General features: G+C 39.9%; 1 protein-coding gene and 1 non-coding gene across 2 annotated transcripts; one reads left to right on the top strand and one right to left on the bottom strand.

Moving 5' to 3' along the window:
• Positions 1-37,497: 37,497 nt before the first annotated feature.
• Positions 37,498-56,173, bottom strand: LOC117296519 (uronyl 2-sulfotransferase-like). Its single transcript, XM_033779490.1, has 9 exons — positions 56,003-56,173; positions 53,289-53,659; positions 51,519-51,931; positions 50,374-50,520; positions 50,113-50,192; positions 48,578-48,716; positions 46,542-46,639; positions 45,695-45,852; positions 37,498-39,173 (listed from the first exon to the last, which is right to left on the bottom strand). The coding sequence occupies exons 2-9, from the start codon at positions 53,557-53,559 to the stop codon at positions 38,998-39,000; spliced, it is 1,482 nt and encodes a 493-aa protein (XP_033635381.1). The 5' UTR covers positions 53,560-53,659; positions 56,003-56,173; the 3' UTR covers positions 37,498-38,997.
• Positions 39,796-39,867, top strand: Trnag-gcc. The gene has a single exon. It is a non-coding gene; the product is annotated as a tRNA-Gly (tRNA).
• Positions 56,174-72,089: the final 15,916 nt, after the last annotated feature.

Below are 72,089 nucleotides of genomic sequence, written 5' to 3'. Positions count from 1 at the left end.
ACCAACCAAAAGCACCAAAAGTGCTTTCGCTGCTGGTGCAATTTTGTCAAATCCAAAAATTTCCGATGACGTCATATTTCACTAATGGTCTGTACATTTGTGTACATGAGATAATTTGTTGTTGATTCCTGGATTTTGATGATATCTGGGCAAAAACAAACTTTAGCACTCCTCGAACCATGTAGACAGACCTCTTATGACCAAAGTTTACACTCCATGTGCACAAATAGCTAGTACTGATGTACTGTATTAATGTGCTTGTTCCAAAATAAGTTTGTTTTGTTGTCTACGAAAACTTCCAAGGCAGTGCTAAACACTCGATTCCTATTTGTCACATCCCTTCCCATCACAGGATGGCAAGGACGGCAAAGAACAAAGGTCTTATTGTCCTTGGCACAAATCCCCCACCCTTCTGACCTCGTTCCCCAATATCGTGGGCAATAAATTTTCGGGGGATGAATTAGCAACACGAAGTGGCACACCCAAACTCGAGGTTGACTAAAATACTACTCTCATAATAGAGACCCCCTTGCATGTGACGTCACAAGCCCGAAGTATAGTCCCCCATCCTAATAACAGAGGTCAATGGAGAGCTATCATTGGCTGAGAGTCGTGCGCAGCATGACGCACGTGTACGTTGTCATGTTTTGACATCAAAGATGGCCGCCAAAGCAAGGAGTCTTGAAACATGTTTTTATCTTCCAGCATGACCCGCTTTTTTCCTTTCTATTACAGTACTTAAAATGTTACTTTGTTTTGTATGGCCTATAGCTCGAAATAGCTTGAGTAATTTGACGAATACATTAATTTACGTTGGCTTAAAATTAAAATAAAATAATAATAACAATTAGAACTTGCAATTAGAAGTCGTTTCGTTGCCGAAAAAAGGATGTGAGGGGTAAAGTTCCAGTACAGGATATAATAATACTTTTTAAAAGCTATTTACGTTACTTATGCTTATATAGAGTTGATGCAAAGCTGTTCGGTTTGCTCACAAAACAAATTCAATCAAACAAACTGTTAAAATAGCAAAACAAAATTAGACAATATGACGCATTTCATCAGCAACGCGTTCATTCCAAGTTCACAGTTAATTATCTGAGAATCAATATTGATTTGAAAGTAATTTCTTTATTTCAAATGAATTTTCCGATCAAATCCATCACAATTGTTTATATTACTTGGGCTAACATCAAGTGAATAAGTCTTCATCTATCTCCTATAGATAGGAAGTTCGGTTTTCAGCAAGACACTGTTTTCCTGTTTTCATCTGTAACTTTTGTGTAAAATTTACTGATATTGACGTAGTTATATGGTTTTCAGTAGGATTTGAAACTTTGTCTGATTAAGTAAAATCAGATGAGGTTTGAAGTATACAACACCATATGTGAATCTCTATATAAGTTAGATTTCAAACTTTTGTATGTCGGTAGAACAATTAGGTGAGGTTAGCGGTAGCACCATGTAAATCTTTGATGAGAAGTGCATGTTGGTTCAACAACCGGGTCTTTTCATAACCAAAGTCCACTAAAAAGATTTACACACAATCATGCTTACCGGCCATCGATTACATTATTGTACACCAGATCAAAAGGTTTTTGATTTTTCTTTCAAAATTTCAGAACTGCAAATTAATCAACACCCGGCTCTCAAATCAAAGTTCAATGCTGTACCAGCCTATTCATGAAACATCATTTCGGGTATCCCCATTACTGCCTCTATAATCATTCATCAAAACAACACTCCGTTGAGTCATAATACATTCCTATACAAAAAAAAAACATCTGCTTTAACAGTCGGTTACTTTCAGCCAAACTCCGCTTTCCTGAGCGTAATTATGCATCTGTAAAAAACGCCTATTTTTGATATCAGATGAGCGTATCTCTTCAGAACACACTTAAAATTGATGAGCCTATACGGGTCATGTGCACTATTCGCTGATGAATGCGTAGAACATTATTTTAAAGGTATTGTCAAAGTATAATTCACACATGGGTACAAACCGAAACCGTCATGCAAGTTTCGTTTCCCAGTTTCCCAAATGATTTTTTTTTTGTGCGAAAATGTTCAGGGAATTCTTTTTAAAAATACTTCATATTATCAACAGCTGCAATGTAACTCATCAACGACGTTTTTATGGTAATTCATTTTTCGAGTATCGACAAAGATATGACCCTACCTTTAAACATAGCCAGAATTCTGTGAAATCATAGACTGAAAAGGGTGAAAAGTGCAAACATGTACATTTATTATAGATCTAGTTACTGGTTCCCTTTTCCACAGATGAAATTGTCGTTTATGAGAACAATTACTTTATAACGTTATTAACATTGGGTATTTTTTTAACAAAGGACGCTGGTTTAGTGATCGATTTTATTATTATCAAACTTGAACGCTACAACTTACTGAAAAGGGTTTAACTATGGATGAAAGAACTCCGCCATTCATTCAATTAAGAGTTCATATTTTTCTCAACAGTTGTGTATAGTTTGGGGGTAAATCAAAATACAAACTATAGTGTTGGAATGTTGTTTCATTGAAGTGTGTGCGGCACCTAAATGTAGCCCGAGCCCTAAATGTAGCCCCAAACATATACCTAGGCTACATTTATGGCTCGGGCTACAATTAGGTGCCGCACAGACGTGTGATTGGGTGGGCAAGGAGGCAGGGTACCAGATTAAAAGAGACGAATTGCATGTCTGGTACTAATATCTCCATAACAATGCTTAGATCTTCAAAGACAAATTTGAGTGAAGGGGGAACGTCCTCCAACCTTGCCCCCCTGGCGCCAAATGTTTGTTTCTACGAACCTTTTGATACCCGCATGATACTTACTCCTGAATAACTCATGAATAATAATGAGGGTTAAGGGCGCCACAAACCCTGGCAACTGTTCAATGTATAAATCATTACCAATCACGAGGTGTTAGGCCCAAATAAAAAATGCTGTTCAGAATGCCACACGTTTCTCTCTGTTTTTATAACTGAAATCTCCCATAAGCTGAGTTCTAATTCTAAATATGGACTACGGCCTTTTGAACTGCTGGCTGCGGCTGTTTATGTTGCTAAGGGTGTTGATATGAGTCTCATAATGCTTCAATGCATGATCACATGACAATCGAGCTTCAGCCAGAGCCGTAGCCGCTCATTTTGGATTCAGTCTTTACAATCTTAATGACATTGTTCATTGGCAGGTTGGTTCTTCTCATATTCCTCCTTCTTAGGACGCCTTTAAAATTTGTAGCAGTTTTATGTTTGGGGTTTATGAAGTTTCTGCTTCTCTTTACATATGTTTTTATTTTTGTATAACTTATCTGCAATTTTCTTAGCCGTTTGTTTAACATCTGTGTATATGTAATGCGCATTGCGCGTCATTTTTCGGCAGACTTTGGCACTATGATGGTTGTTATTATAATTCAGTCAAATGAACAGAAAAGCTTCATATCCCATACTGAAATATGAATACTTTCATCGCTGCCCGATTTGTACGGTACATAAAACAGTCGCCGGATGCTACTAGCTGCAGCCTGTCACTCATAATAACTACGAACGTTTCAGGCGCTTCGATAGGAGGAACCTCAGCTCAGAAGAAGTTTAGAAAGAAAAGAACAGTTTATAAGTCACCGGGAAATTTCTCATCAATTCGTTCCTTAGTGAGGCGGCGCAGAGCATAAGCCCCCTAACTGCGCTCGGTAAGCCACGTGCTGTCAGATGGTGGTCCGGTCGTGCGTCAAGTAGGGCCTACCTCGCATAGCAACTCGTCACATACACACAGACAAGTCAATACAGAGGAGTGCAGTGTTTTTCTGTCTCTTTCTCTCTCCCTCACTAAGCGGAAGTTTATGTATGCGAATCTGGATTTCACTTATCCCAAGGAAGTTTCATCTCTGAAGACTTCTCTATTCTATACGTGATGTACACTCTTAAAACCGTTCCACCACGCCTACGTATGTTGCTTATCGCGGTGATGTAGTTCGACATAGCCGTACTCGGGTGTCATGTGGACGGTTGTCAGTTGAGTTTGTAGTCAACTTTGGAAAAGACGCGTTTGCAGTGGGAACATTCTGAGTTAACTACACATTGCGCGTGTAAACACACGGTTAGATATTGGATTTTGGAGATGCGCTTGCCAGCATTTGCATGGAACAGGTGTGACTGGAATGAACACTTTTAAGAGACAGTTAGCATCTGCCAGTATTGGACTACTACAACAATGGAGTGTTTTTTATATATCGTCTGCTGCCTTTTGGCGGGCTTCGTCACCTGTTCAATCGCCCAGTCGGGTTCCAGCCTCCCTCAGTTTCTAGTGGAGCCAAAGGACGTGACTGTACTTTCGGGACGCACGGCTAGGCTGGAGTGCGAGGTGTCGTCTCTGGCCGAGAACCAAGTTGTCGCATGGATGAAGGAGACAACGTTCCAGACCAGCGGCCGATCGGTGCTCACGAATGACCCCGATAAGATGACGCGAATCACAGTAGAAGACGACAGCCAGTCGGGCAACGGTCTGTATTTCAATCTCATCATCCACAATGTACGAGCCGAGGACGCTGGCGTGTACCACTGCTACGTGGTGGAGTTCTGGGAGTTGAACCAGAGGCGTTGGTTGCGATCGCGTGCGGCGACACTCGCCGTCGTGGAGGTCCTGACGCCGTCCGTTCGCTGCGTCCAGCCCACGGCGAGTCAGATGGCCCAGGCAGCTCGCCAGGGCGAACAAGCCTCATTTGGCTGCCTGGTTCACAACAACCAGCAAAGTACCAGAGTAGAATTACGCAGTTGGAATGGAACGGTGCTGATTGAGGGCACGGCGGAAAATACGGAACTCTACAATCTCAAGCATTGGATGGACGTGCCGGAATTAGAAACGGGTAAACTAACATGTCTGATTGGATTTAGAGACGAGAGGAGCCCAGGTGGGCATGCCACACGAAGCTGCTCAATGGGACCATTTATAGTCGAACCGATAGTGAAAAACCGGACGCGTGTGGTGGTGAATTTGGTATCAAATACCGACGGGCACCTTGTCTGCCCGGTTCAGGAGGAGCAGGGACACGGTGCCGCCGCGCCTCTGAGACCCACTTGGGTTTATAACTCCGAATTAAACCCATCTCGATTCACCATAAGCTCTGACGGGATTAAGATAAACATTTCACAGGTGACACCCCAGGACGATGGCTTAGTTGTTTCCTGTCGCTTTGCCGAGTACGTGGTGGATCTTGAGATCCGTGTGGTGGAGCAGCTATTATCACCGGGGGATTCACCCACAGATGGCAACGAGAGCCGGTCTGATGGGCCGGGACAGCGGCATCATGATACGGCAGGTGGGAACCGAGACCGTGTGGCACCGAAACCTGTAATCGGGCAGATGGCCTGGCGCGCGCTGAGAGGGAGGGTTAGCAGCGGAAGACTTCGCTCATCATTCAAGCCTGTGCAAGTGATCCACCCCACTCCTGGCAATTCACAGGGACATACTTTGGCGCCAACGACAGTAAATGTAACCCTCAGCAGTCACATCAATACAACAACACCAACACCTTTAATAACAACCAAAGAAAGTGCCGTCACGAACGCTACGGCGACCACAGACACGGAAGTCAAACCGTTCGTGATGAGCCCATTGATCATCGTTGCTCTGTGCGAGGCGGGGATGAGTCTTATCATCCTCATCATCGCATTCGCCGTCTTGTGCCAGTGCTGCTGTCGGAACCAGACCAAAGCGACGGTGCGCGGCGACAAGGACCTGACGCTGGCGGCGGCCTCCTTCGGCAAGCAGTCGACAATACCGACTCTCCTGACGTACAAGTCCACTTCAGGAGTTATAAATACTGAACTTCCGCCGAAACCACTACCGGATAAACCGCCTGATGATGTGATTTATGCACGCCCGGAAAGTTTGACTGATATTAAGACCATTCTGGGCACCAAGGCAGATCTGAAGGTGCCCGGTAGTTGGGTGTTCTCTTCTGTCAACTCCGAGAGTGGAGAGGCAGAACCCAAACGGGGGAAAGAGACGGGACACGAAATTTACGTTACAATGGTTTAGTATTATAACTTCATCAACTTCATTGTCCAAAATAAACTCACGCAGTTGACTCACTAAGTTCCCTAATAAGGCCAGGAAGACCTTGTTTGACAAGTGAAAACATTGTAAATGAAGGAGGCAACTCTTTATTTCAGTGAGTCAACTCTGTGAGTTTTTGTTTTTAAATAACTTTTAGGACTATTTATTTTTACGACCATAATCCAGTATTTAGTACAGTTAAAAGTGGGAAAACACATTTTGTCCCGATCCCCAAAATGTCACCTTTGTTTATTTTGATTTACAACAATCGAAATAAGCTCATAATAAATAAACATCATTAGAAGTTATTCTGTGTTTTCAATATTTCAAAATGACAATTCCATAAAATGTTATCACAGATTATTTGATGTGTTTAAAAACTGGACGACGACTGCCCAAAACATCGATGTATCATGTAAAAGAAATACAAAAACTTGTGTTTAATAATTGGTTCGCTATCTTCTGGGAAACAAATACATCATAACATAATGTCAATGGCTCTCTGCGACCAGATCAAAATACACAAATTAAAGTGTTTGCTAATAAAACATCAATTTTGAAATCAATGTTCACACATGTACTGTTAACAGACGTACAATTAACTTGGTATCAGTAAGGTCGCGATTTGCTCTATAGTTGTTGAGAAACAAGTGAAGCATTTAACTTTGATCTTTCAAGTCCGTGATCAGTGAAATTATTGATATTTCTGTTCACTGTTTTCTCTCGACCACGATGATCGGTTAACCTTATACTTTCACGTGTTTTGACTTCAAGTAATCTGCCGGGTCACACAAAGTTACGGATACTGGTCTTTAACAATTATTTATGATGTAAGACACGCGCTTATTCTAGAATGGTTCACCCAACTGTCAACCTTTTTAGTTCATTGGTTATTTGGTTTAAGCAAAACCACATAATCACTTTGTTTTTGTGTTATGGCTGTTATTCAGCCATCGATACTTTGCCCGCAAGTTATAATGTCACTTGTTGTAACCACAAACATAAAACACAGGATTACAACGTCGTCCTTGACGGCTATTTTTGAACCTCTTTAGTGAGTCACCAAAGTCGGGGTGCCTCAAATTGAGTTTAAAGAGAAGGAACTAATTTAATCAGCAACTGGTTGACTATGGCGTTGGTTTGTTTGACTCGATAGGGGCCACGTTGGAATTGACGTACAGGCAATCGCAGTCGTCAAAATATTAGAGCTATTTATAAATTTATATAACCGGCTATGCAATATTTGTATGGCCTTTTGATAAAGTTATCATGATGCATACCAACAACTTTGGTCAAGTTCGTGCGAGAAACCAAAGTCGACCATAGGGTGATTTGTGCATGGTACTCTGCGTACATAACCATGGAATGTTGACCAGGGGTTGACAAAATGGTCTCTACTCGAACTTGACCGTCTTGTTCCAGTAATACCACGTGACGCTTGTGTTGGGTAAACTGATATCACGTGAAATGCGGGCATAACAAAAATGTTTTGTGCATTTTCTTAGTTTGTTTGTATTGGTCAATCTATGACGTAAGTAGCCCTAAGGCAAGACTTGCCATGCAACGCATGTCACGATATACAGATGCATCTGACGTCAAAAGCTCAAAAACGCCATTGACCCAGGACATGTACCATTGGTTGAAAGTTTTGCGTGACGTGTAAACTGGTTCGCGTTGTAATATTGTTTGACATTATGAGCAAGTAACCATTTTGAGCCAATGGCGGACACAATAGGATACATGTGCACCGTTTGGTTCGAAGTGCGTACAGACAGATTTACACCATTCTGAGATATGTGTCAACTATATTATCTCAAAATGGTTGCCTATGCAGTGCAAGGGTTTTATGGCAAACATGGTGAAACAACATGACAGCGTGTGTCCATAAGATATTAACATGCTGAACGTTCAACAGTTGATGTCTATGGTAGTACCACAAGCGGTGAAAGTAATGAACAATTTAGTCGTGTGTTAATAGTTTTCGTTTTAAGAAATGAGGTTCAGACAGATCTGTCTTGTTAGACTTTACCGCTCGTGTTTTGCGTCCTCCATAAAAACTGACATTACTAAATGAGGTTGTAAGGAAGCCCTGAATCACAGCTTAGGGCTGGAAGCAAGTTCCGGGAGAAAATTGTGCCGAGAGGGGAAAAAAAGAAAAGAAACAAAACACAATGAGAAATAGGTCATGAAGAATGCGTGTCAGTTTTGTCAGGGTCACTCCCTGAGTCTGACCCAGATGGATCTGTCACATCCGCACAGTCCATGTCCTCCGGGTGCCTCTTCTGACACAGTGGTTGTTTCAGAGTGACTGTGGTGTGATTGTAGATCTTTATCAAAGTTGTGCATCTTCCCATGGGTACCATTGTGCAATTCCCAGAAAGGTGCCAGACTATACAATGACCTAAATGGGATGAAACAAGATGGCCGCCCAAATGCCAATAACCGTAAAAAAGATCGTCGTGTTAAAAGCAAATAATCGTAAACGAGATTGACGTTTTCAGGCAAACAACCGTGCACAAGATGATCATGTTAACGCAGAACTTTAATGGCCGCTTTTAAGCAACAAACATACACAAGATGGCCGCTTCAATGCCAATAACCGTACTCAAGATGGCCGCGTCCATGCAAATAACCATTAACAAAATGGCCGCTTCAACCCCACAGTAACCATACCGTCAATATGGCTGCTTCAACGCCAATAACCATAAACAAGATGGCCGCTTCAACGCCAATAACCATAGTCAAGATGGCCGCTTCAAGGCAAATAACCATAAACACGATGGACGATTCAACGCCAAAAACCAATACACAAGATGGCAGCTTCAACGCCAATAACCATAAACTAGATGTCCACTTCAACGCCAATAACCGTAATCAAGATGGCCGCGTCCAAGCAAATAAGCACAAACACGATGGCCGATTCAACGGCAATAACCAATACACAAGATGGCCGCTTCAACGCCAATAACCATAAACTAGATGGCCACTTCAACGCCAATAACCGTAATCAAGATGGCCGCGTCCAAGCAAATAAGCACAAACACGATGGCCGATTCAACGGCAATAACCATAAACAATATGGCTGCTTCAACCCACATAACCTTAAACAAGATGGTCGCTTTAACGAAAATAACCACAAACAAGATGGCCGCCTCAAGGCCAATAACCGTAATCGAGAAGACCGCTTCAAGGCCAGTAACCGTAATCAAGATGGCCACTTCGAGGCAATTAACCGTAATCAAGATGGCCGCTTCAAGGCCAGTAACCGTAATCAAGATGGCCGCTTCCATGCACATAACCGTAAACAACATGGCCGTCTACGTGAACGAAGAGAAAATTTAAGTTACAAAATAATATGCGGCTATCGACTTCACAGTCAGCAGCCTTCAATCAGTCTCGCTTTTTGTGCATGTAATTCACGTTCGGTTAGAACTTGGTCATGGTGGATGTAGAATCGCCTTCAGTATTGATTAAGAAACATTCCGATTTTTTTTTCATTTCGACAGGTCCACTTCTGGTGTGTTATTTTTGGTTTGTCATAATGAATTGATGCAGATTTGAAGTGACAGCTTACTTGCTTTTTTTTTAACAACTGTGCACCAAAATCATGTCCTTCAAATGATTAAAATATGAAAATACTTCCCTTGCAGTATCTTGAAGGGAAATTTGAATTACATTTGTTTGCGAAACGCTTTAAGACCATGGTTTAGTTTTTAGGATCAGGCTTAAGAACCCTCTTGGGTAATTACCCGTGCAAAAAAGAACAATTATTCAAGCTTCTTGTTTGATTGTATGTTCGGTGCGTTTATACACTATAAAAACACATGGGTCATAATTGACCCGGACTCATCAGGGTCATATTGAATACCCATTTCTTGGTCAGCAGAATGAGCCAGAATGTGGTTAAAAAAAACGATTCACACTCAGATTCTGCGTCAGCTTTGACTCATCTCTGGGTCATTTTGACACAGATTCCGGTTTGTACCGTCCGAGAAATGGTTCAGGTCACACGAGACCAAAGTCCGGGTATCTTTTGGTACCGGAGGTTTTGAGAGTACACTGCATGACAAGTCACCTTTCTTTACATTTCATGTACAGAATTTGTTGTGGTTATATGTGATATTAGCATGACAGAACACGGATTTTTTTCAGAACCGAACTTTCTACTCGACAAAATGGCGGACCGGCTACCTCAATGGAATAATTCAATGGTCAGATTATTGTAAATTCTCATTATATAACCTGTCCTAATAACAACACACGTTTTCATGTTTGAGCAATTCTTCAAACATGACTAGTAAACCTATACAGCAAACCATTGAGATTTGAAGGCAATGAGCCTCTTTAAAGAGGGTTACAGGTACAGGTTTTTATACAGGAATGCAAGCTTAATACCTGACATTTGATAGTTCATAATCAATCCGTATAATATTAAGGTCAACCTGTGCTACTAAAATAAATATTGGAAATTTGTCTGTGCACCGAGGCCCGTTTTGCAGCAGTGGAGAAAAAAAAAACGCACGCGAACACAACCACTATAGGAACACTGCAGTTTAGTTTCACCATGTTGCTCTCTAGGAAACCATTTATTCAAATAGAGGATACAGAAACTACTTGCTGATTGTTTTGAAGGATTGATGCTCCTACACAGAACATCTATTTTGACACTCGAGTCGCATCCTCTTTCTGTTCGCAGTAAGCTCGCATGACTCCTCGTGCGGATGTAAACAATTAGAGAACGAGGGTATAGGTGCAAGTGTAACAACATCATACGGGGACATAAATAGAACACGCAACTTAAGTGCTGAGACACATAGGCCAGTTGACTCGTTGCTAGACAGATGACTAACGACGTAGCCCCATTTTTTGCTCAATCTCAAGTACAGGTGATCTAGGCCCAATTTCATAAAGCCTGTAAGCACAAAAACTTGCTAAGCACAAAATAGTATTGCTTAGCAGAAACAGGTCACCAGCCCAAATTACGTTACGTTTGCATAGTTGTGGCTGGCGCCCGACTCATATTTTGCTTCGCAGCTTGATTAGAGAGAGTACTGCTAGTTTGTACAAAGGGACTTGGAAGATCTCCACAAATCAACACTTACCACTGTAAGGCTACTGCATTTTGCCCTCGAGCCCCGCCCACCTATATGAAAACAGTGTGTTTATTTTCGGTGCCTTTGAAAATGAAAAGGGGGGGTCCATAAAGGGGAGTTATAAAGACTAAGATGCCCCAAAAGAAAATGCCTGTACAAAGTCTATGGGGAAAATATGAAGTGCAGAGACAAACGACAGGACAAAAGAATGCATCTTGGAAAAGCTTTACCGTGTATGTAGATAGTATGAAGATCAGTGTGTGAATTTTGTTTTTGTATGCTTAGATAAAAGACAGTGTTGCAAATTGTTTAATAAATTTGTATGTTATAAGCCTGTGTATATTTATATTTTAACTAACTTCTGTTTTGGAGCAATAAAAATGGACTGATACGAGATGAGGTGCTCTACATAACATTGAATCTGAAAACTAAACCACTCTTAAAGACACTGGACACTATTGGTAATTGTCAAAGACCAGTCTTATTACTTGGTGTATCTCAACATATGCATAGAATAACAAACCTGTGAAAATTTGAGCTCAATCGGTCGTCGAATTTGCGAGATAATAATGAAAGAAAAAACACCCTTGTCACACGAAGTTGTGTGCTTTCTGATGCTTGATTTCGAGACCTCAAATTCTAAACTTGTGGTCTCGAAATCAAATTCTTGGAAAATTACTTCTTTCTCGAAAACTGCGTCACTTCAGAGGGAGCTGTTTCTCACGACGTTTTATACCATCAACCTCTCCCCATTACTCTTCACCAAGAAAGGTTTTATGCCAATAATTATTTTGAGTAATTACCAATAGTGTCCACTGCCTTTAAGTAAAAAGTTTAACTAGACGAAACAAATCAACTGTTACCACTACGTCGGCTACTACCTTTTCCCTAGAGCCCCGCCCACCTATGAAAAAAGTGTGCTTATTTCCGGTACTTTTTGGAGACAATGAAAAAGGGGGGGGGGGTTCCAGATAGGGGAGTTATAAAAACTAGGGTGCTCCATAAGAAACGTACATGCAGAACGTACATCAATTGAAACCATGATTGTATGAAAACACACAAAATAGAAAGAGTTATTGAACAGAGATGGTCAAAACAATTATTATCTTGTGTTATCAATCATCCTGAAAAACACACAAGGCATCGTCATACGACAATAATATGTTACGTATTTGTATTTCGTAAACACTAGAGTACGAACAAATTGAATGGGAGAGTTTTGAACGCTAGGTGGCAGCAGATTTATCAGGTATTTCCTCATTGTTTCCGTTGTTCTGGGGGTACGCACAATTCCCCAGAACTTAACCTGGCAAGTCTCCTACCTGACAGCTTGACAAAGATATCCCATTGCGCTTAGTGGACATAGTAAAGTCACAAAGCCATCTTGTCTATCTTCTATTCAAGTCAATGCAACCAAATCGAGGCTGTGTTATTGAGGTAGTCTGGTGCATCTTGACGAAAATGGCAATTAGAACATTAATTATCATTGTGAGCCTACAGGGAAATAGGCAAAGATGGACACGGCTTGAGTATGGTATTTTTGTGAGATGTTTCAGTTTAAAAAACATAAGAGCTATGTCTGCGGATAACACCATGTTAAATAGATGGAAGACGATCTCCTGAAGACGACCTGAGCATACTAATCGAAACGTTGAGTCGTTAACAACCGGATCTTTTCAGAACCAACACTCTCAAAAAAGTTGTTCACATGGTGTTATACCGCAACCCTCTCTTAGTTATATTCTTCCACCGTGCAAAGTTTCAAATCCTAGTTTGAACTCCAGGACATTAAAAGTACCCAGGGAATTGCTCCAAAAATGTCATCCATATGATATGATTGTGAAATGGTTCTTCCGTTGACTCACATATGTCTGCATAGACGAGTCTCATAAGTTTATTTTAACTTTATGGCATAAATACATGGGTTTTAATCTATTAACAGTTTCTATTCTAGTCTAATATCTGGACTTAAGGTTCTGGATGCTGTTGGGCGTCGACGTGTAGACGCCCACGATAAAGAGCGAGATGCGTCTCGATTACAGAGGGTGTGGGGGTTGATGAAATAACAGCGTCTGAAATGTCAGATCGTGGCCGTTTAGTTCTTCCTGATGATGGACACAAGACGTCGATTTCATCCCAAACAAGAATCCTCTATATATGCATTAAATGAAAACCAACAAGAATTGCGGTTGTCCTTGAATAGCATTAGAGATGAATTCGTCTGCTCAGAACTACAAGGCCATTATAATGGTAATGTCATGTACGTAATTACGGAAGCGTATTGCCGCCACATGAATACTTTTTCTTCTTCTCCCTTATCGTGTACGTACAAGATAAATTATTATGTACGAACACGATAAATCGAAACTTGTCCTGTACATACACGATAACTTATAATGTACGTACACAATAACTTATTATGTACGTACACAACAATCCAAACTTATCGTGTTCGTACACGATAAGTTATCATGTACGTATACAAGAAAACCAAACTTGTCTAAAAACTTATCGTGTATGTACACAATATTTACAAACTTATCATGTACATACACGATAACTTACAAACTTATCATGTACGTACACGATACATACAAACTTATCATGTACATACACGATAACTTATCGTTGACATCCACGATAAATCCAAATTTATCATCTACATACATACACGATAAATCCAAACTTATCATGTACGTACATGACAACTTATCGTGTATGTACACGATAACTTACCTTAAGCAGACGAATTATCTCATTGATTTTCTGACTGTATAAGATGAGCATCACTTTGGAAATTTAAAGATTTTGTCTGGATAATTTTAAAGGTCTGTTATACGCCTCAACCGATTTTTGACCGGAATGCAATCGTACCAATACATGGCTGAATTGTATAGCGTATAGTGTATATTATCTGTAGCTACTATGGAAGTTTAATTTGATGTAATTTATTACTGTATATAGTTTAACACTTGCTAGTGGCTGAGGGTAGACAAACTTTGAGAGAAGCATGATAGACCATTTTCAAAAAATGTTTTATAATTTCAAACGATTGAGCAGAAGTATGTTAATAGATTTATTACGCACTGTAAAGACACAAATAATGGCAAGCTTGATATGATGACGATGGAGTCCGCAATGCATGCTTGGTTATACTAATAACGAAACAAATTCAAGTGTCGTTACAGCGGTGGACACGATTGGTAATTACTCAAGATAATAATTATTATTATAAAACCTTTCTTGATTACGAGTAATGGGGAGAGGTTGATAGTATAAAACATTGTGAGAAACAGCTCCTTCTGAAGTGACGTAATTTTCGAGAAAGAAGTAATTTTCCACGAATTTGATTTCGAGACCTCAGATTTAGAATTTGAGGTCTCCGTGTCTTTAAGCGACCAATGTAAAATATAGAAGTCTGTGAATAAACTATTTTCGTGAAAAAACTCGTCTCATTGTTTGTATTGCATTGTATCGCCTTGGATATTAATTCCCCCTTTAAAAAAATCAATTTCCTTTGCAAGGTCTGCTCCTCTCGTGGGCAGCGTATGGTCAGGGTCTACTTACGGACCACACCCTGATTTCTATCGTACCACATTAATCCTTCGGAACACTTGCTCGACGAACCTCGGGTTATACGGTAATGCAGTGGGATCACGAGCTCCAATCCTCATAGTCACATTGGTTGTGTGTATTAACCTTTGAATCGGGTGGTCTGCAAAACCTGGTAGTATAAACAATTGTACGTTAGGCCGGCAGTGCTATAATATATACAAGTCAGGCACGATGTGCATGACGTCAGACCTTTATCACGATGCCAAATTATTGATCTCTTACGATGCCAAATTATGGATCCCCACGATGCCCTACTATGGATCCCTCACAATGCCCAATTATTGATCCCCTACGATGTCCAACTATGGATCCCACGATGCCCTTATATGGATCTCCACGGTGCCCATTTATGGATCCATCATGATGTCCAATTATGGATCCCTCGATGCCCAATTATGGATCTCAAATGAATACATATTTTCTCTTAGGCATAGTAAACTGCACAGTAAGAGCATTTCGAAGAAGCATTAATTGTTTTGGTATAATAAACAAAATCATACCAGTCATCAGGCTTGTATCTCTCGTACAAAAACGTACACTCTCAAATTCGAAATACTATCTTCAATATTATTATTTTCTGTCAGGTAAATCAAGAACACCTCCTAAGTGAACTCAATCACTGTATGTAGCTTGCACGATGAGGAAACCTGTTAGCAATGGTGTTTGCTTATGCGAACCAAAAGCACCGGGGTAAACCCTTACTTTTCCACGATTGTGTTCAGGTAGCCATGGCGGCCTTACACTTTCGTATTATACTTCTGTATCTGTGTACATAGAAAGTGTCCTGTATAGGCCTAGTGTTCAGGGTTCTTTGTACGTTCACTAACAAATCCTAGTACACGGAACCTACGGTTTAATGTCCCATTCGAAGGACAACACAATTATGCTCAAGGGCACAAGAGGGCACAATCCTCAAGGGCACAATGGCACACTCTTGTCGAGGGCACAAGTGCCACGACTGTGACTGATGATGGAACACACTCTCTGCCGATCACAAATCATAGCTCGAGTCCGGGGCTTTGAACTGCTCGGCAACGAGACTTCCACACGCCTATTTTAAGACGAGGTCTTTAGGAAAGATTACAATCAACGCTGTACGACCAACAAATGATAAATAGTGATCAATGAGTATCATCGAAAGTGAAATCCGTTGGGAATGAACAAAATGAGAGGAAGGAACCCTCTTTATAACCGTTGGCGAAATGAGACAACTTTTAGAGTAAGTTTTTTTTTTTAACAGATCGTTGGCATTTAGGGGGAAAGAAACCTCACCAGAATCAAAGTTCCACCGGAATCGGAAGGCTTCAGATGGGAAACCTAATGGATCTGATTTTGCTTGGTCATGTGATGATAGGATACGACGAGATAATTGAATCATGGATTTCCGCTGACTTAGGTTTAGGTTACTGGTGCCCAAAGGCATCGTCCTGTAACTCCCCCTGCTATACCCTTCTCATTACTCCATCATGTTTATACGAGTTGTCTCGTATGATCCGCTTTGGTCTTGTTATATCATGTTATAAGAAAATGCTGTCCCGTGTTGGTTACTCACGCTCATGTTTAAAGACACGGTGTACGCACGGATAGGGAATTTGGTTACACGGCAGGATTGATTCGAAGCCATTAAAAAAAAACGAGAGACTTTGAGGCGCTAGGTGGCGGCAGACTTACCAGTACGGTAAATGTCCATTGTTTACGTAGTTCTGAGCATGCGCACATTACCGAGAACAATGGATTTTACAAGAAAAGTCTGCTGCCACCAAGCGTCCTAGAAGTCTCCCATTGCGTTTTTCCATTCATGTTTTACAGTGGTTAAAATGAATTTTAAGTTTAAAATACAATAGACTTTTATGCATAAGACGTCAATTGAGTATAGGGCGCCCCCGGATGGAGGTTAAAAGAATGCTCATTGGATCATCCTGACTGTAAGCCGCCCGTACACCTAGCCGTGCGTTGGAATTGTTTCATCATCGTTTGACCTTGAAGGCCGGTTTATATAGTCGGTCGCACGATGGTCGCGCGATGGAAATCTTGCGCGCAATCCTAAGACTGAGGCCTAAAAACCGTGTATTTTTATGATCGTGCGTCAAGATTTCCATCGCCCGACCATCGCGCGACCGATTATAACTCGGCATGGTGTCACTGCGCATTGGGTCACTGTGAACGATCAAAAACAATCGCAGATAAGTTAGGATAAAGGAACGACACAACCACAGACAGAACTGTGGAAAAAAAGCCATTGCTGTCGTCAGATCGAAACGACCCAAAACATCTTATAGTTGAAGGTCAGACAGATCAAAGAGATTCAGGTCGCATTAACCGAAAGTTTGTTATGTTAGCCCCCGTGAACGTTAGCATGCAAATGTATGGCAGTCTTGGGCAGTAAAGCGTCCACTGGGGGGCTCGTTAGAAATCAGAGGGGGAAACAACAACCGCCATGCTGGGGTTCGGAGCCACCATACAAACCATGTACAGGCAGCACGTCAGTTAATCATTCAAAGCAAAAAAAGGGAGGGGAAATGGAACCCCTTCCTAGATCCACTAAGGACTTCCTTTTTAAGTTAAATTCCTCAATATTTCATTTATCTGAGTTTACTTTGCTTGAAGTTCAGAGCTAAATCGGTACCCAAGGTCACTGCTTTGCTGCGGTTCCATACAGTGCAACGGCCGCCCACTTTGTCATCTGCACCGCGTAGATAATCAAGTTGTGTAAGAGCCCGAAATAACAATTATCGTTTCAGCATATCAACCTGAAGCGATACGGGATCCTCTGCTCTATTGAGGACTATTAAAGAGGTTTTGTGTAATATGATGTCATCCTGTGGTATATACGCAAAACACTCGTAGAGGGAAATGCAACACACGTGACAATATGAGAGCAACCTATAAGAAATAAAAAACATTCCCGAACCATAACCATCCCCACACACACAACTTCTTTATTATTTTCTTAATTTCTGATTTGTTTATTTACTTCCCTTTTCCCCCAAATTCGACAGCATGCCACATTTAATCTTGGTTTGTTTGAAACTAGCAAACTATATCTGACCTTTGGAAGGACACACAGCCTACCTTTAAATCCCATCAAATCCCCTCCCTCCCCGGAGGTAGCCGGTGCAGGCACCCCCTTCTTTTGACTCGAGCAGTCCCCGCATCTTCCTTCTCCATCCAGGTGCAATATAAGATCAGGATATCAAAAGTTAATGCAATATTTCTCGAATTAATTGGGAAAATCGTGAGAGCAGAAAAAGGCAGGTGAAAATTGATGCCCTGATTACAGATCCTGAACTCCGAACTCTTATTGTACAATTCATCCAGCAAGACTAAAGTTCAATAGACGTGAGTTGCCAGCAGTCATGTGTATTTGTATAGACCATTTCCAGTTAAATGGTCGTTGGATTTGTCTTTTAAGACTGCATCACAATCCGGTTCATGCTTGCTGAATGGGATGTGTTTTGTTTATACCGTTGGGACCCCACAGCTACTTCCGGATGAGAGTTTGACACATTCACCGCTCATCACTGTCCAAACCGTTTTCCTTCCCCGTTAAGGGGAACCGTTAACAGCCACGTGTCATCTGTTTGCATTACTAGGTATATAGGATGTTCCTGCTGGCGCAAGTATGGTTCTTAAAGATGCAAAGTTCACGTTGTTGAAAGTTCAATAATTCAACAAATAACCTAAAATGAAAACTTATTATAAAAATAATATTATTTAGCGACATTTGGGGCACAACGTCGCAAACACAATTCATCTGCGATTTTAACCCCTTGTCGTAAACACTGACGTCATCTATTTTGATAAAATTGGCGTAAATTGCCTTGCAAGATGAAGTACGACTTTAACTTAATGATTCAAGATGTGATCTTCCCATCATGACAGCTTTATTAGGATCGGGAAAGGGCTGTAAAGGTCACATGACCATACCTGTAAGGTGAGACCGAACACACGTGCTGATGTTTTTGTCAAATGCCAGCCTTATCTCAAATCTTAACCGAAGGGTTGAAAGTCATATATATGCAAGGAGGTGGTTAAAAAAGAAAAAAAGAAAGCAATGCATCTTAATTTGAGAATTGGAAACCTATAACATCCGTTCCAAAACTTTGTGAAAATAACACCTACTAAAAACAGTACCCCCAAGTGAGCGTTTAAGCGATTACAACTGATTATGCATTATATCCGTTTGACGTTTTATTTCACATATAATCTGATCTCACATTTACACATTTACGTTTGCAGCATTGCGGTACATTAACATGGGACTTCCGTATTGCATGTCTGCTTTATGCGTTTCACGGATATTAACGTTAGCGGGTTCTCACATAACGGTACCATAGCACCTGGGTTTTATAAACAAGCTTGCGTCAACGCAGCCGCACTATAAAGGAACCCCACAAGGAGAAAGTTACGCAAATGTTTCGAGGAGCTGTAAACACAGTTTGTGTACGGTAAAGATTATTCACAACATTGTGTTCACGGTACAAACACGGTACAGGTGTGAGGAGGAGTAAGAGTGAGAGGAAACCGTTCAAAGGTGCGAGCTGGAGATGAAAACCAACGCGTCTCGCTTGGAGAGAGAATATTGAATAGATATGTTGGGAGGTGGTGTTTGATTTAACGTCTTATCGTCATACGCCAACGCCCATTTCGCGATTTATGATACTTCCACTTTGATCGTATCCGAACTTAGGCAATGACGCCGCTGCACCAATATAAATTAGTACAGGTGAAACAGATGTACAAACCCATCGACAACATTATAGGAAAATAAAACTGCAAAAAACAGCGAATAGGAAAAACATTTGTGTTTAATGCAACCTGACCGAACATGCACTCCATAATAATGTGCACTGTGTTTTACCTTTAAGAGTATCCGTTAAGTAAAGGCTATACGTGTTTATGAAGAAAAAAAAAGATTCAAACAACTCATCATACGTCACGCCCATTATGATATTTCCACTGAGATCGTATCCGAACTAGGCAATCACGCCAGGATACAAATTCGCAAACCCCATCGACACATGGAGAAAATGGTAAACAATAGGAGGTAATAATAATAATATGATTTTAATTTATAATCTCATGGATCGTATTTTATTTTTAGTTTATTTGTTAAAATTATTTGAAGGTAAAGGCCAGAGAGTATCACTTCCGAAGTCCCCAAACAAACCGAAGAACATCATTTTCAAAAATCAAGAAAAAACACGTGTATGAATTAAAGCATGAAAGGCCCTTAGCACGTACGTACCAGACGCTATTGGCAATGATTATAGGTGCATGTCCCAAAGGAAAAATATCTAAGTTGTTAACTTCCTTTATCGAGACCTTTCCTTTAACTCAATTAGCCCACTTCCAAAAGGAATTGCGCTTAAAAGCTCAACTGTAATGACGTCTTCAGATGAAAGAGTCTTAAATGCTTTTCTTAAAGGCAGTGGACACTTTTGGTAATAACTCAAAATAATTATTAGCATAAAAACATACTTGGTAATGAGTAATGGGGAGAGTTTGATAGTATAAAACATTGTGAGAAACGGCTCCCTCTGAAGTAACGTAGTTTTTGAGAAACAAGTAATTTTTTCACGAATTTTATTTCGAGACATCAGATTTAGAATTTTGAGGTCTCGAAATCAAGCATCTGAAAGCACACAACTTCGTGTGACAAGGTTATTTTTTTCTTTCATTATTATCTCGCAACTTCGACGACCGATTGAGCTCAAATGTTCACAGGTTTGTTATTTTATGCATATGTTGAGATACACCAGGTAAAAAGACTGGTCTTTGACAATTACCAATAGGGTCCAACGTCTTTAATCATTTCCATTCAAATATTAATAGGCATGCGATAGCCGTATCAAAGTTGATGTTATTGGTGTGTATTAATGCTGTTTGTTTGGTTTGCGGTAGCGCCATGTGTATTTACTTGCGGGTGTAGGTGATGTTCTTTGAAGAACTGCACTTAAAAGCTCAACTGTTATGACGTCGCAAAGGAAAGATTCTTTAAGCATTAAAATGCTTTCTTATCATTCAAAGATATCATTAAATGCATGCGATTGCCGGATCAAAGTTTCTGTTAACGGTGTTTCAATGCTTTATTTTTTGTTTACGGCAACACCATGTGTACATCTATTTGCTGGGTATTAGATGGTGTTCTTTACTACTACCGCGGAGTAAATTTGTCGGAATTCGAGGTCTTCTCATTTCTGAAAAAGAACTGTCCTGCTTATTAACTACTACCTGGGCGGAAGGTATGGAAATCGGCCGGGACTTCTATACTTTCGCTTGGGTTGAGGGGACTTCTCGTTATTAACTTCACTACCGTGGAGTGAGTTCTTAATTGGACAGGTCTAAACGATTCGACTAGCTTGCTCTATAAGTCATCGTCAGGAGAAAGTTTTAATGTTAATACTGTTTGATAGTTTTATAAGTAGGATAAAACTATAATTAATTAGTAAACTTGCAGGTGCAAACATGTGTAAATCTCATTTGGGGGAGTGTTGGGTCTGAGAAGAGCTGGTGTGGTCTTAACGTTTAAAACTAACTCTTTTTTTTCAACTAACACAAACAAATTTAGTAAATGGGAGAGTACTGAAGAGGGGGTCTTTTCAAAGGAAATGCAAACAGAAGCAATTTTTTAGGGGGTGGGGCGTGGTGTGTAAAATGCCCCATGGCGTAACATGGTGCACCTTGCCCCCCCCCTCCCCCAACCGTAGTTTTGGCTGTGGGTAAGCAGGAGGGAACTTTGTGATGCCAAATTAAGATCCATCGGAGCACGGCGACCTCAAAGTGTTTAACATACCGGTAACAAGTTATGACACTATTTCCAGTTGCAATAAACTGTAATACGATTCAAATTGCCGTGATTATTTTTCTGAGTATATATTTTTCTTTTTTAATCGAATTAAAATATTCCCCCTTTTTTATACACTCTACTTCCGGGTCAGAGATGACACAGATCCGGGTCTCGTGGGGTCTGATTATTTCCGGAACAAGATTAAGACCCGGAATATGTGTCAAAATTACCAACAAATGGGTCAAAATAACATACAATCTGGTAAAAATTCCATCCTGACTTAATCTCACCAGAAAATATGTTTTTTTTTTTTAAGAGTTTAGACCTAGGCCTGTTCATCTATTTGCATTCGCGAAACACTAAAGGGGAGAACGGCTGATGTCCGATACGCGCACGTTTTTACGCACAAAGAACAGCTATCGTCCAATGATTTGCCTACTTGATTTTTAAAGTCTTTTGGTCTCAGTGACATTTTGAGAGGGTACATTGCTTAACTTTCACACTGATTATTTCACAGAAAGCCATGTCTTGTTCTTATGTATAATTGCATCTTCTTCTACTAATTGTTACATTAATGGTGAAATCAGCTTGATGACTGCCTAAGCAAAAAAAAGCAATATAGACAAAATAAAGGTTCCAATGTCTTGAGTTTTCACGGCAAATTATGTTCTAGTTACAATCTCGCATATACCTAGAACATACCATAGGAAATATCAGTTTAGAAAACTACTTTAGAAGGTTGGTATTTCTTTCATGAGTGCTCAGTAAACTGTGGTTTACAGCTAGTTCAACACCTCAGGGGGAAAGAGTACATGGTCATCGGTACCAACGAACCATGAGCTCACTACAAAAACTTCCCTCGAGGGTTTCTCCCAATTTCACTTCCTGAAATGACCTAACCCGCACTCTCCCAAACCCCCAAAACATCATCGAGCAAAGACTAATGACATATAAGCTGACTGCATATTACACACCATTGACAATTAACCAGGACTAATAGGCAATGACGGACGGTCCCTTTATAATTTATTTAAGAAGGTAGCGATTTGATGATAAAGTCCGTTCTAAATGAGATGGCAGTTAGTCAACAGTTGCCATCTTATCAGAAGTTAGAGAAATATTTATATATACGGTGTTCGCCCCATAATGTTGTTTCCTATCAGTGTGACAGGATTCCGGTTACACCTAGTCATCTGACCATGATGCACTTAAATGGGTAATGATTTAATAATTGTCAGAATAAAAACTTACTTGGTAATGAGCAATGGAGAGCGGTTGGTAGTATAATACATTGCGAAAAACCGAATCCCTCTGTAACGTAGTTTTATAAGAAAGAGGTAATTTCTCACTCAAATAATTACAGACTACCCTTGCCTGGAGCGTCTTTTAGTTATCTGAAAGCACCTGTGTTGAGCACTGTGCCGAACGAGCATGTGTTCCTGAGCCCGGGGCCGATCCCGGAGCCGATCCCGGTACCGATCCCGGAGCCGATCTCGGACCTGGATCTTAAGCAAAGAATACGAAACACTATACAGCAAGCCATACCTACAGCTGTTTATACACAATCATTTTGCTATATTTCTTTACAAAATACTTTTCCCATCTATATGAACAAATTAAGGCCTAGCTTTTTTTCAGATCAAGTGACACTTCACCATTGGTTCACATTACAGAGATAGGCCTTGGTGGCAAATTCAATTTCCATTCCAAAGAATACCTCATTGTGAGTCACTCCCGTTGTCCACGCGTGTCTAATTTAAAGGCACTGAACAACTTTGGTTATTGTCAAAGACCAGCTGCAGTACCACTTGGCGTATCCTAAAATTTGCATCAAATAACAAACCTCTGAACATTTGGACTCAATTGGTCATCGAAGTTGCAAGAGAATATTTGAAAGAAATCCACCCTTGTTTCACAAATGTGTGTGCTTTCAGAAGCATAATAAAAGGCTTCAGACGAAGTATTTTTTTATTGGATTGAGAAATTACTTCTTTTCAAAAACTTCGCTTAATACTCCACACGGAGCTGTTTCTGACAAGGTTTCATAATATATCACTAGCTCCCCACTACTCGTTACCAAGTAAATTGTTATGCTGACAATTATTTTGAGTAATTACCAATAGTGTCCATGCCTTTAAATGCAACACGTGCAAAGATTCGTATATTTGAAGACACTGGACATGGACACTATTGGCAATTGTCAAATCCAGTCTTTTCATTTGGTGTATCAACATATGCATAAAATAACAAAACCTGTGAAAATTTTAGCACATTTTTTTTTTTTTGGGGGGGGGGGGGGGGGGGGGGCAATTTCTGCAAAATTTCCGGTGTCCTTGCACGGTGTCTAGGTTGGGACCATGCACGCCAAATCGCCAAATACTACCATAAATCAAAGCCATACTTGTATGCTTAAAGACAACCCAATAACGGTAACAGACCAGCCCACAAACCCAAACGTCCGTTGGTGTTAAGACACATTGTTCCCAAATATGAATTACCAAGAAAACCATGAACGTCATAGATTGTTAAATAAAGACTGCCATTTGAAACATTCACCGCGGAAGCCTCACAAGTTTGGGATACCCGGAGACGGCTCGGAACTTGCCCAATTATCGCCCTTTCCCAACTATGGATTGTGGTCACACGTACCCATACTAACGTATCATTGTGAGGCATTTCGTCATCCAGGGGGCGTTGGGCCAGGATTATCAATTAGGCGTGACCTTAATGCTCCTGTTATTCCAAGAGTATGCATTGTAAACTACCATTTTGTGCTAATCGCTCATCATTCCTGTATTACAAAAGGAAATACTCCTGAAAGATTTCTCTTGAGTCAAAATGAAGTCTTCCCGTTTCAACGAATAAATAAAATCGACAACGTCACAAGGGTGCGTCTCCATCTTAAAGGCAGTGGACACTTTTGGTAATTGTCAAAGACTAGACTTCACAGTTGGTGTATCTCAACATATGTATAAAATAACAAACCTGTGAAAATTTGAGCTCAATCGGTCATCGAACTTGCGAGATTATAATGGAAAAAAAAAAAACCTTGTCACACGAAGATGTGTGCGTTTAGATAGTTGATTTCGAGACCTCAAGCTCTAAACTTGAGGTCTCGAAATCAAATTCGTGGAAAATTACTTCTTTCTCGAAAACTATGGCACTTCAGAGGGAGCCGTTTCTCACAATGTTGTATACCATGAACCTCTCCCCATTACTCGTCACCAAGAAAGGTTTGATGTTAATAATTGTGTTGAGTAATTACCAATAGTGTCCACTGCCTTTAAGTAAGCATAAACGACATGGGCCGCCCAAGTCACACCCAATCACGGTAGGGGCTTAATGTACTTCGGTGATAATCAACAATAAGTCTAACGCCATTGTATCAAAATGGCAATTACAGGGCTTCAGGGGTTGGGCCTATTTTTATACAAGGCGTGGCTCTACATCTTTTGTCAAACACATGTATAATCAGATATGAAACTTTACAGCAAGTGTCAGAGAACAAAGAACCGAGTTTTCCGTGCACTGTCACAACACATTCTGTACCAAATAAACTTTGAACCAAAATTGTTTGTCAAGCAGTATAAGTTTATCGAAAGATCCCCTGACCAAAAGCGACATTTGGTTTGAAGCTTTTTCCCCTGGACACGAAATACAGAATTCTCCAGATCCACCGTCATTAGTAAGTTATTTTGATAAATTGGTGTGTCCCTTTTTCAGGGAAAACCCGCGGGGCTTCATAAAATTATGACATGCAAAATAATGTAGACAGCATGGTGCTTGCCCAATTATAGTTATTTCCCCAATCAGGTACTCAGACCATCACAGACCATGTCCATGGTCACCGGGAAAGGTGCGGGCCTAGTATGTCTACGTATAACGCCCGAAGCAGCCCAAGCGGTTTGATTGGGATTCCTAATGGGGCATGACGAGTGACCATGCATTCCTAGGCCTATAAGAACCTTGCCCGAATTCGGCAGTTTTTTTGTTGAAGTTTTTTTTATGAGAGGTCACCTATGGCCTCACAAGGCCACTATTAAAGTTAAAAACTAAGTTAAACCGATTTGGGCCAACTCTCCCAAATAAATCGCCACCAGGGGTAGGTTCCCACATACTCCTAGGACTGAAAAGGGCTATATCCCCTTCTTCAAAGTCCGTAAGGATGCTGGCATGTATGGGTATCATCTACTATGAGCCAGGCTGATAGAGCAGAATGCATTCCCTCAAACTTTTTACGAGCTTGCAATTATTGTTAATTGCCTTGCTCAAGGTTACAAGAGTCATGACCGGGTATCGAACCCGCACACTGCTGCTGACAACACCAGAGCTTGGGTCCAGAGAACTAGACCGCACTAGTACAATGTCCCGTACGGCTTCCCATCCAAAGGACGCATCGTGTATGGTGAAGTAAGTATAGCATTTATGGGACACAAGTGCTACAATCAGGGCTCGAACCCACACTCTGCTGCTGAAGACATAGATCGCTCAACCACGACATGCCACAGTGATATGATGTACAGATTGTTGAAAACGCTGTCATGAAACCGAAACCGGATAAGGTATACAAACAGGTGCTCCTTATTACTCTCAGTGAAGTTCTATTTGAACTATACAGAATCCCCTCGCATGAACCCAAGACCCAAAAGGGCAATTACCGTTGAACTTTATCAATGAAACACCAATAAAGTGGATCACGTCTTGGGTCTGTACATACCCGAGGCATCACAAAAACCCAAACAGACATAACATCCCCATCACCACGATCAGACTACGTGCAGTAAGATCATAGTATCCGTGAGCAATTAAGGCATGTAGTACATACAACAGGTTGGCATTTCGAATACTATGTTCGATGTTTACTTTAATTGCCTTACTTTTAAACAAGCATAACAGACTTGGATACCATTTGCACAAAATCGCCATTCCGTCATTGGGAAATATTGGTCGAAATAATATGTCAATTAAGTTCGGGTTGTTCTTCATTTTAAGGAATCATTTCCATTCTAGGTTGGTCAAAAACAACTTTGTGTATAATATTATGCCAAACATTGGTTGATACGATGTCCACAATCCAAAGAGCTATTTTTAGATAACATATGGAAGACATAATACTACGACACTACTGAGTTTGGGTAAATTTGTCCGTATACACCCAAACCAAACACGCACTCCTAGAGTGTCCGCCACACCTCAGAAAGGTGTATTGGGAAACCTTTGGTGACGGAAATGCAACCGGCAGACTTCATTGATCACAGGACAAAGGTGTGCGCATGCTCCAAAGTAATGTCTGCTGCCACCTAGCGTTCCGAAGTCATTCATTGACCCAACATCATTTAAATATAATATATATTCTATTTCTCAAGAACACCAACACAGACAAGATAAACCTGGCTATATCTTCGCATCAGGATTTTCCCATTATGGTTTCATTCAGAAAAAGGGTAGGCCTATGCCCTAGCGGGGGGGGGGGGGGAGTCTTTTGCCCCAAAATGTCGCGTGTAGTTTGAGGCCTTTCCCCCCTTTTAAATATTAAAATTAACAATAACCGGTCATGGTATAAAACCTGGGTTACACAGAACACGATACGTAAACACAGACAGCTTGAGGCTTAACTAATTATAACTGTTTCCCCAATAAGGAAGAGTCTGTAATCATAATACCCATCTAAAAAAGATCACTATAAGCTCAACATGATCACACTTCTAAGAGCAAATGTTACCAGCAATGAGTATGTGCACTAACAGTACTAGAATCAGCTAGTAACTGTGCCAAATTGTATAGAGCTGCTTAAGCAGAGAAAGATGCTTAACAATATTCTGCTAAGCAAACACAAGCGGCTAGGACATAGTAACATATTGTACATGTGACATGGTGATTTAGCTGGCAACCTTATTCTGGTAAGCATAATGTTGTGCTTAGCCTAAGTTAGGACTAGTTCTAACTCTTTGTGAAATCGACCCCTGGTATCCTAGCAGTTTTCGCTAAGCTAATTAATTAGTAGGTAAGGAACATTGTTGCTAAACGCTTCTCAGAAACTGGGCTTTAGAGTTTACTCGACCACATGGTCACTCTCTCGAGGATCGCAAATTAGACCTGACATTCGTAATTGGGTTTGGGCAATAAATTTCACGATTTCCTCCTTATTGCCCTAGACAGATACCTTATCTGGTCGCCATCTTTATTTCATTTGCAATAACAGATTCCTTTTGGAATGCCTGCAATCTCGTGTGATTTCATAATACGAGCAATTGTTTTCTTTCAAAATTGGGGTGACTGATTGGAACCCAGTCTAACGCCCATCTGCGAATGTTTCTTCATCACGTTGTAGGAAGTTCCGTTTCCTTTGTACGGGGTTTTCTATCACACCCAGTCTGGGTGCAGACTCACGCCAAAGTTACAATAGGAATGGTTGTAAATTCATGGTCCTTTCAAAACTATATTCTGAGTTATTGTGCCCTCTGAAAACTCCCGGGTTCTGAGTGGTTCTGACCAATTTCTGGATCAGTGTGACACGGAATTTGTGTCACACTGACCAATTAATGTGTCAAATAAAAAAAACACGATTCGAGTCAACATCTCATATTTTGACCAGTTTTCGATTCAGCCAGTGTTTTATTTTTTAGAGCACACAAGTTTCTAAGTTCGAAATTGAGAAAGCAGATCTCGGTGGGCGTGCATTAGCATGGACGTTTTGGATGCAAACTTTATCCTGAAATGCCATTTGATACTCCTTTACAACACACACAGTCACCTTTATTTTCTTATCCATTATGAAGTCAAATTAACCATGTAATATTCTTTTTTCGTTTTCATTTATTAATTCTGGATGTGAAGCCAGGGACTCACAGAAAAGCGAACTTCATCGCTTTAGCCAATAAACCCATTATGGAGACGAGGAAGGAAGTTTTAGTTCTAGATGTAAGAGGAAAACCCCAGAGAACTATTACAGGGCCAAAAACACGCAGTCAGGTATAGAGGCATAGTGTTGTGCCCCCGGTGGGATTTGAACCGGGGTTCCAGGGGTGGAAGGCAAGGCAAGATACCAGTCAAAGCCAATATGACTGCATTTTATGCTAAGTCATCGGTGTTGCAAGTACAAATGTTACACACTATATTGTCCCTCGTTTGTGTATTCTCCCCCTGGGACAGAACTAGCCCTGTGAGATTTGGTCCAGGGTTCCCCCTTATTATCCGGAAGATACCAGATTTGAGGAGATTTAATAACTCTGCGGTTACAATTCAGGAGGTTTACAGACTCTGTGTCACCAGAAATACAAAAAACGTACTGTTTATTTTATTTTCTCTTTGGTTACTGCTTGCAAAACTTTTTTCAAGAAAGTTGGAAGGGTCCGGAAGATTTTGAGAAAATCCTTAAAGAGAAACCACAGTGCAACTGCTAGACAGGGAAGTAACAAGCAAGGCCCAATTTCAAAAGGCTGCTTATGCATAACACTTACAAAATGTTGTGCTTAGCTAAAACTAGCATGATACCAGTCGGATAATGCATGTGACTTGGTATTGGCTGGTAACCTTAATCTAGTATTAAACATAAAGTTGTTGTTCTACTTTTGTGCTTAAGCAGCTCTATGGAATGGGCCCTGGTTTTTGCCACATTTTTAAAAAACTGTGTTACAAACATTTCTTTATAAGCCATGTTCGCAGGAGTGAGAGGCACTTGCTGACGGAAAGGTCTGATACCAGGATCCCAATAATTAGGGGTATGTTGAACTGGTGGAATGACCACCTTTTGATAATTATAACCACATAAGTTATAGATTTCAAGGATCTTTATGAACAGTATCCTCAGCAGCACTCGACAGTAAATCAAAGAACATAAATTACCTATGAGCTGAAGAAAATATTATCATATTCTTCATCATGCAGACTTGACATTAGTAAAAAGTCTGAAGTCGGAAACAAAATCTGTATATTCTCATCCCTGCATAAAACAAATTAAACGGCCCATACACCAGTGAAGTCTGGATAGAAGATAGGCCTACCTTTTTTTTAAATAACAAAATATCTCAAGTCGCGATCGTAAAAAGCTTCCGTTGCTCAAACAGCCGTCTGCCGGCTATAAACCGTTTCCGAAAACATCACATGACCCTTTTTTTGCGCCTGCTCAGTGCGCATGCATTCAACCGGACGACCAATCAAGAGCCAGTCAAACACCTGTTACATGAGTGTATTCATAGCATGCCATTAGAGAGAAGGGACAAAAAGTTTTAAAAACAGCATGAATCACTAACTGGGGGGCACTATGTGACTTTCCCGACACGGAATAACGTGTCACAAGTGATGAAGGGAACTTCATAAATAGGGGGAAATCGGACATTTGCGGGGAAAATGCAGCACATGTGGAGCGAATAGAGAGTGTATCCTGCCCAAAAGATGTAAAAGGGCATATTTCATTCCGGCGTTAATATTTGAAATGCCTGAGGCAACGTTGGTGCACGTGCGTGGCCTTTGATAAAAAAAGGGGGGGGGGGCTGGAGGCCAAAGTTTGTTTTATCAAACCGCGCCCAAAGGGCGGCCTGGTATTAAGATAACGCCACCAATCGGCTAAATCAAAACAAGACTTTTACATCTTTATCCGTTTTGTGACGTCACTTTTCCTGTATGTACAATGCTTGACTGTACTTTCTATAGGATGGATTTCTGGTTAATATTATAACCGTATGGTTGGTTGAGTGTGTTCTGTAATGTTGGGGAATCGTTTTCATATTAGTTAAGAGCCATGTTCGTCAAAGTGTTCACGCAACGTTATTCCTTACATATAAAGGCCCCTTTTGGTAACCGCTTTAGATATTTTTAAGTGAAGTCACGTTTGATTAAACATGTAATTACATACACAATGTACGTATACTCAGAATGGTTCAAGTAGGAACCCACATAACTATTCTAAAATCAAATCAACCAACTGTATGACAAATTTATAAGATTCAACCCAACACCATGATAATCTTGTAGACAATTGCATTTTAATTCATGCTCTATAAGCGCAGCTCAAAAACAAGGACATGTCAAAAATGATATTATGATCATCTTCACCAATAGGACATGGAATTTGCGTCACAGCAAAATGTATAAATGACAACAGATAGTTTTCAAACTCAGCACACCTGGGATTAATGTGTGGTTTTATCGGGTGCTTCCTGGTACTGTGGACATAACCTGGCATAAGTCCTCCATTAACACCGGTCATAAAGAAGGTTCTGTAGAGCTCTCCCCGGATAGTACCCAATGAAAGATTGGAAAATCTCCAGTATTATTATTAAACTTACCCTAAACGAAGGTTATGCACAGTAATTAAGTTGTCAACCCAATAAAACTACTGGCTGCATCAGCAGTGCACAAATAAACTTGCACACGTCATTTGTGTATAAAGTGGTTCATTTTCATTTAGTATAATAGTGGTTTTTTTTTAAACGAGATGCAGTACGTGAAATAAACAGTGTGTTTATTTCACGTACTGCATCTCTTTGGAACTCCATGCCTTGTGCATGTTTCACCTACATTCTACATTCGGCTCATAGGACTTGTACCCCAGTAAAAAAGAAAGAGGCAATACAAAATCAGGTTTTAATTTCGGTGCACCCGTTGCCCTCAAGCAAGCAATTCGTAGACAATCATGTGCTACACGTCGGTGCTCTTTAGAGAAAAAGTGGGTTGCAAAAGAGAGCATCGGAAAGATTCTGAATACATCTTGGATCTGTTTGACACATCGTTGCAGTTGACATTTCAAGTTGAAAAGCCAATTATTTTCTCAGATTTTCAGACTCCGAATATGGTGACGCATAATTGCAAAGGTGACTGCACGCTAGAAAGGAGTTACTCACAAGGAAAATAATATCAAATTGGTATTAAGCAAGTACAGGTGATGTCAGGGTCTTCATTCAAGAGCAGTGGTGATTTATTTTCTATTTATGTATAGCTTCTGTTTTGGTTCTAGGTTTCTGTGAAGCACTTTGATCTTGTTTAAAGCGCTAAATAAACACTCATAATTAAACGGTCACTCTCTTAAAAGGTGACAATGCCTGTAGTCCGCAGAGATCGGAAATACACGTCATCATGAGGTCTTAGGGGCCGACAACAACATCAAAGGAAGTAGATTTGAAACAACAGTTTTACTAAAAGGGTGACCTATGTCAGGAAACTAACTGGGACAGCAGCCCCCTTCCGTAACCCCCCCCCCCCACATTCAATTTTTCATTACACGAAAAAGTTCGCAGATAGGTTTTGACAGGTTCATTGTCAAGTCACACGTCCACAGTTTTGCTAAACTTATCAGTGGTGAGACCCCATGTCATGGAAACGAACTAGAACAGCACCCCCGTTTCCCGTACACCCCCCCCCCCCTTCAATTTATCAACGAACGAAAAAGTTCGGTTTAAGAGGTTTTGACATGTTCATTATCAGGTCACACGTCCAGACGTCAACCGCTGCAATCGATTGGAGGATCGCAGTCGCTGAAAGAATCACCAGGAAGTTAATCCAAGTCATTGATCGAGGAAAATGTCATCGTAAGGGGGAGGGGAGGGGGAATAAGTTCGCAGTTTCGCAAAACTGAAGGGGTTGGCAGTAGATTCTGACCCCCCCCCCCCCAACCGGAGATTCGGTGCCCCCCCCCCCGCCCCCGTATGGCAAACTGTGTACAAAGTTCTTCTGATCAATGCTTATAGAACCACCCCAACTCATTAGAGATAGTCATTACATGGTGTTACCGCAAGCCTTTCTATATCGTATTTCCACCATGCAAAGTTTCAAATCCTGCTTATAGATTGATTAATTGATCTGTCCATTTATCCACAGCTGACACTGACGATGAAGCATTATCCCTTTTTAAATAATCGATCACAGGGCCACGCATGCGTCAATCGGTCACTTTTTTAATCAATTTTAATTTTCCCCGTATTAATTTTGTATCAAAGCAACTACATTATCACCATCAATCAAACGGATCAAAACACGTACGTAGTACACAGTTTTACAAGAATGGGCCCAAAGAGGCAGCAAGAAGATGCTAAGCACAACAAAATTATGCTTACCAGAATAAGGTTAATACCTTCCAAACCATGTGACACGTACCCTTTGTGATTGGTATTCTGCTCATTTCTGCTTAGCAGGGAGTTGTTAATGTGCTAAAGCAGCTCTGTGAGATTGCGCTCTGATCTTTAAACGTAAACAGAGTGACAGGCCAAATTACGAAGATTGAGATATAATTGATCATCATGGGGGGAAGATGTGATTGATTTTTTTCCGGTTGGTCTGATGGCAGCCCAGAAAGGCTTGGCAAATTGGCTTGGGAAATATCTACGTACGTTTATTCAATCCTTCTTTAGCGTACGAGTCTCTAAAGAGACACTACATTTCACAAATTTGAATGCTTCTATTGAGTTACGAGCTCTCTTGATTGAGCCCATACCAAAAGTGCATTTTCTGAAACATTTCACCATTTCCAGACGATTTTTTTTTTTCAGGGAAACTGATTCTCATAGTAATTGAAACCAGAAATTGCTGGAGCTTTTAAGGCAAGAGAGCTTCTAAAATGAACCAAATCATTTCATACTCTCTCAACATTCACTAAAACCAATCGTGATCCATAACATAAACTATGGTAAAATATTAAAGGGGTGGGGTGGTACAAAGTTGCACACCATTTTTGTTTATAGCTAAGTATTTCTGGCCACTTCTGGCCAAATAAATCTTGCTTCCATCTGCATTTTTGTTAAACCAACCCCTTTCAGCACTCTCTTATTATGTCTCTTTTACTATTTTGTTTAGAAGACAATCCGACATGGAGATAAAACAACACAAAATATGCGTGTAAAAATGGCAAGAAAATATAATAATAAAATAGCTAGGGTGAAGTCTTAGGGGTACACCGTTTTATAGGGGAACCTCTGGCCAATAGAAACTGTGTATAAAGTTCCATTTACATGATTCTTAAACAAGTCCATTTCGGCGCTCTTTTGATGTCTTTGACCATCAATTGTATAATTAAATTCTTTTATAAGGATATCTGACCTGGAGGTTAAAGGTGTCAAAAAAACAAAATGCATAAGCACATTGAAACTAAACTAATCAACAGTTTAAAACATGCAATATATTTGTTATTTGTTCCGGTAATCTTTAAAGGCAGTGGACACTATTGGTAACTACTCAAAATAATTACTAGCATGAAACCTTTCTTGGTGACGAGTAATGGGGAGAGGTTGATGGTATAAAACATTGTGAGAAACGGCTCCCTCTGAAGTGCCATAGTTTTTGAGAAAGAAGTAATTTTCCACGAATTTGATTTCGAGACCTCAGATCAGATGTAGAACTTGAGGTCTCGAAATCAACCATCCAAATGCACACAACTTCGTGTGACAAAGGTGCTTTTTTCTTTCATTATTATCTCGCAAGTTCGATGACCGATTGAGCTAAATTTTCACAGGTTAGTTATTTTATGCATATGTTGAGATACACCAACTGTGAAGGCAAGTCTTTGACAATTACCAATAGTGTCCACTGCCTTTAGTCCCAAAAGTGTACACTGCAAAAAAAAAAAAAAAAATTTACACCATAGGGTGTTCAAATAACACCTATTTATGCCAGCAAAATGACACTGGTGTTATTTATTTCAAACACCCTATGATGTTTATTTTGATTCTCTCTTAGGTATCTATATGTGACAACACCCATGGTGTCAATTTCAACACCCCATTTGTTTCAGTGTAGATTTGAAGTGGAGGAAAAGAAAAAGCGGGAGGGGCATGGACATAAACAACCTTTGGGGGCACCTTCCCTGTATCCATCTCAGAGCTGTGTATTGACAGAGTTGCGACATGGAGGGACTAGTTTTCTTTGGTTACGTGTTGCTGGACACCATGTCTCCAAATGCAACACAATCCAATGGGCAGACTAGTCTCCAAATGCAACACAATCCAATGGGCAGACTAGTCTGGCATCCCGTATTCGCCCATGCAGTTCATGGGGAACAAAATGGCTTCTAATCGCAAGTTGTCGTAACTCTCCCAATATATGGCTCTGATCCATCCCTTCCACCTTCCATCAACTGCTCGCTATTATGACATTGATATTCATGGATGGTGGTTTACCCAAACAAAAAGAAAACCACAAATCTCTAAAGTATTAAAATTAAAAACATTTTTATTAGAACAAACTCAACTCATACAAAACTAAGTTGATCATACATCAATTTACAATAGGCTCTGTTATGTAGAGGAAAATTATTCATAAAAAAATTATATATAATACATCGGTGTAAAAAAGGAAGTCATACTTTCTTTATAACAATGTAAATGTACTCCCAGCAAAAGGAAGTCATATTTTCTCTATAACAATGTAATGTAATGTCTCCCAGATGGTAGCAGACTAGTATGTAAATTTCCATTGTTTATTTAAGTTCTGAGCTTGCGCACATAACCAAGAACAATGGATATAACCTGGTCAGTCTGCTGTCACCTACCTGCCGTCGATTTCACCAAACTCTTCCTAACTTAGGATTAATCTTAGGACAGGTTCAGTCCCGTATCCAAATCCTAAGTTAGGGCGGGTTATTCGTCCTACATGTAATTTGAGTTAGGATTAATCCTAGCGTTTCGTGAAATCGGCCGCAGGACCCGTACCTACTTCAGGATTAGGCCTCTCAATATTGAGCATGTTTGGTGTTCAAGTAATGGTCAGGAATCAGGAGATCTGGGTTTAGAATGCAAGGGTCATGGGTTCCAATCCCACCAATCCCCAGCAGGACTCGGAAACAACAACAGTATTTTAACATTGTTTAAGGGAAAAGTGAAGATATTTCTTTAGGAATCACTTTTAAAATTAATGGCAATAAAAACAAAAACAAGGTGGACCCATAATAAATAATATCAAAATTGCATAATGGGTCAACTACATTGTCTGGTTTTACCCTTACTCCAATGTGTGATAACAAATATACTTTCTGAGTCACGCTTTTACAGCTAAAGTGCAGAAATATGGCGCTTGCACAGTTTTTGCTTGCCAAGTAAGCGGAAAATGGTGATCACAAGTGCTGATTTTGGCTGTAAGCAGAGCTGCTCTAGAATTCGGGAGTCATGGGTTCGATTCCCCCACAAATAGCATAAAAATATACCCACAACTAAACCATTACACTTCACAAGATCAACATTGGTATTATTACTTTGCTGCATGTAGACACAAAGTGGGTGTCTGTATCCCCTTTTATCAAGTTTGGGATCTGACTTGTCGCTGAAATATATCTCAACTTTCCTCTGATATTGCCCCTGACAGATGCCATAACTCGACAGGATGTTGGATAACGTTAACAGATTCACATCCCCAGTTAGTATTAAGATGTGAGAAATAAATGGCTGAGTTCCTTTGTAGATAACAAAATAATGTCCAGACTTTAAGATTTCTTTGTAGATAAAACAAATAATGTCCAGACATCAAGAAAATCTCATTTCAGATAAAAATAACCGACAACAAAATTCTTAAAATATACTGCTACAACAATTCAAGTCTACCCTAATTTACAACTTCTAAAAGTGGCAACAATGTGTATATAATACACAGATAAAAATCGTTTTCAATGAAAACAAATTCTTCTCCCAGAAGATCAACTGCCCCTCTAGGCACGAGTTAAAATCGGCTTAAATAATAAAATTTCACTCTAAACAAATTGGCAATGACATGAGTTACAACAAAATTGGAAGTTGACTCACACATTGAGCAGCATCACAAAGATCGGAAGGGGAGAAGTTGATGGTGGTTGGCAGAGCCATAGCATCACAAAGATCGGAAGGGGAGAAGTTGATGGTGGTTGGCAGAACCATCTGTGGTGTGATAATAGTTATGACGAATTGATTTGCAACACCAAATGGCATGAGGTTTGTTGCTGAAAGTGCATTTCAGGAGGGGTATAAAGGGGGAAGGTTATTGATGATGGTTATGGGATTAAATCATATTATTCTGATTAACTTATTTAATGGCAAGGTATACTGTTGCCATCAATTGAAAAGATGGTGAGCCAAATATATACGTATGAAGGTGGGGTAGTTGTGCTAAACATGGCTTGGTCCCGCTGCAATTTGGGCTACACCTATCTCAATTTAAGTATCATGACACCATGACTATGGTATGCAGTGGAAACATGATGGGGCTCTTGACTCATGAACCATTCATCTAGCATCTCTCTTGTAGGACGCTACTAAGGCAACCAACGCACCAGTACAGTCAAGGGGGTCCCAAGCACGATGTGCCTCTAAACTAACTACAAACCATGACGTAGGAGATGACCAACCATTCAAGAGTGACTACACTGAGGCTCATATTACATACCAATCACGGTTTACCTCTACTGATGGATCAAGAGACCAGGAGGCTCTTGTACATGTACCTCTCTAGTAGCAGGCTGCAAGGAAACTAAGACAGTGGTACAGTAATGCTCACACATTCAGCCTCTTATCAAAGAGGGACTTACTAGTGGGACTTACATTGATGTGCCTCTGACTAATGATCCATGAAAACTTATTTTCATGGGAGGCTACATTACTAGGGTGACTATGACAATAATACAGTGAGGTTCACATTAATGATTAGCCTCTGATAAATGGATCAAGCCAACGAGAGGCTATCTTTCTAGTAGGAGGCTTCAAGGAAACCACAACAGCGATGCAGTCAAACAAGTACCGCCCATGATGAGCCTTTACTTTTTTAAACATGACACCAGGAGGTTTGCTGCCTTCATGAAAATATACCACACAGGTGTAATACCACACATGATTTGCCTCAAACTACTGAAACACAATACCAGGAGATTCTGTCTAGTTGCCTACTACAGTGTATGCATACGCAAGTATATTACCACACATGATATAACTACTGAAACATGACAACAGGAGGCTCACTGTAGTCTACAAAGAAATAAACCTATGTACATGTACCACTGATGTCTCAGGCTACTGAAACATGACACCAGTAGGCTTGCTGGCTAGTACATGTAGCTTACATATGCCACACATGATACATGTATGCCTCAAACTTCTGAAACATGACAACAGGAGAACTATCTAGTAGTAGCCTAAATGGAAACACATTGTACCATACCAGTACCCAAATGATATGCCCCAGGCTACTGAAATTTGACACCAGGAGGTTTGCTGGTTAATAACCTACATGGAAATGTACCACAAAAGTAAAATACCACATGACATGCCTCATACTCATCCCAACAGGAAGACTATTGAAACATGGCACCTGGCCTCGATTTCACACAGCACTAGAATTCCTACCAAGATGCATTGTAAAAACACTTTGCTGAGCAGTTAAGATGGATACACAATTAGATCAATCGTAGCTCTTTGTGAAATCGCCCTCACGAGGACTACTGAAAACATGACACCAGAAGGCGTACTGTCTAAGAGGGTAACAACGAAATCAAGACAGAGGTACCAGGAAGCGATAAATCACCTTCAACTGTTCCCATCACAGGACTTTGACTCAGTTGACCCCCAAGGATAGTACAAGGCACCCAAGTGACATCGCGATGGACTGGGGGCCATGTCACTACCCCCCAGCGGACCCGTCCAACCTCTCATCAGTATGGACAAAGCGGCACCTGTGCACGGTGGATGTCGGAACCAATTAGATGAAGCCCTCCAAATAGTGGCCACCTGCCCAGACTGAGCAGCCGCCCACTGCCCTGATCAATTGGAAAACTGGGACGTTGGCACCTGTGTTAAGTGTGACAGGTGTTCTCCAAGCGTCTACGTTTATAATTTTTACATAAATTAAAAAGGATGGATTTTTTTATAAAGTTATTCCAAAAGTCAAGCTTGGCAAGAATATGCAAATATATGCAACTATATGTAAATATATGTAAAGAGATACAGAGAAACCTACAGAGAACCAGTTACGAATAAGGACACCATGTTATGAAGTTTTCTTTCACGGATATTTTAAAAATGGAAACAAAAGCAAACAAAAAACAGAATTGAATCTCAGCGATAAAAAACATAACATGAGTTTCAATCTGAAAAACCCAGATTTTAAACTTCATAACACTAACAGTACTATCGTCACAACAAAATGTCTGTGAAAAACTGTAAAAGTCGTGGAAAAATACCATTTGATAACTTACAAATTCAACATTTTGATTGTTGTTGCACCCGATTTAAGTCGGAGATGAACGTGGAAATACCCTGTCAAGATATACTGTTTTGAGTCCCTTTTAATTTAAAAAGAAAATAGTCTAATACCTTTAAGCACAACAGGTACCTTCATAAAATGTCAACAAATTCACACAAGTTGGTGGTTTCAGAGAAGCACCAATCATAGTTATAAATACAATATAAAAGAAAACAATTTGGTCCAAACTAACGGATGATATTGGCAGATTTTGATGGAGTGACCAACGGGCCGAATGACCAACTGACCGGGAGTTTTCACCTGACGTCCTCAATGCCGTACTTTATCTTGAGTTTCTCTAATCGAGCCTTGACGAAGAAGTAGAACTCGTACTCGTAATGCATCCTGCCCTTCATCACGGCCTCAGCTTCTGGGGACGGCTTCTCCTTCTTCTTGGTCACCGTGGAGGAGTTTCTGATCACTTGGTTCTTGTCTGTTTTAAGAAACAACAATTAATACAGTAATTAGTGATTTGATAATAACATTTTAAAGTCACATCCACGTAAGGTGATCCCTTGGCTGCCGCTTCCCAGGTTGTATCTAAAACTTGAGTTAGATCCCTGGAGTTTTTTATTATTTTATTTTTAAAGCAAGTCGCCAGACACACAAGGCCTGCGACTTGTACAGAAATACAATAATTGCCACCTACTCCTAGGGCTGAAATAGGGTTACCCCCTTTACAGTCCATATGGATGTAGGCTTGGGTATCATCAATCCGAAGCCTGGCTGGTAGAGCAGAAAGCATTACCTCCCCAATTTTACATAGCAAGTGTCACGACCGGGACTCGAACCCAAACTCTGCTGGTCAAACACCAGAGATTGAATCCGGTGCTCATCCGCTCGGCCATGACACGTGTTGACTTCACAAAGATAGTCCTACGACTCTTTAATGGTTTCTACACACTTAAGGCTAGTCCTAAGCCAAGATAAAATAAGTTTTTACTCTTTGTGAAATCAATCACCCCTTGCTACACAACAGTTACAGATAGAATTTCTGCTGACGACCAGCACCTCAAACAAACATTTGGATAAAGTAGGGAGACTGCCGACATTAAGACTAGATAGCTCAGTTGGTAGAGCACAGGCCTGCCAATCCGGGGTCGCGGGTTCAAATCCTGCTCTATTCAGCTTTTCTTTGTTCAACCCCAACAATAATAATGATAATATTTTGGTTTACCCTAAACTGAAGTGCTGAGGCACTGTATTTTACTCACATTAACGTCCTTGCGAAAAGCAAAAAAATGTTAAAACTACCAAAACTTCTTCTCGGGGCAACTAAAAAAAATAGTTAACTAGCCCAGTGGGCTTCTTTTACAAGACCTGAAATTGTTTAATGAAGCCAAGAATTAAGGCACAGAGAATACAGCAGGAGCTGGTTTAAGTTTGACAAATGATGCAGACCAAGTCAAGATCCCTGAGGAACACCATGCCGAATCGTGAAGACTCACAGCTGTGATGAATCCTAAAATTCTCTTTGACATTAACCCCCTTGTCAAGAAAGAGGGGTTTATACGGAAAGCGATTATTCTTTTGGATAGGGAAATCACGCTATGAGACTTTAATTATCCAAGTCTTTGATGCAGAGTCCCTGGAAAGTTCAGTGGGGCTCAGATCCACAGGTGGCATAGCTGAGCAAAATGTCTTAATCTGAATCACTACTGGATGAATTGCCAATACATGTATAAATGATGACGACTCGATCCTTTAAGAAAGCCCTGCACACGTTGTGACATTTTTTACTCCGTCTCAGGAACGAGGGGGCATTAGTGATTTGTGACTGGTGAACAAGGGACTAATTAGTGAAGTCCAGTGTGATGTGGAGAGGTCAGTTTTGATGTAGTCATCCTTAAAGGCAAAGTATAAGTTCAGTTTTTTGAATCGTTTGATTGTTTTGATCCTATATAAATGTAGATGTACATTACAATAAAACATGCAAACATTTCATGTCAAAGATGATCGCCGTTTTTGAGACATTGCCAACAATCCGGCCTGGTTACATGTATGCCCATGCAGGAAGAGCAATCCCTAAAAGGAATAAAGGAGTAAAAGGAATACACAATCTGATAAACAATACTGCAGTAACATTTCTCAGATTCAAGTTTTGGGGTATAAAAACTTTTATCTTCCAGTACGCGCTAATCCACCAATCAGAAGCTCAAACTACTAGGGGGATAAAAACATATATGCTACGACCTGTTTTATATCCTACTTCCTCTGTTTTTATTACACAGTGCGTATTGTGAAATGTCATTTTGTCTTGCTCCGTATACGGACAGTGCAAAAATTACATTCTAAACTTTGTGCGCGTGAAATAACGCTCTGAAATTTTAAACTTTGCACGTTGCAACTGAGACTGGAAGCGCTCGTGAAATACGAAAAAATATAGCGGGTCTGCGTCCCATATCCAACTCTGCCGCAGAAGCGCTATATTTTTTAGTATTCCACTCGCGCTGGTGTGATATCTTATAATATCCTTCGACATAAAGACATCACTTCAAAGTGAAGTGTTTCTCAAAGTGCTTTATACTTTCGAAAGCTGCTGCAGGCTTCTTACCAAAGGTTTTTCTTGCCATTAATTTTAAGAGTAGTTTCCAAATGTATACCTTCCCTTTAAGGTAAGCTAACAATCATTGGCCGTGTACATGATGACAGTTGCCCGAACCATATGATATGACAGTTGCCTTCTTAAAGGACCCCTTGACCGTTGGTGACTGGATTCTATTAAACAAATGAAACTACATGTAACACGAGACACCTATTAATTTGACTCTTAAACGCACTGGACACTAAATTGGTAACTACTCAAAATAGATGTTAGCACAAAAACTTACTCGGTCACGAGCAATGGAGAGCTGTTGATAGTGTAAAACACTGTGACAAACGGCTCCCTCTGAAGTAACGTAGTTTTTGAGAAAGAGGTATTTTCTCACTCAAATAATATTTAAAGACTTCAGACCTGAAGCCTTTCCATAATCAAGGAGATTTTCAAGTTTGTTCATCAGAACATGGAAGGATTGGTTTATTTTCAGGGAGCTTTCTGCAGAATCAGGGCGAATTGGCAGCTCTGCAGAACCAACACTACTCTAACAGAGAAATTCACATGGTTTTACTGTGTTGCACAACATATAACACACATGTAGCCATGGCATTGTGTGGCTGGTGCAATGCATGTATGCATGGCAAGGGTTACTGACATTTACACTATAACAGCGAACAACGTCTCCTCTCAGGTTGACGGCTAACTTTGACGGGGTAACACTCAACCCAAGTACGTACTTCCTCATCAATGGAAACAGTTAACAAGCTCAGGATGCCCTTATCCAACATTGTCACCTCCAGAACACACCAATGATGAATGGAGATACATGAGACTAATCAAAAAGCGTCCATGATTTATCTACAAGGCGGTAGTCGACACTCCGAAGATCAGATAAAGCGGCACTCAGTAATTTGAAAAAGACAAAAAATAATGCAAAGCTTACTTCGGTGCTGCTAATGATATTGATGGCTCATAATTTTGTCCCCTGATTTTTTTGGGGCGGAGCAAAGTTAAATAACATCCTGTTTCGGTTTGGAAAAAAAGTACTCTTATAATTTCTAAGTAGAACTTGTTCCGGATCTCCGTACCCACATGCAGTCTTCAAATGTTTTGATGTTTTCTCGCACGGTTCAAAAAGCAGGCCTGATGCTTCATGAAGGCAATGGTCTACTTGCCCCTTGAAATGTTCCATTAGTAATCTACAATTTCCTCATAGAGGTGCATTTTTTGAAAGAAAAAAAAACAGCCTAAAGGCCCGGTCACACAGGCCCCGATAACGAGAACGAAAACGATAACGATAAAAATGCACGCCCTTGATTAGTTGAATGAGCGTGGGCGTATTCTGCGTGGAGCAATTCAACCCATCGCGAGCGTGCATTTTTATCGTTCTCGTTTTCGTTCTCGTTATCGGGGCCTGTGTGACCGGGCCTTAAGTGGCTTGTGCTTTTATGAATGAAGCAACATGCAGGCTTGAATAGGCCAAATCAGCATATAAGTTTTAGAGCAATTGGTTTAACAGTTAGTTACCCGGGCCCAATTTCATGGATCTGCTTACCGCCGAATTCTGCGCTTACGATCACAATTTCCCGCTTATGTGCAAGCGCCAAATTTCTGCGCTAGCCTTGTAACGCGGAGTACGCACGCGCAGAAGCCAAATTTCGCCGCTAAGTCACTTCTTAATCAGGACATTTATTTGTATTATAACAGCTCCCAGCTTAAACTTGTCATGTTTTGTGACAGTGTGGCAGCCCACAAACCATTAACTACATCATTCATGACATTCGTGAGTGCCCTGACTTCAGTCAGACCGCCAAAAGGCGAGCAAGGACTTACAATGTGGCTTGAAGTAACTAAATTACAAATCTAATTACCCTCAATCTTCACCTTGGTCCAGAGATCAAATGAAAGAAGAAGAACAACAACAAGAGAAAATTGGAAAGTCAAAAACAAATTAGGGAAGAACTATTGCAAAGGAAATGAATGAAATTGGTCGGACACCATGGACTGATCAAGCATGGGGCTACGCAAAGGATAGAGGGAAATGGAAATAGAGCAAAGAGGCTCGGATTTGGGGGGGGAGCATCCACAAGATTGCAGGGTTTGTAAGCGCATAGAATTTGACACAAGATTGAAATCAAAAAGAGCAGAACACCATCTACACAGTTTAACATTTAAGCTGTTTAGGGGGGGAAAAGCCTCATAAGAATATTTGTTGAAAGCTTCTTATGGGTAAAACTGTACTTAAAAAGAAAAAATTGTATTCGAATCAGTTAAAAGCTGTGAGGTGTTTTTATTCAAGAACACAAGACTGCCGGACTTGTACAGTCAGAAGTTTACTGGCCCGAAGCTAAAATCACTGGAGCCTGCAGATAGACCAGCGTTAATTCAAGTCCCAAGTACACTTTGTCCACCCAAGGAATTGTGAGAATTATACCTGCCCGACTGGCTTACATCAACAGAGAATGACACACAGATGTAGTTTGAGTTCAGGGAATTCACCACTGTGCTCCCCTTCGAATCCAGCTACTGTACAGGGTAGGTTATAAATCACCCGAGCCTACAGACCCTTCCCCCCTCCTTCCCTTGGATACAAACTACAATTGGTTCAGTGAAATATGTGTCCATTGGGTAATTATGGTCAGACGTACATGTAATATATTTGTATAACCAGGCACTGATAGAAGTATAAGTGGATAACGGCCTTCTAGAGTCAACCTGTGTATTGTAAAGGACTCGAGGGGGGCCGACTGTACTTAAAAACCAGGAGCCTTTATAGTTTGCTGGTGCCACGCAATGAACAACAGAGATCAATATGGCACTCATCTACGTGTAAAAAGAGAGACTTGACCAAACACACAAGGCGGGAATTCTCCTAAGGCCAGTTATAAGACCAATCTCATGGAACACCTTGAGAGTTAAACAAAAAACCATGGTCCAAACTTTTCTTGGAACATCTGCATTGTAACTGGACAAAGTTGAGTTAATCTTGCATATGACAGTTTTATGGAAAGTGTATTAAAACAAAAGCCCACTGAGGTTTGTGTTGTACAGTAAGCAAACTGGCCCAAAGAAGAGCCATTAGGAAGCCACATGTAGCAGACACTGTCTTTAATTGTCAAAAGACACTCAGGGCTTGCTGGAAAAAACACAAAATCGCAGGGCTAACTCAAAATATCTACTTGCCCAGAATTTCGTGTATAAGATAAGAATTATCTCATTTTTATTGTGAGTAAAGTATTCTTCGATAAACAACAAAATTATATGTATCAGACTGAAAGTCAACATTTGAACACAAACACAAGACTGCCGGACTAATATTACTGGCTTCGGGCATGCAGTCAAGTTTTAAATTTGAGCCCTGAAGTTAAATAATGTACATATAATATACATTTGAACCAGGCTTCGTAGTGCATGTGAAAGAGACCAGAACACTTTTATTGTGAAAGAGTAGGGGTTAACCCAAGGTGTTTCTTTTTTTCACATACATATCACCCTTGTTTACAGCTTTCCTCAGGCCTGCAAGCTACAGTGACTAAGTGCACTAATGAGGTCATCCTCGATTTCATTAAGAGCAATACAAATAATAATAAACAGAGCATTCTCTTGTGCCTATTTGCCTCCCCAAATAGCGCAGGAATACTTCTATATGAAGACAGCATGATAAGAGTTCAACAAGTCGAGTTTCAATAAGTGGGTCGGCAGAGGTCAGGTCACCTTGTTGTTTGTTCAGCTCCCTTGGCCCCCCCTTTACAATTTCTGCATTGCCAGCGGTGTGCAGTCAAGAGACTTGTAAACATGGTAAATCACCTTCCAAGATATTGAACAGACTTCCTTGTTTCAATGTCAAGGTTGCCAATTCAGAAACAAATGACACAGTTCTGGGACTGCTTATGTAATGTATACACCAGGCATAAGCCCAAATCGCACCAACTTTTCAATAATTCACTTCGTGCTACATGTAGGACCATAGAAGAAGTGGAGATTTATTACTCGTCACCATGAATTTATAGCTCATACGTTAATTAGCATCCTTCATACATGTAAGCACATATTAGTGAACCCATTTAGGCTCAAGTGTTAATGATTAACCATGATTATTAGTCAAATCTGAATCAGACATCTTGAGAGCATCAACTGACAAATTTTCTATGACATTTGTGATCAGTCTTTCAAATATTAAGTGGGGCACCAGTCACAAGATTGTTAACTTTATGGAATTTTGGCTTGCAACCTTTCTCTGCTAAGCAAGATTTTCCTCTGCTAAGCAAGATTTTCCTGTGCTAAGCAAGTTTTTGTGCTTACAGGCTTCATGAAATTGGGCCCAGGGCTTCTAATTTACTGAACAGTTGACACACTATAGGCCTACAAGTACAGTAATACAAAAGGTGCTAAGCAAGTTTTTGCTTTTGGCTTACCTGGTTCCTTAAATAGTTTCAACGACCCTGTGAAGTATCTTGGCAGTAGCTTCTCGAATACCCTGAATGAGTTGTCCAAATCTTCCAGCACGCCAACTGCAATGAAATGTTGCTCGACGTTCTCTTTGGCTTGGTCCAGCGACCACTGAGACGGATATCTGTGTGTACCAGGAGGGGGGAGAAGGCACCAACAACAAGATATGGAGGAAATGGTGATGGTTGAGGGGGGGGGGGTTGAGGAGGGGGAAAGCAAGGTGAAAAGATCAGAAAAGTAGGTAAGAAGATAAAAGGATAGGGAGAAAAGTTTGTAAAACAAACATTAAGAGATTGGACAATATAAACAAATTAAAAAAAATTATGACAGATTGCCTATTCACAAGGCTGTGTGCGGTAACTTCAAGGCCAGGGCTACTTTTACTGCTTTGGGCTGTTAACCAAATCAACTGTCAACAAGGGACACAATGCCACCCCATCCTGGGGCTAAAACAGGGTTACCCCATCTGCAGTCCGTAAGGATTTAGGCATGGGTATCATCCACTAGGAGCATGGTCGGTAGAGCAGAATGCACTACCTTCCCAACTTTTTACAAAGCAATTATGGTTAAGTGTCTTGCTCAAGGGCATACTGATGTGGGCTTGTGTATCATCCTCCAGAAGCCTGGCTGGTAGAGCAGCTATAGCACTACTTTACGAAGCAATCGTTGCTTAAGGACACAAGTGTCACGACCGCGGACACACACCCACACTCTGCCGATCAGACACACCAGAGCTTGAATCCGGTGTTCTTAACCGCTAGGCTGTGACCTGGACACGCTACGATGTTGGTTTTGAACATATCAGAATCTCACCTGCATCTCTTAGCCTGCCCACAGAAGAATGGGATGATGTAATGTGTCCTCCTGGCTGAACACTCAAAGTGTGACTGTAAGATGCAATCTGTGACAGACTACGACAAGAGAGGGCAGTATAAAGGAGTTACATGGTGGAGTATTCACGGTACTTTTTTAAAACCTCTCAGATTGTAGTTTTTCGAGAGCCTGTGCAGAAAGGGCATGGCTTAAGTCTAAGCCTGATTATGTTGAAGCCAAATTCAGATGAGAATACTACAAAATGACTCTTAGGAGTACAGGGGTTTTGACTTCAGTACAAGCTACATCCATGTACATCTAGACCACATGGTACAAATTTACAATAATTACATGGTATTGGAGCACTCAATTACAGTCACCCGAGTAACATGCTTGTGATATTTTTTCACATGACTCGGGAAAGTACTGAGTATACAGTGCTGACACATATTGGTGTCTGGGTAAACCCCCCCCCCCCAAAAGAAAAAAAAAGATAAAGAAATTTTGAGATAAAATGTAACAACAGAGGGCAGTATAGAGGTTACTTGGTTTGCAAGAGTGCAATCAAAATAAATGCACAGTCAAACAAATACAAAAAAAAGCAATTTTCAATGGTTATTTACCGTAATTATACATAATTTTGTACACATATAAAACAAAATCCTTGGAATGCAAGTCAACATTGGTCAAACAATTTTAAAGGGATTTTACAAACAAATTGGTCAGAATCTGCTATTGGTGACTCAAATACAACAGATTTTGAAAGAACAAAAAAAAAAACGATTTACCAACGCCCATGCGCTGAACACGCACAGACGTTACCAAACACATAAAGCAAAGGTTCACCAAACAAAAATATCAAACAAAAGTACAGTATTCCGATGATATTTGACCCATGGAAAAAACAAAAATATAAACATTTCAATTGGTACAATAACTGATTTTCTGAGGGGCAAACTAAAAGAGAATCAGATTTAAACAGGAAAAAATAAATAAGTATTACAATAATGTGTTATATCTAAACTCAATAGAGGCGAGTAATGTTGTTATTTCGTTAATCTGTAAAAGGAAAAAAGAGATTTGGAAAGAGATTGAATAGTAAATAAGAAAAGCAAAATTCCAGAGCTCTGAGATAAAATCATGTCTAGAATTGAGAACAATTAAATCATGTAGGGGTAGCGCAGTCCTGGAATTACTCAGAGCCGACCGTGGCATCTGTTGCCCCTGGTCTTAGCCTTATAGCCCACTCATTGTTTCCCATGATTTTCCAACGAAGGTGCCCTTCGTTTGGAAAACTAAAATGGCCTTCCCATCTCAAAGATGAAATTCCAGTCCTGCTTATGTCAACAAAGGCTGCCTGTGGGCTGTGAGGAAACCTTATAAATTCCAGTCCTGCCTGTCAACAAAGGCTGCCTGTCATGCCTGTGAGGAAACCTTATAAATAATCAAACTCTGGCAAGCTCTTCCATTGATCCTCAGACTAGTAAACACTCTCTCTCCAGCTTCGAAACGACTTGAAATATCACTAGTTCAGTCTTGATCATGTTGACTTTAAATACACTGGACACTATTGGTAATTGTCAAAGACCAGTCTTCTCACTTGGTGTATCTCTTACTATATGCATAAAATACCAAACCTGTGAAAATTTGAGCTCAATTGGTCGTTGAAGTTGCGAGATAATAATGAAAGAAAAAACACCATTGTCACACGAAGTTGTGTGCTTTCAGATGCTTGAATTTGTGAAAAATTACTTCTTTCTCGAAAACTACACTACTTCAGAGGGAGCCGTTTCTCACAATGTTTTATACTATCAACAGCTCCCCATTACTCATTATCAAGAAAGGTTTTATGCTCAAAATTATTTTGAGTAATTACCAACAGTGTCCAGGGCCTTTAAGTACACTCATTAGCAGAGTTCTTTGTCTATTAGATAATTTTTCGTGTCTTTCTGACAGAGTGACGCCCTTTAAATGTCCAATTCTTATTATAAACACTATTTCAAAATCTAGAGAATTCTTTTTGAAACGTTCCTTACTCTGTTTTTCTCCTCCTCAGTTCCTTTAAAGTTCTGGTTACTTTTCCCATCTCCGAACCTCTTGAAGTAGTAGGCTGACACCATGCGTGCCAGTGGGTCTCTGATGATGTTAATGTACAATGGCTCTCTTGCACCAAACCTGCCCAGTTCAAAAACAAAAGGTTGAGTTTTCCCGACCAATTTCAACAAAAATTCATCATTTCAACACTAGGTCAATTCAATTTTGTTTGAAAATGTATGCTTCGTTGAATAAGCATTAATCAGTTAAACAAGAGTAATTTAATTTCACAAGTTTAGTATGCATTGGTCAAATAAAATCATTCAACTTCATTAGGCCACAAGACCTATTCAATTTTGTAAAAGCAAATAGCAACAGCCAGCCGACCACGCCATTTCATCAAGCGTAAATGGGTCATGAATTCCTATACATGCACTATGAAATAGAATTCATGACTGCAACCAATCTAAATGAGAAACAAGGTTGCCTAATAAATGATAATAGATAACTTCCCAACCAGCTGTTCGGGCTATTTAGCATGATTGTCTATACATTTTCCATTCTTGTCTGCTGTTTTGTTCTATTGTCACACCATTTTTGAGTAAATTTAATTAAATTTCAATGTGCAATTTTCAATGTGTAAATTTAGGGGGGGGGGGGGGGTGGCTTAACTACAACGTTGTCCACACATTGTTCTATTTTTTATTACCAATTTGCCTCCTATTTAATTTCAATTTTTAAATTTATGTAAAATTGTTGGTGTAATTCAGCCATTCGCTGCGAGGACAGTTTTTTAATAAACTATTTATCTATATATCTATCTATCTAACATGAATAACTCACACTGTACAAACTAAAATACAACATTTACGATGCGATGGTCAATACATGTATATTATTATAGGAGCATGGCAGGCGTCATAGTAACCAACGACACCCAATGCAATTACCATGGTGCCATGTGCTTTAGCTGAGGTGGCTTTTGCAAAGTTGTAACACATATTTAAGTTCTCTTCATTGAAGTCCCCTTACAGGAAAACTACTGTGCCTTTTCAAGACCAAAATTTAAAGAAGTTTTTACACTGTGCTCCAACTGCCAACACCCGTTTCCGAAAGTAAATGAATAGTTCGGTGACTGAAACGGTTGGACTGGACATGCTATAAGTCGAATGATTGACTGCTGCAGGGCTGTATGCTTCGTTTTTTGAAAGGCCAAGGGCACCAAGGCATTTTCTCTTTTGCAAAGGGCACCCTATGAGGAAATTGTAAATTTGTACTGGAGCATTTCAAGGGCACCAAGGCAATGGCAAGGGGCAACGGAGGCAATCGCCTCCGTTGCCTCCGTGAAGTATCAGGCCTGCTGTTGCAATTGTTTGAATGACTCTTGAGCGCCTTGGTTTCAGACGTCGATCTTGTCACGAGCCGACCCTTAGGTAAATGTTAGGTTAAGTTGGCCTTTCTGAAACCAAAATTTAGTTGGGTGGACCTTTAGTCGCCCATAAGTCGAGCCTGTCTGAAATGGGTGTAAATAACTTACTGAGAAAAATTGAAGAAGTGAAGATGTCTTTGGAAAAGATAGGGAGTCCTCACTTGGTCCAAAGTTGTAGCTATATGTTTCTGCACAGTGAAACAAAAAACCAAGGAGTTTTGAAATATCTTGGGATTACTGATAAAGTATCGATTACATGTATGTAATCAGTTTTGGGACAGTTTTGAGAAAGGTGCCTTAAGGTTATTGAAAATCAATATTAACTGTTATTTTCCAATATTAAAGACCAAAATTGATGCACATGTTTACCTGCCTTGCTGGGCCTATATCAGTCTCGTTGTATACAATAGAGGAGATGAAGTTGAAATCATTCGTTGACGATAGTTTACGCAGAAGATCAATGACGGAGCGACTGCCGCATTTCCCGACTCGATTGAATATAATAGCCTCCTTCCTCTGTTGGTAGAAACAATTTGATAATTGTAAAAAATTATTTTTTTCAAAGATGCATATGTAATAATAAATAAGTGCTTGGCCGGTTTTTAACACTCTGTTTAATACCGGTTGCAGTCTGGATGCGATAATTACCCCAGCCGAAAGCAAGGGTAATTATAAGCATCCAGACTGCAACTGGTTTTAAATAGAGTATTTAATACCGGCCAAGCGCATTTTACTTCCCATTCATAATACCTTTTCGGTCAAAAAACATCAAGACTTTTTGGTCAAAAATAATTTTAAAAAAAATAAAATAAATATAGTTGTTTAATGATTTCTTTCAACAAAACACCCCTCCAGCTATGAAGTGGTAAGGCCCTCAGATGAAAACAAGGAGATTGGCGTGCACGTCACGCGTATCGCCTGATGTGGCCCAGATGTTCAACCCGTTGCTCTCAACCAATAGGAATAAATAAACTGTCTTATAAGCACGTGCAAGCTTGCGTGTCATGCCCATGTTGAAACACTTTTTTTTTTGGTGTTATACCATCCATTTAAACACCCCCACGTGATGCCCTTTCGACCAATCAGAATGGATAAACTGTCTTAGGTATTTATGAATGTTGTATCTAACACTTCCATTTCCATGATTGCTTCATAAAGACAACACGTAGAAGACGTACACTAAGGCCTGATACTTCAAGGAGGCAGCGAAGGGATTGCCTCCAGGCACAAGATCATTATCTTGGTGCCCTTTCAAAGGATAAAATGCCTTGGTGCCCTTGCCCTTTCAAAAATAATCATACAGGCCTGTAATACTGTTGTTCATTACAAAGCCCTCACTGGGGTCAAAAGAGGGAAATGATTGAACGTAAGCTGTTCTTTGTGCTCAAAAACGTGACCGTGAGCTCAGCGTCTGTCTAGTGTTTTGCGTTTTATGCGGGGTCTACTGAGCCAACAACCACTCCGAATGGTATCTGGTGAATTATTATTGAATCAACAACAGATAAACAATTTACCTCCCATGGGTTGGTGTCCGTCTCATTTCGCAGCGGAAGTTTTTTGTAGGCTAAACGATCCCTGTCATTCCATTCATAAAGATTCCTTTTTGACCTTGTCCGGTTACTGCTTGTTTCTTGAGCTATTTTTTTCATTTCACTCCGTATGGTGGCCTGAAGTATACGACCCGTTTTGTCTGAATGTGGCAATTTGGTCGGGCCACCTCGTTTGGCTCCCTGTATCACGGTTCCTGTTTTGTCCACAGCAGCATGGTAGTTTGTTTTAATAGTCTGGCGCCATGAAGTGGCAAAGTCTGGTGCGCCTGTATCTGGACTCTCTGGGAAGTCTCCAGTGAAAGATGACGCTGAACTAACGAGATTGTTTGCTTTTTTCTCTGCTCCTTCCAACAACAGGTCCTTATCATGCTGCCATTCTGGGTTGTTAGAGAAACAAAATAAATATTTTAAAAAGACAAAAAAAAAACACTGCACATGGTTTCATAGATTTTACATGACATCAATAATAATGTTCTTAAGGGGCCATTCATAGTCAATGTTAAACAAATTTGATAAAATAAAGAAGGCTGTTGGAGTCCTTTGACCTGATAAATCTGCATCATTTGAGGCATTACTTTGTTCTTTAGTGCATAGAGTATATTGTGAAGTAAATCAATATTCAAAAATCGAAATTTGGGGTGGGTGGGTTGGTCAAAACAATTTCGAAAACAAATCGAAATATTTTAACACTGACTATTATGAATAGCCCCTAATGTACAGTGCTGAGTATACAGTGCCAACACACATCGGTGTATGGGTAAAAATCCAAATTAATATTCTTTATCACCGATGCAAGTTTAACATCTCTAATAATGTTCTTTGTTATGAAGCTTTTTCTGTAGGTTTATAAGTGGACTTGTTTAGCATTTTGTGAAAATTTGTCCATTATGCATTATGCAAATTTCTTATAACTTGAAGTATGATCACAAGACAGTTGCAGTTGCTTTTCCTGGACCAGGAGTTACATGTATGGTTATACCATGGAGGTAGAAATAAGAAGTCAGTAATGTGGACATGTTTGTAACATGCCTACATGTAAGTATCACCTTGGTTCACTTATCTGTTTGCTTTTCAACTCAACTATTAGGACCTAAATTTGATCATCTGGTTTCATCCACCAGTGACAACCGACGTCGGCCTACCGAATTTAGTAAACAATGGATTCCGGCATAGTTTTGCCCTGCCCCCTCCTAACCAAATCACTGACCCGGCCTTCATGCAAAAACAAAAATTTGTATTGGCCAACATTTGCGCATACCTGTACGCAATTCAGGCGTGTATGCTAGCTTTGCCTAAGGGAGAGTCTAGGGCCCCATTTCATAAAGTCTTTATAAGCAAAAAAACTTACGAAGCACAGACAAAAATAAGCACAGAAACAAGTTACCACTGGTTGTTGAGACTGGTGCCCCAATCAATCTTGCTTGAAAGCAAAGAAATTTGTCGAGCAATAAATTCTGCTAAACAGCACCAAAAAGCAGGGCAGTTGGCCAGTTAGCAGGGCCCAATTTCTGTTTAGCAGAAAAATATCCCAAGACCAATTTCTTTGCTAAGCAAAAATCAAGTAGGGCACCAGTAACAGCAATGTAAACGAAATGTAATTTTGGCTGGTACATGTAACTTGTTTCTGTTGAGCAATACTTTTCTGAGCTCAGCAAGTTTGTTTGTGCTTACTACAGGCTTTATGAAATTAAGCCCTGGTTAGCATTAGAAGAACATAGAAAATGCAGCACTCACTTTTACTACCCGGCCTGGGGTCTTTAGATGGCCAATTTAAACCTCCCTTGTTGTTTTTCTTGTCATGAGTTCTCATTTCATCGAAGGCGGCACCGAAGTGATTTCTGTTCCTCCCCGGTCCTTTCGCCAGCTGAGTGACACTCTGGCCTACCCATTGGCCGGTCATGTTGACAAAAAAGAGAGTTAATGTCGCCGCTATGGCGACAAGTGTCACCAGCACGGCTCTCCGTCTCGGCAATCTCGACAGACAAGAGTTCTCTTCTGCCTCCATCTTGGTTTAACTTCAGATTTCCATGAATAATTTCAGACATCTAACCCTCACGATCTCACCTGCACGCTTGGTTGATCACAGAGTTTTCTACCATGTTGTTCTGTAATAGAGAATAAAAAAATACAGTTCAAAATTTTTCACCACAAAGTAAACTGACTGCGTGTTTTTTCTAGGTGTTTTTGATGCCAAAAATGTTTGTATTTTATTGAGAAACTTGCCAAATAAAGTTCTTTGTAGGCCTACATGACATGAGTTTGCAACATTTTTACACTAAAAACTGTTGCGAGTACGGCTAGAGCCAGCTCTGCAGAGCTCTGGATGCTCTACACTGCTTACCTGTTACTTGTAAGATTTGTTTTCTTTAGATAAACCTCAGGCTTCCCAATCCTGCTACTTCAAAGCTTTCCCCCCTAATGGATGGTGGTCCCATTTGTCGGCCACAGATCTACAGTCAAGACCCAAAAGCTAGATACATTACTTTTCACCCAACCTCACCACCCTTGATGCTGTCCTTTGTGTTTCCATATTCTTGCTTGTGGTCAAGCCAGTCCCTTCCCTTCACGCCCCCCTTTTGTTGTCCCCCTATTCATTGTTTACCCCCTGCTTTTTTATGTATGCTTTCTAACCCCATTCATGTATTTCCACTTTACTGCTTATGTTTCACTTAGTTACCTGTTCATGTTTGTTGTGTTGTCATTTAGCCTTCGAGAAAGACTCTGCTAGGGTCGAAACGTCAGGCCATTAACTATTTTTTGCATTTATACCCTCGGTCCATTTGGTTGGTAAGCTGTTTGCAACAGCTAATTCTATTTTCTCAAACACACCCAGTGTAAGGGATTATCTGCACAGGGATACAGTTCTCCATAAAGGCCTAACTGTTTGCTTGGGTCCTACTAAAAGCCGACAACTCGCCGACAACGCCGACAACAAGTCCAGAGCGCCGACAACTCGCCGCCAACAAGTTTTACTTACCTCGAAAATTGCCAATATACCATAGATGTATTAGAACTATATGTGTTCTGTAATATAAACATAATGTTAATGGATAAACTTCACGAAAAGTGTAAATTTTTAACCCGAAAAAAAAACTGAATGCTCACGGAAAACGGTCGGACGCCATCTTGGCTTAAAATCGTGTTCGGACCAGTCCATTATGATGCGGGTGAGTCAGACTTAGCAATAGAGGGCGGGCGTCATGCACTGTGCACACTGCAGTGAAGGTCTTCACATGAAGCCCGCCCTCTGTTGTTGACAAGTGCTAAATCTACCCGTATCATAATGGTCTGGTCCAAACACGGTTTTTAAGCCAAGATGGCGTGCGACCGCTTTTCGTGCAAGTGAAGTTTATTTCTGGTTAAAAATTCACACTTTTTGTGAAGTTTTTCCATTAACTTTATGTTTATATTACAGAACACATATAGTTCTAATACATCTATGGTTTATTGGCCATTTTTGAGGTAATTAAAACTTAGTGGCGGCGAGTTGTCGGCGCTCTGGACTTGTTGTCGGCGAGTTGTCGGCTTTTAGTAGGACCGGTTTGCTTTGAAAGCTTTGTTTACTTGTAAAGTATACATTACAATGTGCACAAATACCTTGGAGCTACATGTACATCTTTTAAAAGCTCCATCCACTGGTGATATACACTGACAATTATGTGTGAAGGACCAATACTATTTAAACCATACAGCCAAGGTACATATCCATTTATAGAAAAAGAGAGGGGGAAAGGGATTAAGGAAAGGATCCAGAAAGAAGCTGGAATATATATATATATATTTTTTTTTTTTAAATAGGGTTATTTTAAATGATCTGGGCAAAAATAATCTGAATGTCTTGTCTGAATGCCTCGACTAAATTGTTTCATTTATGTTTTGTGTATTTCAGCAGTAGAAAAAACCAATGGATATTTGACATTTTAACAAAGAATGGGGGCCATCTTGAAATAAAAAAATAAAAATAAAAAGCCCCTCTTCCTCCATTTTTGGAATGGAGGCTCTGATTCTACACTTTGTAATTGTTGTTGAAAGATCTCAGGCTAACTTTCTTAGTTAGAAGAATAGTTGTGACTAAACTTCCTTAGTTAATAGACCCAGTAACTGGGGTGCTGTACTCCTTTTTTCGAAGTTTTGACATTCTCGGTCGACCCTAATTCGACTTAGTCAGTGAATCAATGAAGAAACCTCATTGATACCTCGAAAAGCAAATAATGCTTTGTTTGGCCCAACAGTATCAACAAGTACTGTTGTGTATCGTGCAGTTCTAGTTCGAACTAGTTTGACCGAGAATGTCAACATTTCAAAAAAAGGAGTACAGCGCCCCAGTTACTGAGTCTACTTAGTTAGTAATTTAGTTCTTCCTCCATGCTTAGTTAGACTTAGATTTTTTTTTAGATAGAAGCAAAAGCAAACAGTTATGCCCAATTACCATTCAATTTATTACTTACAATTTTATTTACACGTTGATGTTCCGCCACGTAAGAAGGTCTTGGTCCGACTTCCCTTGGTTATGCATGGTGTATGTGGCATTTGTGTACTAACAACGGTGAAGTATACAGTACATGTATAGTATAGGCCCTACGGTTTTCTTGAACGTCCGGTCGACCCGTCTTACATTATCTCAAGTGTTGTGATTTATTAAGAGAGCAACTCAATAACTTCATTCAAAGCTACAACACAATGAGTACGGGGAGATTGTGTTTTGTGTGTGAAATCCTTTGGAGAAGGATGTACCCAATGGGAGACTTTCTGGGACGATAGAGGGCAGCAGACTTACCGGGTAAATCCATTGTTCTCAGAATTATGCGCATGTTCAGAACTACGTAAACAATGGAAATTTACCCGGTATGTCTGCTGCCTCCTAGCGTTGGAAAGTCTCCTATTTGAATCTCATTTTACACAATGTTCCTCCTTAGTAAAATTAACTTAAAAGTCATTAAGCTTTGCATCATTCATGACGCCATCCCAATTAATATCAAATTAATGCATTTATCGTCAGCCAACGAAATGTGCACACTTTAATAATAAAAAAACTGAATTATTACCCGCCGGAAGTTCCTGCCGAATGTTGGTCTAGTCCCCCGACGTTCAGCTTCACTGAACCAAGTGTACATACTTCTACATGGAACCAATCTAGCTTGCGACTTTAACTGCATGGGTTATAGCAAAGAGTCAGTTCTTTATGGTTTTTGACACGTCACAGCCCGAGTTTGGAAAACTATGGAAAGCCATTTGCAAACCAAAAGAAAAGATAGTTTCTGTCTGTATTGGATGTATTCATTCAATTGAAAATTTGCAGAAAGTGTTAAGTGAAGTTAAAACATCTGTTTAAAATTATTTTGTATCACTTTAATACAATGTAGATATACTGTCATCTTAAGAGTCAGTTCAAGGGGAATTAAAAAAAGTGACTTTCAAAAAAGAGATCCGCTGTTCACAAAACTTTTAGAAAAAATATGATTAGGGCGGGGCAGCGGGCGGGGCAAAATCTCAGAGTTAGGTCATCAACGTCTTGGTCAATGTTGGGTAATGCACTAAGCCTTTAAGTGCGTAGAAACAGCTGCCAGATTGATGGAATTATTACTTTTTAATGTTATAAATTAAAAATGAAGATAACATTTCAAAATGCATTTTCCCCTGTTTTTGGTGAAGAGATTTTTAAAGGGGGTACTTTTACAACAGGATACAATTGCCAAAGTTTTTCTTACAAGATATAAAAAGACCAATATTGGCCCTAATCCAAACCGAAAGGAAAATATTCTGAGACCCTTGAACAAGAATTTTTTAGGGCAAAAAATATGTTTAAAATGTTGATTTTGCAATGAGTTCAAACATTGCACGTTCTAAAATAGCACCAGCACTTGTTTTTCTCAAGTAACCAAGTATGATACTTTGTAGTGATGTAAAGGGTTTTATGATTTTTATTTTTGTTTTGGTTGGGTGGAGTTATAATTAATAATATTAACTTAAAAACAGTTTTCAGGCCCCAAAATCGGCCTAAAAATAATGGGCTAAACACAGATCTTATAGAGCTGTTACGATGATTTGAAATGTCAACTTTGTTTTCTGGACCCTACCAATTACCCTATACCACATCTATCTAGTTCACTTTTTATTTAAAAATAATATTTATTGACGTTCAGATTTCTTTTGTAAACACAACTTAAAGATTCTTATAGTATTCTTATAATATTCTTATAATAAGAATAATAATAATAACATGCATTTATGTAGCGCTCAATACAAGGTTTCTAAGCGCTGAACAGGAAGTGTAAGATAAAAAAAAGAAATTAAACGTGGGATGAAATAGCACAAACTGAACAGACTAGATGGATTTAAATAAGTGTGTTTTTAGAGCAGTTTAAAATGAGTCTAGTGAAGATGAGGCACGGATATGAACGGGGAGATTGTTCCAAAGAGTGGGAGTGGCGATTGAGAAGGATCGGTTTCCATAGCGAGTGCGAGGGATAGGACCAGAGTTGAATTCCAGGTGGGCGGTAAAAGATGATCGGAGAACACGAGTTGTAGGGTGCTTTTTGGGAATAAGTAATTCTGAGATATATTATTTAGGGGCTAGACTATGTTTAACTTTGTAGGCAAGAGTGAGAACTTTAAATTGGATCATTTGAGACACAGGGAGCCAGTGTAAGGAGCGCAGAACAGAAGTGATGTGATCTGATTTCTTTTTGCGAGAAACTAGACGAGCTGCTGAGTTCTGTATTCGTTGGAGGGGAGCAATGTGGGATTGAGGAAGGTTGATGTAGAGACTGTTGCAGTAATCGAGGTGGGATGTGGTAAAAGCATGAACCAGTCGCTCAGTGGTACTTTGTCTAAGCAGCGTCTAAGCTTTCCGATCTTGTGGATTCCAAAGGCAGCGGAGCGACATGTTTTCTTGATGTGTTGTTGTAAAGTTAATTGGTGGTCAAGGGTGACTCCAAGATCTCTAACCGTCTTTGATGGGGTGATGTTGTCGTGGACAACGGAGATGTGTGCAATAGGTTGTGCTGTTCAAAACTGTGAGGTGACATGGAGTACTTCAGTCTTAGCTGAGTTTAGCTGCAGACCGTTCTTGCTTGACCATGTCTGAATATCAGCAACACAGTCTGATAACTGCTTCATGGACTCAGTGTGCTCACTCTGCTTGAGTATGACGTAAAGGTGTGTGTAGTCAGCGTATACTGCGTGGTGAACATCTTGATGTGTCCTGATGATGCCACCTAGAGGGCCAGTGTAGAGGATGAATTCCAGCGGTCCCATGACTGAACCTTGTGGTACTCCAGACGATAGTGAAGATGGTCTTGAGAAGGAGTCATTCACCTTTACAACTTGAGTCCATCCTTCAAAATACGAGCTGACTAGCTGGAGAGCCAGACCATCTATGCCATAAGAATGCTTATAAGATTCTTATAAGACTGCTCTTAGCAGCTCAATACAGGTTCTTATAAGATTTTAATAAGATTCTTATAAGTTTCTTTCTGGGTAGGTCCAGCATTTTATACAATTTGAGCCGAAATCATGAGGGGAAGACCGTGCAACAATGAAAACCAACATTGAAAGGGGGCCTAACGAGATGACCGGTGTCATGACAAAAACTGTCCGATGGCAATAAGTGTCTGCTCATTAGCATATTGCGTTCTGGTTGGTCAGGCGTCTATGACGTCTATGATATGGCCGGGATTGTAGCTTAGAAACCACTTACAGCTTCCGTCATGTCCGTAGTCGAGACAATTCAGAGCGGAACAAAACGATTGATATTTTTTTTATGAATTTTATTTGATTTTTTATTGGATGTCTGTTATTTCATGTAGGTATTAGAAAAAAGGTTCAGTTCTTCAGTGAAGAATGGCGAACAGCACAGCACAATGTTGGCTTCCGACCCACAACCAACAATGGCTCAACATCGATTGTCAACATATACCAACAGTAAGTCACCGACCTGCAGCCAACGTTGGCGTAATATCAGTCGCCCACATGACGCCAATATTGGCTTTTGACCAACAATGCCGACCTTTAGCCATCGTTAATGCAACATCAACTTCACACTAAACTGCCAATGTTGGCTTCCGACCCACATCCAACAATGGCTTAACATCGACGTCCAACATAATACCAACAGTAAGTCACCGACCTGCAGCCTAAGTTGGCGTAATATCAGTCACCAACATATCGCCAATATTGGCTTCCGACCAACAATGCCGACCTTTAGCCATCGTTGATGCAACATCAACTTCACACTAAACTGCCAATGTTTGCTTCCGACCCACAACCAACAATGACTCGAAATATTGACGGCTAACATATCGCCAATAGTGGCTTACCGACCTGCAGCCAACGTTGGCGTAAGATCAGTCACCAACATATCGCCAACAGTGGCTTCCATCCAACAATGCGAACCTTTAGCCATCGTTGATGCAACATCAACTCCAAACGTACTGCCAATGTTGGCTTCCGCCCCACAACCAACTATCTCTCAACATCGTGACACTTGTGTCCTTAAGCAAGACACATAACCATTGCTTCGTCCTTCGGATGGGACGTAAAGCCGTTGGTCCCATGTGTTGTGTAAAAGCATGTAAAAGAACCCAATGCACTCGTCCGATCCAAGGCAACGTGTTCCTTTAAGGATTAGGTCTTATATCTCAAAATTCGCCCCACTCCTTAAAGCCATTGGACCCTTTCGGTACAGAAAAAAAAAAAGTTTACAGATTTTCAAATAATTTACAGGGTTTACAGAAGGTAATGGTGAAAGACTTCTCTTGAAATATTAGTCCATGAAAGGCTTTACTTTTTGAGAAAACAGTAAAACAATATAAATTCTCGTTAGCGAGAATTACGGATTTATTTTAAACACATGTCATGACACGGCGAAACGCGCGGAAACAAGAGTGGGTTTTCCCCGTTATTTTCTCCCGACTCCGATGACCGATTGAGCCTAAATTTTCACAGGTTTGTTGTTTTATATATAAGTTGTGATACACGAAGTGTGGGACTTGGACAATACTGTTTACCGAAAGTGTATAATGGCTTTAAAGTAATAATACCTGCCATTTTGTATCCTTTGGCAAAAGGCGCGTTATAAATACGGTTATTATTATCGACGGCCAACATAATACCAAATAAGTCACCGACCTTCTGCCAATGTTGACGTAATATCAGTCGCCAACATGACGCCAATATATTGGCTTTTGACCCGACCTTTAGCCATCATTGATGCAACATCATCTTTAACCTTACTGCCAATGTTGGCTTCCGACCCACAACCAACAATGGCTCAACATCGACGGCCAACATAACACCAACAGTTAAGTCACCAACCTTCAGCCAACGTTGCCGTAATATCAGACATTGCCAGGACTCGCCCTGTCTGGCCTAGATCTGGCCCAGATCAGACATCATCTAAGCTGGTGGGGCCATACCTGGGCATCGATGCAATGCAAAATTTGTAATCGGTTTTTCACTATTCTCTCGTGACCCAGATGGCCGATCGATCTCAAACTTCTTAGTTCTATGGTTTGTCAGTTTATGTATATGGTGGATTACATAAAGTGCCTGCCATGCCAGCAACTCTACATTAGCAAAAAAAAAACAATTCTGTAATGTTCCTTTAACTTATGAATAATTATGTTTAAAGGGCCTACAGGTAATATTGCGAATTTAGAATTCTCTCTCTTATGCAAAAGAGTGAAGGCACTTTTTGAAGAGCCATAATGAGGGACAACTCTTTTTCGAGTGGTCTCCCACTCTTTTAGATTGAAGTTTGCATCTTTTTGAGTGATTTTTCACTCGGTCCTGGAGTGAAACCTCACTAAAAGAGTGAAATAACCGACTATACACTCTTTTTAAAGAGCCATAATGAGGGACAACTCAAGAGTGGTGTTTTTCACTCTATAATCTAAATATCATAGCTAGCTTGGCCTTGCCCTTTTTTGTCTTGGGTCAAGCAATCCTCTGCTAGCCATAGGCCTCTTGAGAGTGGAAAAGGAGTTTGAATTTTTAGACATCGGATATTCAGGAAAAAAACATTGCTTATATAAATCTAACCGTATTTTGCGAAATTCTTTAGGCTACTTCCGTTCCGACATTCCAAATCAGAAAAATACCTGGTTTTCGACTGTTTTGTTTCACAGTGAATTTTCAAAATTCTCTTATTGCTACAACAACCGCCAAAAGGCTACTAATACCTGAAATAAATTATTGCGAAACTCACATACTGTTTACCAGAAAAACTATGCCAAATTTGATAAAACTGTTTCAAAGGACATTTTTTTTTTTAATACCAACAGGGATCATTATCTGCTGCAAATGCAACACTTTTACAGGCAGTGGACACTATTGGTAACTGTCAAAGACTAGCCTGCACAGTTGGTGTATCTCAACATATGCATAAAGTAACAAACCTGTGAAAATTTGAGCTCAATCGGTCATCGAAGTTGCGAGATAATAATGAAAGAAAAATAACCCTTGCCACAAGAAGTTGTGTGCGTTTAGATAGTTGATTTCGAGACCTCAAGTTCTAAATCTGAGGTCTCGAAATCAAATTCGTGGAAAATTACTTCTTTCTCTCTCAGAAACTATGGCACTTCACAGGGAGCCGTTTCTCACAATGTTTTAAACCATCAACCTCTCCCCATTACTCGTCACGCAGAAAGGTTTTATGCTAATAATTATTTTGAGTAGTTACCAATAGTATCCACTGCCTTTAAAGGCTGTGGACACTGTTGGTAATTGTTAAAGACTAGCCTACATAGTTGGTGTATCTCAAAAAAGCATAAAATAACAAACCTGTGAACATTTGAGCTCAATCGGTCATCGAACTTGCGAGATAATAATGAAAGAAAAAAACACCCTAGTCACACGAAGTTGTGTGCGTTTAGATGGTTGATTTCAAGACCTCAAGTTCTAAATCTGAGGTCTCGAAATCAAATTCGTGGAAAATTACGTCTTTCCCTAAAACTATGGCACTTCAGAAGGAGCCGTTTCTCACAATGTTTTATACCATCAACCTCTCCCCATTACTCGTCACCAAGTAAGGTTTTATGCTAATAATTATTTTGAGTAATTACCAATAGTGTTTAAACCTTCATTTACATAAAATCACCATAAACAGACGTGTCTCCTCGGGCGAGTCGCGATATGCAAAGTAGATTGACAATTCGAGTGTCGTCACACAACCCATAAACACGCCCCTTTTTTGAAAACAAAATGGCGTCTGTGCGGCTTAGTTCAAAGGTAAGAACATAAATTTCCATTCACAGTGAGTTATTTTTGGCAATTAAACCTGGAAACACGTATAAAATAAACATGCTGCACTCGAGCTATAGTTGAGCCAAGGTTTCCAGGTAAATGTTGACTATCAAAGCCAAATATTTTGCGTGTTGTTGGCCCCACTCGACTCGAGTCGGTCGACAGTCTGAGTCGCGTGACAATGAGTGAGTAGTGCAAGCATGGCGCATACAAATTAAATGGCACCCGCCTGACGACGTTGTAGTTGATTAGCTTGATTAAAGCACTTGTTTGTGTCGATTTTGGTATGACGTGTTGTTGTAATCCAGGGCTATTTATATAGCCCAAGAGTGTATATTTTTTGCTAAGAAAAATATAAGTTAAAATAAACTTAAGGGGGTGGGTGATAGCCTAGCCCCACTTGTGTGGCCAAGGATAGGTAAGGATTCAGCCATCCTTGGCCACACAACCTAAGGATTCAGCTATCCTTGGCCACACAAGTGGGGCTAGGTGATAGCCTAAAAATAAAATAGACTCAGTCACAAGGTTTATTGCAAACAGCAAAATAAGAAGAGAGGGCGCTGTTGACAACCCACACAAAGTATGGATTACTTTCCGTATGGCGCCACCACTTTTTCACTAATTTTTACAAAAAGGGATATCGCATTGAGGTAAATTAGATACTACTATATTATTTCATATCGAATGAAAAAGTGGTGACGCCATGCGGACATTTTTCCCAAAGTATATATTAGGCGATGCGTGCGCGAGTCGTGCATGACATATCCGAGTACACCGTGGCCCCATCTGCCTACCCATAACACATCATCGTTTCTGCGAGTCGAATCAGTGCTTGTGTGCACATGCGCATCCAACGATCAAGCAAGCAAGGTATCCCATGCATTAGCGGCCTTGACGAGACCGCTGTGCAGAGGCAGCTTGGGCTTGATTTTTTATTGGAATCGAGTCTTCTGAAATCAGAATCCACAAAAGCAGGTGCTCGGTACACACAGAACTTGAGTGGACCCACAGGTCCGGTTCTCAATTGGGAACCAAATAGAACCAGGTAACTTAGAGAAAGTGAGATGATTTTCAAATAGAAACCTGATGGGGTTTTTGCTGACAATTTTCCCCCTAGTTGTCATAAATTACAACTGCCTTTATTGTGGAGAGATTTTGTTGCAATCTGGACAAATCTAAGCACTTTACAGATATTCAATTGTAAATCTGCTTAAAAATCTGCTCTAAAACGGTTTCAACATCTGCTTAAAAATCTGCTTAAAAATCTGCTTAAGCAATCTGCTTGAAAATCTGCCTAGCCATCTGCTTAGCAATCTGTTTAGCAATCTGCTTAGCAATCTGCTTTGTGACCTGGGCCAAATTTCATAGAGCTGCTTAACGGTTAGCAATGTTTTTGTTCTTAACATAGTAAAAATAATTGATTAAACCATGAAGGAATATACACATATCATGAGGTTAAGCAGGTAAACAAACAGCGCGCCCAAGATTTTAGACCGTTTGCTTATTAAGCAAAAAAGAAGAAGGTAGGCCCCCACTGACAAAATGGCGGGCGATAGAAATGCAGAGCGGCGAAGAAAGAAGTCATCGCCTTCTCTGTCTTACATGTATTTTTGTTGTGGTTCAAAGCGCCCCTTGAAAGGTTTACACACTAACTTGAGAATAAATAAGAAGATAATACATTGCACAACATTTCTGAAGCATTTTAGAGACTTGTTTACTTCGCTACACCTACCAAACAAACACACTTAAAATACACACCGCTGCACGCCACACTAAACAACGTAGTGCAATTATATTGCACTGTGTGTGTAAAGGATTTTCATAGGGCTGCTTAACGGTAAGGACATTTGTTTAACCACGGCGGTTTTAACGTAGCAACAAAAATTGCTTAAGCGTAAACCTATTTCACAGCGGTTGCTATCTTCAACACGTAAACAAACTGCGCACGTAACATTGTAGATGTATGCTTCAGCAGAAAGGAAGAAGGTGATGACAAAATGGCGGGCGAAATAAATGCGGAGTGGGGATAAAAGAAAGTCATCACCTTCTGTGTCTGATATGTATTTTTGTTTAATGGTTTAAAGTGCCCCTCGAAAGGTTTACACCCTAACTTTAAAGTAAACAAGAAGAAAATACATTGTACGAACTGAAGCATTTTAGATACTGGTTTTCTTCACTACACCATGACTACACCTATCATTCAAACACGTACAATACACACCGCTGCGCTGGCACAATATTAACGTTTGCAATGATGTTGCACTATGCGCTGTGTGAATGGGGTGCTTGAGCAAAATATAGGCTGTAAGGACCCTTTTTGTTTGCTTACCGCTTTAAGCAAAAAACCGTGCTTAAGCAAGGCTATGAAATGAAAAATGTGCTAGGTGCGCCCAATAAGCACAAAATCGACCGTTGCAGGCAGCTCTATGAAATTTTGCTCTATGCCTAAACAGAGTGCTTAAGCAGAAATGGGGCTTTAAGGACCCTTTTTGCTTGTATCCTTGCCCCTATAAGCAAATAACATTGCTTAATCAAGGCTATGAAATGAAAAATTTGCTATGTGCGCCCGATAAGCACAAAATCGGCCGTTAAGCAGCTCTATGAAATTGGGCCCAGGGCACCCCATTCACACAGCGCATAGTGCAACATCATGGCAAACGTTGTTATTGTGCCGGCGCAGCGGTGTGTTTTGTACTGTATGGTAGGTGTAGCGAAGCAAACGAGTGTCTAAAATGCTTCAGAAATGTTTTCGTACTATGTATTATCTTCTTGTTTACTTTCAAGTTAGTGTGTAAACCTTTCGAGGCGCACTTTGAACCATTACACAATAATACATTTCAGACACAGAAGGTGATGACTTTTTTTAACACCACTCCGCATTTATTTTGCCCGCCATTTTGTCATCACCTTCTTACTTTTTGCTGAAGCTGAAGCAAACATCTAAAATGTTGCGCGCGCAGTTTGTTTATGTGCTTAAGCTAGCAACCGCTCGTGAAATACACTTAAGCAATTTTTGTTGCTACGTTAAACAAACAAATTTGCTTACCGTTAAGCAGCCCTATGCAATTGGGTCCTTCACACAGTGCAACATAGTTGCAATACAGTGCTAGTGTGGCGCGCATCTGTATGTATTTTACGTGTGTTTGTATGGTACATGTAGGTGTAGCGAAGTAAACGAGTCTCTAAAATGCTTCAGAAATGTTGCACAATTTATTATCTTCTTATTTACTCTCAAAGTAGTGTGTAACAAGGGGTGCTTTGAACTATTACAAATAGAACATGTAAGACAGAGAATTAGGCGATGATTGTTTTTTTCGCCACTCTGCATTTATATCGCCCGCCATTTTGTCAGTAGGGGGCCTACCTTCTTTTTTGCTCAAGCAAACGATCTAAAATCTTGTGCGCGCTGTTTGTTTATGTGCTTATAAGCTCGTGAAATAGGTGTTAGGTGTATATTCCTTCATGGTTTAAGCAATTATTTTTGCTACGTTACTTTAAGCAAAAAAATTTGCTTATTGTTAAGCAGCTCTTTGAAATTGGGCCCTGCTTGCAATTTGCTTGAAAATCTGCCTAGCAATCTGCTCAGCAATCTGCTTAGCAAAGTGCTTTGAACCTGCTTAGCAATCTGCGTAGCAATCTGCTTAGCAATCTGCTTAGCAATCTGCGTAGCAATCTGCGTAGCAATCTGCTTACGTCTGCAATCTGTTTAAAAACCTCCGTAGAATTCTGCTTAGCAATCTGCTACGTAATCTGCTTAGTAATCTGCCTTAAATTCTGCTTAGAAATATGCTATAGACACCTGCTTAAAAATCTGCCTAAATATCTGCCTAAAAATTGCAAAAAAATCTGCTAAAAAATTTGCTAAAAAACCTGCGACTGATTTTTTGCCCTCTGAAAGAAACAGTTAACTAGCCTGAAGAGTACTTCGTGCCATAAACTGGGACTGTTTGTGTACACATGTATCATCTTATAAAGGAACTCTTAGTGTTAAACGTGTGTGATTCTGATCTGACTCTGTAGGTGGCTGTGGGCGAAAGTGTCTATTATTCATGAATTAATGCAGAGACGATAACTACTGGTAGGCACTAGCACTAGTAGACAACCTTGATTAATGCTACCCAATAGCCTGCTTGTCTTTACTGTAGGTGTTTTATAATTATGTTCCCCCACCCAGCTGCTCAGTATCAATTGAATGCTAAAATATATACTTCCTGTTCATAAGGTTTATCGTGGATCGCAAAATATCAACAGAGGGCGCTGTTGAACCCACACAGAGATATATTGATGTACTAGGCCATGCAGTAAGACACTGCTCTAGAATTGCAAGGGTCGTGGGTTCGAATCCCTCCCGAGTAACATGCCTGTCATATTTTTTCACAGGACTCGGGGAAAGTACTGAGTATACAGTGCTAACACACATCGGTGTATGGGTAAAAAACACAAATCAATATTCTTTATCCCTGACGCAAATTTAACATCTCGTATTTTGTTTCTCTTGTCATTCCAGATGGAATCACTGCGTGGTCAGGAGGCTAAAAAGATCATGCTGATATGTGAAATCCCGTGGATACTCATCTCGGCCAAATCTGCATCTACTGAAGTACTGTACTAAACACTCCTTGTAACATTTGCAGTTGGAGTAATTTGAGCAGGGTTGTGACTGCACATGGATGTAACTTTTGCTATTATCCCAACTGACGGACAAAAAAATGGTTAAGTGTCCTGCTGAATTCAGCAACACGATAAGCAAGACTGGAACCGGCACTCTGATGATCTCAGAATTTAACTCAACTGAGAATTCAAGATAAGTGGAATGGAACACAGTTTTATAGTGCCACTACATTTGAAGACAGCAAGTTAACAGTGAATGAATGTCAATGTTTTTAACAGGTGAGTTTTCCTAAAATACCTCATACATCAATATCTAAAACAATCCTGGCCATGATTCACCTCCCACCAGAGCAAGTTATTGCGGGTACCCAAATTCATCCTACTCAGCTCACTGCAATAGACTGCAGGTCTCACAAAAATATTGCGCGTATCCAAACTTTTGGGACCATCATGGTCCCTATGGAGTTTTATTTAGGGGGTGATTTTGTTTTCGTCAATTACTTTAGTTTAACGTTTTTTGTGACCATGAAAATTATATTGTTGTTGGAAATGTAATTTACTAATTTACAAAATGCTAGGTTTTTACAATATTGCTACTTTTTTAACTGCTGTGTATTTTTTTTTAAAACCATATTGCTATTTTTTCTCATGTTTTTTAATCCTGCATTTTAATGTTTTTCTTGACTGTACAGCACTTTGAAACAGTGTTAAAGCGCTTTATTAATGCATTTAAGTTAAGTTAAGTTAAAATATAAGAAAGTACAATCAAATCAACAAAATAACAGACAAAACAAGAATAAAACTTTACCTCAGCTTCCAGTTACTTGAAAAATTTAAGAGTTTGTGCCTACCACCTACGATCACTTAAATTTGATGCAAATGCTTGTTTTGGTCGCGCACAATAAAAATAATTTTCTTTGAGCTATGATGCATCAGCGTCCTCTAGAAACTGAATTTTCATCAGGCCCGTTTCAAGAGACTCCTTGCAGCTGCTGGTGGGGTCATTTTGGGCAACAGGTGGGCATCGAGTTACATTAACATGTCGACTTAAAACCTGGGGTTGCATTTCGCATTGCAAATTGTCTTGTCTTGTGTCTTGAGAAATAAATTTGCTGTTAAGTCCAGCATGCTCTTGTTTTTTCTTCTACGAATCATATAATCAGTAATCGTTTTGATTAATTCTAGCAGTGAGCCTGATGAGCTGTTTGAAGAGAAGCACTTCATTACTCATCGTTGTCATACAGTAGTAGCCTGGTGATTCTGGACAGCTTTGGACAATGATCGAGCAGTTCCTGTTAACAAAGAGCAGAAAACCAGGACACTGATAAATGATGACATCAAAATTTTGGCCCTGTGTGATGTCATCAAAGGCTGCTTGCATTGCCTTAATCTTCAGCCTGAGTAATAATAGGTGAGTCTAGATTTGTTGTTCCAACATTTATAATCAATGAAGGTGTAACAAGAAACAATGGTATAAAATGGATCTGTAATGGACAGGTAATATTTGAACTGAAGCTAAGCCATTTGTTGGTATCAAAAGGACTTTCAAACGAAAGATATCCACAAAATGTACTACAAGGTCAGCTCATCCTTAAAGGCAGTGGACACTATTCATAATTGTCAAAGACTAGCCTCCACAGTCGGTGTATCTCAACATATGCATAAAATAACAAACCTGTGAAAATTTGAGCTCAATCGGTCATCGAATTTGCGATTTAATAATGAAAGAAAAAAACACCCTTGTCACACAAAGTTGTGTGCGTTTAGATGGTTGATTTAGGGACCTCAAGTTCTAAATCTGAGGTCTCGAAATCAAATTTGTGGAAAATTACTTCTTTCTTGAAAACTATGGCACTTCAGAGGGAGCCGTTTCTCACGATGTTTTATATCATCAACCTCTCCCCATTACTTGTCACCAAGTTAAGTTTTATGCTAAAAAATATTTTGAGTAACTACCAAAAGTGTCCACTGCCTTTAACAAATATAAGAGTTTATAGTATTGGGATGGAATAAGGTGCAACTGTCTAATCGCAAAGATTTTGGCTGCATTCTTGGAAATGTCAAATGGTGACACCTCAACAAACAGTCACTGATAATCTTTCTAAGCATTACATTCAAGACCATCAGATAAGGATGCTTCCAAATTATTATGACTTACTTCGTCAGTGTATAATCAGTTTGTGATGAGAAGAGTCTGCATTAAAGGCACTACTGTACACCCTAGGTGATTTTGTCAAAGACCAGTGTTGTCACTTGGTGCAACCCAACAAATGCATAATAATCATAAATGTGGACATTTTGACCCCCAGTTGGTCATCAAAGTTGCAAGAGAATAATGAACAAAAAAACACCCTTGTTGCACTAATTTGTGTGCTTTCAGATGCCATAATAACTTTTATCAAATTCATAATATTTGAGTGAGAACTTGCCTCTTTCTCAAAAACTACATTAATTCAAAGGGAGCCATTGCTCACAATATTACTGTTAAACCATGGTAACAAGTTGTGAGGGTTAATTTACCATTTGCCCCTCTCGGGTGTACAAAACACCATGGATCCCTTCACAATTTTATAATACTATCAACAACTCTCCGTTGGTTGTTACCATGTGAGCAATTTTTAAAACTGTTTAATCTTTCTCTGAATGAAAGGATCAAAATTTGTTTTATTTTATGTCAAATAACCTGTTTACATACATTGCAGCCAGCTTTCCGCCTTTAGTCTGGTATTGGGTGAGTTTCTTAGAGACTAGTTTACAGTATAATTACAGTATTACAGTATAATATAATTAGAAAAACAGTCATTTCATTTCATTCGAAGGAGTTTGTTGTCACAAGTCTAGAAACACCTCGGTGTTAATGATACACTATATGATGGTTGAAAGGCAGATATGTTTAAAAGCCTGATTTGAGTCATGGTCTACCTGTAAGTATGCTTTACAATTCAATCAGAGGAAGTACATGTGTACATGTAGTTGTATCAAGTCTAGAAACACCTTGGTTGTTATGCATGCCTTTACTATGGTTAGTAAGCAAATTGTTGTTATAATTACTGATTTAAGGCATGGTCTAGGTCTGCGTCATTTTCTGAAGCATCAATCATAACATTACTTAGAAAATGTGGCATGAACCTGAAGCACATGTAAAATGGTTTAAAATCAGCGGTCGTCCAGTCCCCAATTATTGTAAGTAATAGCGGTGGGCGAGACAAATCCCAAAGAGAGATTAGTTTTAGGTTCGTAAAATGGTTTGAAAAGTCTTGATATAAAATTTGCTTGATTTTAAATGTGGCCTCAAATCACAATCACGATCGTTCATTTTTGTAAACATTAAAACATGCATGCACAGATTTAGTCTGGCTTTTTCCTCTGGCTTTTAAACAACATGTAAGTGAGTGGGGAATCTGGCTGTGTCCTCCATATTCCATACAACAATGCATCAGCGAGTTGGGAAACACACAACTCAAATTCCCAAGGTTTGAAAATGCATTTGGAGTTTAATCTCGACCCTGTTCCAGTTAAATCTTGTGCCAAATTATAACCACATACTCATTAAAACATTGCTTTCGTCGCACAATTTTGTCCGAATAATGGTCGTTGACCGATCGATCAATCCAACATTTCATTGCAAAAGAAGTTCTAACCTACAACCGATCCTATAATTTAGGAATATTTGAAAATATTTATTATTGAAGAAAAAAAAACGTTATTAATGGCAGAAATTAGGGTATGAGATTGGCCACAAATGCATGTGAACTTCACCTTCCGTGTTTGTGGGCCTTTTTTTAATCCTCGAAAAGTGTGTGCAGTGTCACAAATAGGCTAGGCTAACTTTCATGCGTCCCCAAAATTGAGGTTGACTCGCCCGGTGGGTGTGTGATACAAAAACTTAAGGGAAACCTCTGACTAGTTTGGTGTGAATTACTCAGTTGAGTGAGAATTATTATTGATCAAAGTTGAGGCAAGCTGGTTAATGTTTGTGGTCTTGACACGCCCCCCCCCCCCCCCCCCCCCCCCCCGCCCAAACAAAGTGAAAATAAGGGATGCCTTTTAAATCGACGACTGCCTATCCAGTCTGTTTGACAATGTTACCACCCCTTGTCATATTAAATGACGGGGTTGAAAATGTAATGTTGGTTTTCTTTAATTGGAATTGAGGATGGATTTGACATTTTTGCTCAGAATGTACTAAAGATTTTCCACAAAAAGTGTTATTTTCGGTATCAACAAACCATTTACATTTAAAAAGATTTAATTTTGTATCTGCACGAGATAGTCGAGTACGTTTGGCTGCAATCAGGTACTAATTTCAATCGGACAGTTTTCTATTTTGTTTAAGTTCAGGGCAGAGCAATCCTCAAAAGAGAAAATTTTGAAAGGAGTGACATTTAAACAACCTGACAGTCACTGTTGCAGTGTAGCTTATTAGTTGCAGCAATCATCATTTAGCTGGGTATACAAAACAAAAATCCTATAGGGCAGTTGTGGGCGAATGATTTGAGGATAATACAACAAATTTAAGTTCATGAAATATCTTTTTTCAATGCTATGAAAAAAAGTCTCTGGAATTAGAAATGTGTGTGTCCATGAACTATCTATGAAACTTTTCAATGCCCTGATCATGATGAATAACGCTAAAATGCAAGTGTCTCTATAAATGCAATTAAACTCAAGTCTCTCTGG

The sequence above is a fragment of the Asterias rubens genome, chromosome 11, assembly GCF_902459465.1.
Source record: "Asterias rubens chromosome 11, eAstRub1.3, whole genome shotgun sequence".
Classification (NCBI taxonomy): Eukaryota; Metazoa; Echinodermata; class Asteroidea; order Forcipulatida; family Asteriidae; genus Asterias; species Asterias rubens.
The sequence above is the reverse complement of the archived record's forward strand: the minus strand, read 5'-3'. Positions and strand labels throughout refer to the sequence as shown.

What these genes read in the sequence shown, in the direction of transcription:
- LOC117296519 (XM_033779490.1), bottom strand. Translation starts at nt 53,559, where the DNA reads ATGGAGGCAGAAGAGAACTCTTGTCTGTCGAGATTGCCGAGACGGAGA. An exon ending in CTGAGGAGGAGAAAAACAGA is followed by an intron (nt 46,640 to 48,577) that starts GTAAGGAACGTT and finishes CTCTTGTCGTAG; the next exon opens with TCTGTCACAGATTGCATCTT. An exon ending in GAAACTATTTAAGGAACCAG is followed by an intron (nt 39,174 to 45,694) that starts GTAAGCCAAAAG and finishes TTCTTAAAACAG; the next exon opens with ACAAGAACCAAGTGATCAGA.